Source organism: Corvus kubaryi, unplaced genomic scaffold, assembly GCF_017639235.1.
Source record: "Corvus kubaryi isolate FWS band 111438036 unplaced genomic scaffold, C.kubaryi_AGA036_p1.0 37216, whole genome shotgun sequence".
NCBI classification, from domain to species: Eukaryota; Metazoa; Chordata; class Aves; order Passeriformes; family Corvidae; genus Corvus; species Corvus kubaryi.
In genome coordinates this window covers 1,482,029-1,554,117 of record NW_024581061.1, presented here as the reverse complement: position 1 = coordinate 1,554,117, position 72,089 = coordinate 1,482,029, and the positions used below count along the sequence as shown (strand labels likewise).

At 37.1% G+C, this 72,089-nt stretch overlaps 1 long non-coding RNA gene across 2 annotated transcripts; it reads left to right on the top strand.

The window, feature by feature from the left end:
• Positions 1-21,381: 21,381 nt before the first annotated feature.
• LOC121661900 lies at positions 21,382-35,134 on the top strand. Of its 2 annotated transcripts, none has more exons than XR_006015117.1 (3): positions 21,382-21,527; positions 22,507-22,583; positions 34,988-35,134. It is a non-coding gene; the product is annotated as an uncharacterized LOC121661900 (long non-coding RNA). The 2 variants fall into 2 exon arrangements; XR_006015118.1 differs by lacking the exon at positions 34,988-35,134 and adding an exon at positions 27,600-28,097.
• The last annotated feature ends 36,955 nt before the right edge of the window (positions 35,135-72,089 follow it).

Here is a 72,089-nt window from a genome sequence, read left to right as displayed (position 1 = left end):
AAGTAACAGAAGTTACATTTTAGATTTCATGCAAAATTTCTGTAAAAAAATCAGAACGAGTAACATGTCTGTTGAATGTTATTTTAAATTTTGGTACATCTTAAGACTGACTAATTTGCAGAGGAGAGGTTTTGGCACTCTGGTGAAAGCTTATTCGTTGTATAAGATGAGCAGCATTCAAGTGCAGAATTCTCTATTCATCTATTGTACTCCCAAACCCAGGGAGTAGTTGCTGATAATGATTTTAGATGAGGCTTTATCAGCCTCCTTTTATAACTGTTCTTCATTCATAAACAACGTCCACGGAATGAACAACAGTGAAAGCTGGAAGAAAAGAAAATATTGCTGAATCCTCAAATTCTCTAATAGTTGGAAGGGTAATAAAATCGAGAACATGGTTCTGCCTTGACAGCACTAGAATAATTTCTTTTGAAAAGAGCAAAACCCTTCAGAAATAATAAAAACAAACCCACAAACAAAGCACAGGTACTTTGTGACCTGATTATGAAACAGCCCTGTACTTACCTGCACTCCAGCTTTCATAAAGATAAGAGTTTCAGCCTTTACAGACTGACAGAGACTGATGGTCCTGAAAGGAGCCTGAACAAGCTGTACACAGAACCTGGAATGCAGTGAGTTTTACATTAATAACATGAAAACCTTTTCACAGAATATACAATTGGCCCTTTGAATACATTGTTGCATATTTTTTAGAAAAGCTTGCTAACGCCCACATAAGACTGAACGTGTAACAACTTTATAGAAGTACTCAGCTTCTGAAGCTAAGATTTAAAATCCCTCAATATTCATTGAGTATTAATTAATAAACTCTCATTGCTACATAATTTTTTCTCAACAATTTACCTCTGGATTTCCTGTATTTAGATATGAATCAGCTGAAGGATCTGATATGGTTACTACCAGAAATTGGAAGGGGGATAGATGGGCTAGTGACATATTTTGGTGTGCAGTCCCTCTATTCCTGTGTCCCTGTTTCGTACCTGAGCAGCATTCACATACAGTCAATACAGGCTCTTCATGTGAGTGCTTTGAATGACCATCTGGAGCCTCTGTAGTCTCAAATCAGGTGTCTAGAGCTGGGTGTTGCATTACACTCTTATTTTAAACTGGAAAAAAGGAAAATGGACATACTGGTTTTTGTCTTTTTTTGGTTTTTCCCCTGAAGCATTTCATTTCTGAAATGAAAATAAAGAAAGCAAAGCTGACTAGTTTTCTGCCTGTCTTTCTGGTGAGAAAATTTTAGATCAAGCAGAAAGTGAGACATGAAGTTTAAATTAGACCCAGAGACACCAGAGCTAGAAAAATCCAGTAACTACAGTCATGATTTGACTTGATATAATGTGTTTTCGTTTACAGCCGTGGGATTTCCACTTCAAAATAATGAGAAGGGAAGTGGATGCAAAGAAATTTGACTGAAGAAAGCTACCAGAAGAGCTACAGTTTGATGGTGTTTTCCCCAGAGAGAGTGCTCATATCAGTGAAAATATAGAGCAGCAGTCCTGTAAATGTCAGTGAGGCCAGATACCATTAGAGATTTATACCGAGAGACGAAGCCGCTTTCCATTTAATTCAGAATTGAATTCAAAAGCAGCCAATTTAGATCTTTGATGTGAAGTGCTCTTTCAACGTCAAATCCCATTAGAAAATTAGGACCTGATTCTTATTTGTATGAGAATATAAATGAGAATGTAGGACAGTTGCAAAAGAGAAACTATATCTATGACAACACTAAGGTTTGGGATTAAGACTTTTTTACTGTTCTAGAGCAATCTGAACTGTACTGCACAGAGATAAGGATCATGGCCCCGAAAAGCCTGAAACACTCAGGAGCAGCAGCACAGATATGCACTACGGAGCTAAAGCAAACTGAGAGACTGCACTAGAAACAAGTACTAGGTCTAAGCGTGTATACGTGTCATGCTTTCTCTTAAGAAAAGTCTTCTCAGATAAGATCACCAGTAACAGCCATAAGGGAGACCATGTTGTGAACAACCTTAGTTATATTCCTGCAAAATCTATGGATATGAACTTGGATTGGAGATGAGGTCAAACCTACACAGGAAGAAAAAAAAGTATTCTTTAGTTCAGTGACAAAGTGTGGAGAGCTGTGATTTGGCCCAATATAGTGGCATTCAGGCTTGATGAAACCTTTTGAAGCTAGTAGATATAATAATATGCTTTCTCCATAATAAATGTAATTTAACAGATGAGTAAATTCTCTCAGTGGTACAAACAAAAGGAATAAATCAAACTGAACCGGCCTCGTGTAAATCGACAAAGGGACTGACCTCTGTTTGAAGGGAATTTTCCCATTTTCCTATGAAGAAGGTGCTGGTGGATGTGAGGGGTTAGATGTAAAACAGCAGAGCAGATACACTGCAGAAGAATGCAGAGCAATCAACAGGAAGCCTCACAGACACTTGAAGCAGAAACCTGAGGAACAGCTAGGACTGGAAGAGCTTCTGGGCAAAGACCTGTTCAAGAAAAGGCTTGGAAGAAGGAAGGAATAAATTGGCTCCCCTTGCTTCATCCCTGCTGTCTGCAGAGGATTGAACCTGAATAAACAGATGGCACTATGCATAGAAATGCAAGTCCTAACCTGAGGTGGAAGCAAATGTCAAACCTCTTACTTCCCTCCCAGGCGCCAATGGCTACCTTTGGGTCAAAAGGGATGCAAATGATGAAAAGAGATAAAGAGAAATCTAACTATATCAAACGAATTTTGCTCTGCTAGGGCCGATTAGCTGTTTTGGGTGGTATTCCTTTTTGAAAGTTTCTGTATGTTTTGGCAGTTAGATAGCATGTCAGCGGAAGTTTCATCTCCCACTCAAATTATGTTTCGCATAAGCACAAAGTACAGCAGTGGGGAAATGCAAAAAGTGTACTGTCTCTGGAAGCTGGTGCTGTGTGTATAACTATGAGTAAGCAATTTCCTTCAGGTCAGACATGCAGAAAGCTTCTAATATTTGTGATGATAAAGGCAGTGATCTTTATCACTAATATGGGTAATATAGTCTTTAACTAAAGTAAAAGGCAAAACCAGTAGTGGAGAATTAAACAGAATTAGATAAAGGAATAATTCTGCGTTAATAGTTTTTGAGGGGTTTTAGAGGTGAGAAATGGAACCTTTTTTTTAAGGAGCTTTTTGTTGTTATTGCTGTCGTTGTTGTCTCTGCTTATGCATGTGATTAATACAAAGTGTCAGAAGTCATGCTTTTACAGGAAACATCATTTAGCAGTTAGGCTAAAATGACTATGTCAGGACCAGATCTGTGGTGGTGTAAAATAAGGCTTTTTGATTTGTTTTCTCTTTTTCACAGGCCAAACTGTAATCATGAACCTGAGACCTCCCAATGCCTAGAAAACTGTTCTAAGGGTTGAAGTCACTGTCAGAGAGAGCTCTCTGTGACTAACTGTTGTAACTTGGTTCGAGTCACTCAGTCACAGCTGATTGTTTATATGAAGCAGATCATGTTGCTGAATGAGATTTAGGGGTATAGAAAACAGTTGGAGAAGTTTAATATGAGAAGCTCTTTTTTTTCCTGGATATCAGTTTCTCCTGCTCAAAAATACTATTATAACAGCATATACTCAAGACAGTACCATCAAGTATTTTATTTCATTTCAACACAAAATTAAATTTATTGGCTAAAATGAAAGAATTGCAAAGCAAACTGATATTCTGTGTCTAATGTTGCCCCTAGCCTTCTTGCTTGTCAACCCTCCATCTATCTTTTTAGAGCTGTTTGTGTTCATGGTCATCAAAAGGACATGATGAAAAGTGGTAGACAAACTGTTTTACAGGATAATAACAAAACTGGCCTATTAGGGGTTATTATTTTCTATACTGAAAACAAACCCCAGTGTTTTTTAGTCCTCAGAGGATCTAATTGATGTCTTCACAAGTTGTATTTTAACCACTGTAAATTGCAGAGGGAAATTCTGGCCTCACTGGGTAAACTCCAAAAAATTCTGTGGGGTCATGAATTCATGTGCAGTGGCCATCCTAAGACTCTCTGCAATATACAAAGCTGTTAGTGTAAGGCTGCCCTACTTAGTAACCTCCTGTTATAAACAGATCCATACAAAACCAGTCATGCTATTGTAAAGACTACCTTTTGTGTTTGCTGTGGAAGGACACTCTCTGCTTGTTCACTGACATTTGCAAGTGTGAACAGGACCTAAATTCAGATGATCTGTGTGTGAAGACAGCCAACATAGAAAGAAGCTAATAGTCTGTCCATCTATCTATCTAATCTATCTATCTATCTATCTATCTATCTATCTATCTATCATCAGCGGTAGCAAATGTTTAATGATTATAACTTTTTAAAATGTGCCAAGGAAATTCCTCAATAGCAATACAGTACTATGTAGATGCTACTCCTCAACAATGTTCTGGTTTGAAGGATCGGTCCTTTGAATAAGAACAAATCTCAAGAAGAGGTGAAATTGCAGGCAGAGGAAAATAGTTTACACTGGTATGAAGCAGTATTTCATTTTACCATGGCAGGTATTGTGCAGTTCATGCTAACAGAAAGTATGTTAAGAGAGAGATGAACAATAAAAATGCTTCTAATGCATTTATTATTGTAAACATATATGTATTATATTCAAACACTCAGTATAACTTACTTAATGCCACAGGCCAATTAGATCATCTCCAATCACATGTGGAAAGAGCTCAAGATAATCTAATTTGCCCAAGAATGCTCCATTTATTTCTATGTTTCTAATGTTTTTATACTATTACAAAATGATCACTAGACATGCCCTCCAGTATGGAGCTCCTGTGCAATCAGAAATGTAAGTTCAGAGGGCCATTCTTTTAGCAAAACAGCGATAACTGACTGTACTTCTAAATTATGTTGCTTAATGGTCAATGGACCAATGGACGCCAAAATAAGGAACACTTGGTTCTAACACCTGAAAAGACTGCTAATATTCAACTGCAAGTACAGTCAATTGCTTAGTTTATCAGAGGAAAAAAAAAAACAAAGCACCAAAAAACCACTACAGCCTCTAATTTTCTTCGTTCTGTGACTTTTGCCCTGTGGAAGTGCTAATCTTTGTAGTGGATTGGATGACTCCGGAATTTTAGTTCTCAGGATCCTTTGTTTCTAAATTTTTTTCTGCATTCAAAGTCCTAACTGTATGAAAAATCTCAGGCTATAATATTGTAAAATTGTGCAAAAAACCACCACCACCACCAGCAAAAACCTAACAACAACCAAAAAAATCCCCCAAAACCAAACAGCCGCCCTCCAGTAAAAAAATCCCAACCAAACCAGAAAACAGTGCATGAAGAAAAGTCTGAAGTAATATTTGGTGGTTTTGCATATTTTGTTACAAGAAAGTTTGTAGTTTATTAAAAGGCTCCACAATAAATAGGGCAATGGAGAAGACATTGGTGCCATTTTGCTATATTGTCCTTAAATGAATGGACATTTTACAGTTGAAAATTTTGTTACTCTTTATGAAAAATATTGAGAGTGCTCACAATTTGACAGACACATCTAATTTATAGGCAAGGGGTACACATCACTGCATAACAAGTTGAAGGCTTGGGTCTCATGACAGGAAACATTTTGTTTCTCCATGTTTCAGATGGGTTACATTCTCTTATTATTTCTATCTACTGGCATCAGGGTTTATCATATGGATCAAGTTAGCCCTAATAGTCTGTTTTTCCCTCCTTGTCATCTTCACTCGGAACATTCAATCAGTACACTCACACAGTCTGAACCACTAACTCAAACTTGGGTTCTTATGTCCTTTCCATTGCATTTCTCATAACTTTAATACATCTAATACATTGCATTTCACTGCCATTGAGGAGTGACATAAACGTCCAAGAGACTCCTACCCAAATTTCTCTAAATATTTTCTTGGTAAAACCAAGATGGGGACTGTATCCATCAAAACCCAGAAATATTCACTGCCATGTGAGCTTCATTCAAGCAGTGTTCTGCAGCTGTAGTTGTAACTGCATTAAATGTCTTCGATAAAACTATACTTTTCCCTGGAGTAATTGAAGCAAAACATAATATTTTAGTTATATACTGTATCTCACATGAAATGTAATGATCTGAACTTACAGTATGTTGAAACCCTTCGTCACAGCACAAATTGAACAGTAGGCAAGGTCTAGTGTATGTTACAGGACATTAAAATGAGCATTCAACCAAAAGAAAATCATAGGCTGACTCCACCATTAATCTTGCGCACCCCTGCTGGCTATTAAAATTCCACCAAAATTCACATGGTAACGATGTGATTCCAATCAATCCAATTTATCAACCTTGTGGGCTGATTAAAAATATCACACAATTATGATTAACTCGTTGTTGCTGGCAGTAGGATTTTGCAAAACGTGAAAAAAAGCAGAAGGTTTGGCTTCCTTAACACTGGGAAGTTAATAGGAAACTGTAAACCTTAAGAAAAATGTTATGTCAGTTCATAAAATCTCGGTGTTCAGGAAGGACTGACCAGTATTTTCCCTACATTTTCAAGCATTTGGTTGCTCAAGCAGCCAAATCGTTTATATTGTAAACGTTTTCAAATGCTGTTCATATATACCCTTAAAAGCTGGGAGTTTGTTGTTCGTCCCTCTCCCACTTCTGCTATGGGCTTCAATCTTCTCTTTGACAAAGCAGGGAGGTGTTCAACTATAGACAGGGGGAAATAACTCCATTAATCACAGAAAAGTATTTTTTATTAAAAAAAAAGTATGCACCACACTTTTTCCACATAAAGACGTGATATTCATGTGGAAAGGGCCTGAATTAGTTTTTATGAATAAAAAAAGCCCTTGGTGACTAATTCTTTTCTGGGGAGAATAACAGGCAAATGTTATCCAGATGCATTCCTCTGGAATTATTCCCAGTTTCTGGAAGTGAAAACTACTGTACCTGTAGTACAATACAGGGTAGTCAGTGAAACTTGATATCAGCATAAATAGTGCAATACTGTTCCCTTCGTTTCTCACCATTGCTATAAAAATCTGATCTGTTGTAAACATCTACCAAATCACCTTCCAGTAATTCAGTGATACCTGTGCCTATTCACACACAGGTCTGTGTGTGTGAGGGGAAAGTAACTCTGTGAGGTTGTAATCCACCTCAACAACTGACTCAAAGAAAGACGTTCTAGCTTTGGAAACTTTCTGACTCTGGTCAACAAATGGAATTTCTAAATCTATTTTAAATAATTTTTAGAATGGAAATGCTATACTCATCCTGTTTAGACAATGTTAGCATGGGGATTTAGAAGTCCAATGCTACAAATAATCACAATGGTGCTAACAAAAATATTCCTGCAACATTCTTTTTGCAGTTTATTCATGGAGTACTACCTTTCAGACATAAAGATCAAAACACTTCAAAGAAACAGTAACTGCTGTTATGCTCAAGGCATGGACATGGGGCAAGAGGATGTGAAGGGACTTGCACAAGCCATTCAACAAACATCTCCAGTGGCTGCCTTAAGGATTACAAAAGTTAAGTATAAGAAAATCCTTAACAAAGAGTTCTAAGTAAGGACCAGCCTTTCAGTTATTCTTCAGTGTGGTGATAAGTGGCTCCTTGTAAGTGCTGGAACAGTTTGAAAATACTCCTTCAGAACTGAGAACAAACAGTGTTGTCGTAACAGACTGTCCAGATATTTGCCAAACTAAATAAGAAAAATCTCACTTTCTTGATATAAAAAAAGCCCATTTTCACCCCTACAAGGTTTATTTGTTCTTACATATTTTAATATTTCTTTGCAACTACAAAGCAAGAGGAGTCATGTGTATGCACTCTATACCTTGTCAGTACCTCTACTTTTTTAACAGCTTGTAATTGCTCCCAGTAATTTATGAGATATTATATTGAAATTTTAAGTTTTTCCAAATATATCAGTTGCTGTCCTAATTGTAGCTATTGAAAATTCTTGCCTACCTCCATATTTGGTAGACAGATATAGGGATTTCCAGGGGCTGTTTCACCAAATTTAAGACAGGCATCTAAGATAAATATTCTTTTTGAGATATGGCGTTTTCTCCACTGCCAATAGAAAGAACATAGACAACTGTTGCAGTGGGGATACTGCAACACGCATATACCAAACCAGGCGTCCCGTGGAAAGGAAATATATATGGACAGACAGATTCTTGATAGCTGTTTCAGAGAGATGTTTATTTCTCCAGCCGCATGGCCGAAGCTCTGCCGAGGAACTGTTCCAGTCACGGGACCAAGGGTCCTTCTGCCCGCGCAGGGAACACAAACCAACCAATGGGAACGAGGCTGAGCAGGGGCAGGGAAACCCCGTGTCTGTGCCCTCAGGGCCCCTCTCCCAGGGCTACACGGCGGGGGAGGAGACCCCAACAGACAACTATCTTATAATAGAGACTTATATTTTAGATTGCTGCAGTTAAGGGAAACTCATCACTAGGTACACCTTGTCCTCTCTGAGACTCCTTGGTGATTCATACAGATGACAAGACACATTTAACTGACTTGAAGTCAGAAAATAAGTCATTCACACACATTTTAAAACTCCAAGTCAATAATTCCAGAAGTTCTGCCATGATTTTCTCATTAGGAAATATAAGAAAGATATAAGAAATGCTGTATTTGTGGTAGCATGAGTGCATACAGAGTTTATTGTCACTTCTCTGAGAAAAGCTATGTCACCCTGATTCCTGATTACAGCAGACCAGCACTCAACAGCACATAGCCATCAGACCTTTGTAGCAGAAAGCCATTTGCAGAGCATTGAATGTTCCAAAGTGTAACAGCGAAGGTTTTGATTCTTATTTGCAAAAATACTCTTTCTACCCTTTCCACAGGCAGGTATCTACTCTATGTAATTTAGATAAATATGCAAATGTTTCTGATATGAAAAATAAATCAAAGCCAACTACCTCTTCTCCTTCTCTGCCCAGTACTCCTTGACTGGAAATTACCTTCAGATGTTCATAATTTTAATGTTCTTGTCTAATACAAGGATAGCTGTTTCTTGAACAAAGGGCAGTGCAGGATAGTGGTCAGAGCTCCTGTGATATTATCTGAGAAGATGATTTTAAAGCTTTACATTAAAATAGCTTCTCTAGAAACTAATTTATCTAATGATTTTACCACAAAGCAATTTATTATGCAGGTTTCAAAAGCTTCTTTTACAACAAGGCAAAGAGTTACTACTCGAACTGAAGATATTTCATAGCTTGTGTAAGAAACAAGTCTTGTATTGTGGCGCTGTTAAATGACCTTTTTTGTGTGCAATATGAAAAGTGGGGATTGATCTGTATATCATATTTTGTTTCACTAAAACTAATATATATTTTGTAGGGAAAGAAAGTATAGAATATTATGGTGAAAATAATGTATGGTGAAAATAATGTATGGTGAAATGTATGTGAAAATAATTTTTGTATAAAGCTGGCTAATACTGAAAAACTCTTAGAAGTGTGTTTTTACTAATGAAATTGCTGTTTATCATGTGCTTAAGTATTTGCAAAAGCTAGATCTTCAGATAGCAAAGGTTGGACTTTTGGTACTTAAGAAATGTGAGAACGCACACTTGTATAAGTTTTTTGAAATGTGTAGCCCAGTTCCCACAAATACTGTTTCCTTCTACTAGAACAGAACACTAAGGCAGGACATTTTTCCAAATGTTCTTATTTGCTGGAATACTGAACAAAATCCCAATGCTAAATGCCACACTAGACATCTTGAAAGAATTTCACAACTTTTGTAATACCAACAGAAATAAAAACATAACATCTTGTGCTGACTAAAGGAAAACCTACTGATGTTTTCATCAGTTCTCTTTTACTTTTGCCTTGTTCATTTATTTATTCTGTTTCTAGGAATAAGAAACCTATAGTCTAGTTTCTCTGATTAGATGATACTCCAACAGCCGTAGTCATCTGGGCTGGAGAAAATCAGCTGTCATATATGCTGTGAAATGAAGCAAGGGTTTAAAAAGGCCTTATAAATAGATCCACTCCTCACTAGCATCAAAATGGATTCCTCCCTTCTCTGACTTAATATAACCTGAATTTGACCTGCAGGGCATATTGCAACGCTCATCTTTTTTCACTCTATTTGAAAATGGGGGTATACAATGGCCATTGTAAAAGCAGAGCATTGATCGAGCAGGGAGGGAGGATCACTATGTGAAGAGATGCTTCTTAAATTGCTCTATCAGGAGGTATGAGGTATTTTCAGATTATAACAATGGCATTTAGGCCATATGGAGAAGTTGCTTTTTCACATTTGCAGGAATCTAAATAAATAAATAACCCTGTTGCAATGAGCTATGAGATGTGAGTATTAATTTTTCACACTGCCTGTTACTAGCCTCTACAGTCCTCCTCCTTCAGCTGAGATTTTTGAGGTCAGGCAGTCATCCTGACAGGGTGGGTAAAGTGCTCAGTTTGCCAAGGAATATAAATAGGAGTAATTTACCAGTATACTGTCCTTGCTTACAACTAAATCTATTTCTCCTTTTTCTTTCTGAGCTGTCGGAGAGCATATCCATCTACAACAGCAAGCTTCTCTTCAGTGTGTGATGTAGACCTCTTATGGTTGCTATTTGCGGGGCTCTGCCTGTTGGTTCAGGCAAAGCTCTCACTCACCACTCTAGTACTGAGTGCCATTCCAGTAGCATCCTAGTTATTCTAACTTGTAGCATTGCCCCAGTTATTTTATTCTTGCAAAACAATCACAAAAAACTGCTAATTAATGAGGGGATGACATTGATCCCATAGTCAGCATGAATCAGAGTGCCATGCACAAGGTTTAGCAATGCTTGGACCATAAGTCACTATGGTGTATCCTGTGAGTAAATCTGGCAACTCTTTCCCCTCAAAAATCAGGATGCTCCATCAGCTGCATTGAACTGAACTATGAATGCTCAGGTGCTGCGTATGCCAACAGCAGCACTAATCACTCTCATTTCAGAGTTAGTATTAAAGACTCTATTCATGCCGAAAGGAGTGCTACACAGCTGTTCAGTGCTTTCTTTTAGAACATGCGTGTGGGAGGTAGGTTGCATAATGAGACATAGCCCTATATTATGTCCTCATCTGTATGTGGGAGGGTTTGAGCAAGCAGCAGCACATCTCAGCTTAAAAAAGGCCTTGGAAGAAACACCTCTTTTGGCTTGTAGAACAGATCACATGATCGTTTCAAGATGTTTCTGCAGCACCTCAAGAACAGCAAAACCCTTGATTTTCCTTCTTAGGGAAATGGAAGAAAGTTTCTTCCAGGAGATCTGTGCCACCAAAGCAGAGGTCTTACTGGCCGCACACACTGATGCTGCTTAGCAATAGCTGCTTGCCATCTGGGCTTGTGCAGCTAATTGGCCAATGATGTTGGTGAGATCGCTACATATAAGGGAAAAACAGCCTAGTTGCTGTAAGAGTGTAAGTGCTGACTACAAATCATAAGGGTACCCTATCTAGACCAAGTATGTATCTTCTAATATCTCCTTAATATGTCAGAGTGAAGCAAAGTAAGGTATCAGTAGATACCAGTATTGTAGTTTTGAATAGAAATAAATTATTACAGTGGACCAAATGCACAAACCCTGTCCTTTGTCTGTGCCTTTTTGGGTGTCTTGTTCTTAATAATCTCTTGGGCAATACCTGTGCCTGAATCATGTGGTTTCAGTGCACTTTATTTCTCTATTCTATTTTTTTTTCCCTTGGAGGACTCAGAAGCCTAAAAGCTCTCTACTGAATCTCTTTCAACTGCACTCTAAGTAACAAGCACTGTGCTTAAAGCAGCTCTTGCAGGGGGATCATCTCATAAATCTGGGATTAGCACAGAGCTGTACTCACCATGTTTTACTCACCATCACTGTTGTGCTGGTTCTTGTCTAGTCCTCAAAAACTGCCCCAAAAAATTCCATATTAACAGGAAAGAACTTTTTAACGTATCTGAAGAATCTTATACTATTCATTTTAATACTTCTATTCTTATTTTCTCAGTTCACTGTTTGTGGGATATACTCCTGAAATATATAGCATCTTAAAGGAGGATTTTTTCTTAAATGTAAAGAACTAAGTTTCTAAACACTGAGACCACCAAATAGCCTAATTAAAAAAAACCCAAACAACTAACATGAGAAGAAGAAAAAGGCCCAAACTATTCCTGATTTTGATAAAGAGGTTTCCAGTAAATTCAATATGTAATCTTCTAACTACTTTGAGATTCATATCTTAACTTTTCTGAGACCTTTTCTTAACACTGTTGGAAAGGTCTTTGTATTGAAAAGTGAACTTTCAGAAAAATTGAAGTTTCTGAATGCAAATTTTTATTTCTCTTAAAAGTACCATTTTAAAATTTGGAAAAAAACTGATGGAATCTGATGAAATTTGTTACCAAAGAATAGAGCACTAAGTGATGTAGTTAAAAACATTCAGGTTCAGTATCTTAATGACTTATCTCTTCTCCCCTTGCCCAAATACATCTAGGATTCTAGAAAAAGGTGTTTCTCAGAATGAGGGAGAAAGGGAGAAACTGATGATGTTTAAGAGGTTTCAATGCCTTCTTTATTGCTCTCGGAGCCATACTAAGCACAGGATTTCGACACACAAAACCCGCCACCTTCATGATTTTGGGATATAATTTCTGGAACTTCCCTCACATTAGTTTCTCCAACACTATCATGCTGTCCCACAAAATGCCTTTCCCTATGGACTGAACATCTCTCTCCATGTTTCCTCATACAAAATATTCTGCTGTGTGCCCACCACCTTGCCAATGGGCACAAAGCTATTTCTTCAAGGTCCTGTGAATAAGAATATCATTCATGTCTACAAAATACGGCTTCAAGGGCCAGGGCAGAGCCATGAGGGTAACACCACACACCTTTGTGCAACTTAAGAGTTAATATGTGGTAAGTATATTAAAAAAACACTCACTGGATATATAGCTCTATTATCTGGTTTTATAACCTATTGTGTCAATTTCCAATTTAGTAAAAATATCCTCAGTATTCATGTATTTTTCATGCTGATATTTTACATATAGTTGTCATAGACTGACTAGAAAATTTTAATTTCTGCTGTTAAATTTCTAACCAGGCTGTTGATCCAATATACATATGCCATTAGTATAAGCTTATTTAGATAACATTGTCTTGTTCCACAGGCATTTGTAAAACAATCTACATTGAAGAACACAACCTCTCAGCTGTCACATTATCAATACATTGATTTATTTATGAATAATTTTCTATTTATCTCTTCTAGAAGTAATCAGAAAGGAGTCACTTTAAATAAACTTCGCTTCACAGATGATTGATTGATTATAGACAATGTAATTTCCTATCCTTTTCAAAGATCTAGTTTCTCGTATAACTAAACATTTAACTATATTGGAAGCAAGTTGATTTTACTTTTCTCATGACAGAAAGGTTAAATCAATGCCTTATAGCTGAACATTGGATCCTCTCTTAGTTCAAGTACAGCTCCCTTTGCAAGGAATAAGCAGAAAAGAAACCATCTGAATAATGGATATTTCAGTCAAAAATATTTGAGTGGAGAAATCGTGCAAGTGCATGTATGTGTCTCTACATAAAAGGATTCATGTTGCCATTTCTAGCCCAAAGCACTGAAATATTGCATGACAACAAAATATGCTTATATTGGACATGACTTGCTTTCAGCTACCCTGGTGCAAGCCATGGAAAACAGTCAGGCAGCATCTAAAAAAAAAGGAGAAGGTGTCCCATTACTTCTTACTCCTCGAGAAGAAAACATGGATATTCAGCAGTTTAGTTTTCAATTTGGGAAATAAGGGGAAGATGCAGAGGTTCCCCTGGGTTGAATGGGCTGACCAGCAGGTGAGGCTCCAGGGGTGAAGCTGGGAACTCTTCCTTGTCTCTGCTCCCTGAACCATCTTCAAAGTAGGACATGTGGGCCCCAGGAAGCCAGAATGGACAGCCTGCAGATGGTGGGCTGGACACCCACTGCAGCCACAGGGACTGCACATCTTATCCAGGCTCGTCAGGCCTTGTTATGGTTTTCCTGCTGGGCAGCAAAGAGCTTACCCTGCATCCCTTTCACTGACCCATATTCAGTGTTTTCTTCTGGTTTTTGAACATTTCTTGGCTTGATGAGCATTCAAAAAATTAATAATATGATTTTGTGATATCAAGGTCATGTCTTGATCCTTGTCAGATGTGCTGGGGCATAATTTCATCTCAGTGCCTAACATGTTTCTGACTTCAGGTTTTCAACCACAGAAGTTTTCCTGCCAAAACGGAGTAGATTGTAGCTCGGGCCTTTAGAGAAGGGGAGGGATAAGCCATGCCATGTGATGAAATAGCCTTTCTTTGTCAAACATTGTTGGTTTCAGTTATGACTCAATATGAAAAGACAGGTTCCTAAAGAAAGTTTCCACATTTCAGTGCCATTCATAAATATTTTAACTTGCTTTTACTTAATGCACAAATGAAAAACCCATAAAGAGGATTTGACCTTAAACCCTTAATTGACAAAGACTAGTTTAAATCCTCTGCAATAGCCGACGAATGCAGTACCATTAGGAATCATAAGGAATCTTAGCATGATGCATTCCCATTGTCACTGAACTAGTTAAAGCCAGTGAAGCATGACTAAATTGTTGTGACATTTTCCCAGCCCTACTATTACCTGTCAGATGGGGAAAAATCAAGGCGTCAGGACAAGCTTCCATATTGATGTGCTTGCTGTTGATATTAATTGATGTAAATGGATAAGCTTGTCCATCAACAGTAACAAGCACATCTGCTCATTGTAAAAAGAAATCTTCTTAACCTTCTGTTCTTTTCAGACTCCTTTGATATGAAAAAATAGTCACTTCTATACTCAGCAAATATGATGTCTATTGTGTTTGTTTTTATATTTTTTTTTCTTCTAATTTGCTGACAAAATGAAATATGAACTATTCTGGTATTTCATGTTTTTGCTCACAATGGATTGAGTTATATAAACTAGGACATGGACAAATTACAAAAGCCAGAACAAGCAGGGTACCTAATAGTCTTATATAACTGCAAACAGTCTGCATCTGCTTTAATCCATCATCTTCCTTAGTGCTCTTTGGAAAAAAATAAATTTTTTTTTTCCTTCTTTCTCTTTATTCATTTTAAGTACAAAGAATTTTTCCATTGACTAAAATAGCAAGACTTTTCCTGAGAAGTACTATAGAGATCTATAGCAAAGAATCCTTCGGGTTTTTTTCCTTGATGAATTTACTAATTCCTGATGAATACTACATGTTGTGATACAAACAGAATTCTCCTAAAGATGTTATTGGCAGTATAGTACTTGTGACAACAAAGCCTACTCATAGAGAAATAATTTTTTTTCAAATGTCATCCTCTGTCCTATGATTTTTTTTCTTCTGCCTGGTAAAAAATAAAAGTAATAATGATTAAGAGTATAATATAAATAATAATTCCGAATTCCATGTATTTTCATTCAGTTATGATTTGAATTTAATTAGAAATGTGATGTCTCCTAGCAGAAATAAAGTATGCACTGAGCATCATGTTTGTTTTGAAATCATATTAATGAAGGCAGCCACTGCTGCAGACTATATTTAGCATTTCTGTTGATAGAAAGAGAGAATAATTCAGAACTATCCTCATGTTGGTGAAATATTTACTGGAAAATAAAACCAAACATTGAGAGAAAGGTAGATGTAAATGTAATTGAGTCAAACAGAAATACTTTCAATAGAGTACATAAGCAAATGGATACACCTTGAAGAGAAGCAAACAGTAGTGTTTTTAAAAACCTAAATATTGCCATTGTCTAATAGAAATCTTTTACTTATTTTTTTTTATGTTCTACCTAACATAGCTGTACTAGGAAGTTCAAGTAAACTGAAATTACCACTGAGATCTGAAAGAGTGAATATTGATGAAGGCTAAAAGGATGCCAAATTAAACCTCAACTCATATTCTCTTTGTTATAAACTATGTTGCCATATGTCTTTTTTCCAGAAATGTCTTCCAGTCCTTCTGAAGCTGTGGTTAGAAATCCAGACTGTTTGCACCTCCTGGGAATAGTTTAAACAAAGGGAACCAGTTAGGCTATTGTTAAATTATCTTGGTTTTTCTTTGCACCTCTGTATGAACAATACTCCCACACCAAGTCCCTAGCAAATGAAACCTTGTTCTGAAGTCTGCAAGTTCCAGTTAGCCACTATTTATAACACTCACACTCAAGGGAAAGTGTAGAGATTTCAGTACTGTCCAGATTACAGCCTGGGAAGCTTTTGTCTTCCCAGCACAGCTGATACTTGCAAGTTACTGGAAGGCTCTTTTCAGTTGTTTAAGAGCTATTTGAAATAGCCAGGAAAATGTCAGCTAGCACAAACACATCACAATTCTTGATGTGATACTTCTTTTGAATCATTCTTCCATTTCAGAACAGAAAAACAAAAAACATGTTGAAATTTCATTTCAGTGTGACATGCCTTTTGATCATTCATTTCAGCTGATGCCCATGGAGCACCTATTTGTGAGCCCCAAATTTTCTGCTGGTGTAAACAAACGAGGAGCTCCACTTAATTGTAGCCATTTACCAGAGCAGAGATCATGTCCCAAAGAGTTCATGAGGTAAAAAGTTCATTTTCTACTATTAAACAGCTATGTTTTAAACAGGTATGTTTGAAATAAAAAATATCTTTATATCAGACCCAAAGAGACATTAAGTTCACTGCAGAGGTATAATTCACATTGAATGTAAAGAAATAATGTACTATGGCTTCTGTTTTCTCTTTCTAATGCTTTTAAAGAATGGAAAGATTTCCTTATAGCTTAAAACTACATTAGTCAGTAACCCTTTACAATATTTGATCTAAACCAATTTTGGAAATAGTTCAAATAAATATTATTGGTAGGGAAAAATGGAAATAGATGAATTAAATAAAGTGGATTAAAAAAAGTAAATACTTTTTATAACCACAAGAGTACCATTTTATAGTCTTTGTATTTACATTTTGTACAGAGACAAAGGAAGGTATTTTGTTCTGACTCATCTGTAGGATGTTAACTACCACTTGGCCAAATTTCAAGAATTAGCAGCAATTGTATTAGGTCCTCCACAGATACTAAATAACAGCTATGATCTAATCAGAAATTATTCCTCTTAGGATTTGATTTTACTGAAATACAAATCAGATAAATTAAGAAATATAGGAGGAAATAATAGGCTCAATTTGAGTAATGATTTTTAATAATCACTGATCTCAAATGTATTTTAACTTAAAACCTAAAATTGAGTGCTACCTAATTTCCCTAGCAGTCCAAACAATTCTTTGGAAACAGATATAACATTATGTCAGTATTTAATTACTATCATGGAGGCTATATCATATAATACAGTACAGAGAGCATTGCAACAATCATTGCAGTAATTATTCAGATGTTGTTGAGCACTCAATAGGTCAGGCCATGATTTATCACAGCTTTCTCAATAACTAAAATTTCCAATAAGCACAATGATCTAAACCTCTTATAACTTGTATTCTGAAATAACTCAATCCAATTTAGAATAATTATTCAGTTCTAAACTCTTGTAACACAGAGCAGAAATTGCCCCTCTCTTGGGTGTTTCTGCGTGTGTTAAAGTGTCTATGATTGTAAGTACTTCTTTTCAGTGAAGTCAGATATACTCCTACCGCATCCATATGGTTCAAGTCTTTGTGATTTATGATCATTAAATATATAAAATTTAAAAAAAATTAAAACCCAAACAACTGGGGAAAAGCCACTTGATTTCTTAGACCAGAGACATGAGTTTAAAAAAAGCTACACTATGAAGGGAGCTGTAACTTTCTTTTAACTAAAATGCATATTTGAGATGATGAAACAATTCAAAAATTCATGTATAATTTATCATTTTTCAGCAAAAACATTTTAAAAAGTCAAAACACTTCACTCTGACATTTTCAAGTGAAATGTTTTGATTTTTTTCATTTCAGAACAACTTTTCATTTAGAAAAATTTAGCACCTTTTTAGATGTTCCCCTGAATATTTAATATTTTGGTCAATCTGAAAGTAAAGTATCAGATCTCTTTACTTTGGGAATATTAAAAATGTTCAAATTATTTTTCCAATTGATTTTTCTTTATCCAACTGATCAAAAAAATCAGTTAGTCACACAGCTCTCCCCTAACACTCCTCTAAGACTACCATGATAGGCTCAATACCCATTTCAGCTCCATTAGATGCACATGAGAGACATGTCTAAGTTTCCAGCATTGGTGTTACTGATCTGTAAATGTTAATGCAGCTTTGGCCCAGAAAATGTCTTATCTGAGAAGGAATGATATATCAGCAATAGCAATAGATGGAAGCCACAGACTAGTCCTGATAGATATCATGCTTCTGATATCCCTTCTTTTGCCAGAAGTTTAACAGGAGATAATAAAAATAATTAACTACATAAAAGGAAAAAAAAAGTACTTGCATGGATATGGTCTATATGGATATGCTGAATATGATTAGAACACTAAGGGACTGTGGGATTACTCTACTATCACAATATGACCAGCACCCACCAGCTTGTATTGCACAGGTCACCCTCTTCTCTCTCTGTTATCATACAAACTTCTTGGCACAACATTCCGAGATAAAGTGGAAGAATGAATCAGAACATGAATTTTAAATATAGAGAAACTGGATTTTGACTTATTAGTTTTCAGATAATGAAGTCTTTACTGTTATCCTGTGTGTTTGGTTCCACATCCCCCATAAGAGGTCAGATTTGTACTCCAAGGATGAAATGGAAGTGAAGCTGAATTTGCTCAGGGAGCAAGCATGCTGATATTTCCATGAGGATTCAGATGGACCTTGGCTCTAGAGCTTTTTCAAGGGTGAATTTAACATCTCCTGGGTAGATAGGGAGTGGCACTGAAAATGTGGAAGCTGGCACTGAAAGATTGAATTCTTTGGTCTTAGAACACATGCTTGAAGAAATTGGCAAAGCAGATCTCACACATTTCAGCTACTGGTAACTGCAAGTCACTGATTTAGGTAAATCAGTTATAACTCTTCAAGGTGTTGAAAGGATAAACACCAAAGAAAGCATGAGTCTTCCTTTTGTTACAGTTGAGCCTGAAGCATGCTGTGTGTCATCATATGAACTAGAGGATTCTTTGCTTTAGAAGAGCCCTGCGGAGAGGAGCCTTCATCCTAATCTTGGGCCTGCAGACAAAAAGCTGAGAAGAACCTTTGTGCGTTAGCAATATCCCTGCATCCTAAACACTCTCCAGATTTTCACCCACTTGTTTTTTTTGTAAAACAGTTATAAAATATAAAAAACATAAGGCAGAGACTTTTGCATAAGGGAGAGCTGCAAGAGACAATGGGTTAAATCTTGACCAAGTGAATCAAATGTACGGGGAATCATCCAGCTGCACAGGCTAGAAATAAGATCATTTCAAAGCTTATAACTGAACTTGATGCTGTCCTTTAATGTGCAACTAAACAATTCATAAAGTTCATGGTTGGACTTGACCCCTGTTACTGTGCTCCGTCTTGGCAGTGTTTCTAGGAAAAAGCTATTGCACAGCTCAGTACAAGAGAACAGAGGTTTATTTGAAGAAAACCAAGGATTATCCTGATCAGATCCCTGCAGACACACTGACTGTGAACTAAACAATATGCTGGGTATCAAACTGTACAGACCTGAGATATTTTAGACTGGGAGATCTTCAGACTTATATTTTCCCTATAATTAGATTTTTCACATGATTACTTCTTTAATTTGTTATATAAAAGTTTTTAAAATTATATGAAATTACACTCATTGCAATTGAAACAATGTGCTTGTGGCCTACTGTTTTGAAAGCAGGTTTATTTTGTGTCAGGGAACATATTGCCAAATACGTGTGCTACAGATATTAGGAGCTACCAGATTTAGTGATCAATTTGCCTTTTTGTGTTTTGTTAATGCAGGTTCAGCTTACTTACCAATTTTCTTTTATTTGAAAACTGGGGGGCTTTCGATTGTATGGAAAATATGTAAGACTTTCATGATGCACAGAATACTCCAAGTTACAATAGCTAGTAGAGCTCCTGAAGTGCCATTAGATGCCTAAACATACTGAAAAACACAAAATCAGTCAGCAGAATGCCCTTACACTCATTGAAGTAGTCATGGTATGCAAATGAATGAACGTGAGTAATTTTGGTGGCAATTCCTGACCTTAATGGTTCAGATGATACAGATATTTGTGTTATGCACTCAGCCAGGATAAGATCTGCCAATACAAAAACTGAAATCAGATTTGAAACCAAAGAAGCTGCATACATATATGTAACAAAAAACTTTGCTCTTAACCTGCTCCTCAGGTCTGGGAGAAATGGGTTATTTGAAAGGGACAAATAGTGTGAACAATCTGTCTCTGTCAAGGTTTGCTTTTCAGACTGCCTAGATTTAGGCATAGAACTAATGTGAGTCTTTAAAATAAGAAGTTAAACATTTAGTCTCTCTCTAGAGCAGCTGAAAGAGATGGTTTTCTATGAGGTGTGATTCATCTAAGAATCTTGGAACACTGGAGTCAGGTAAAGTTAGTGTGTCCAAGGAAATGGACTGATGATAGGGGTAACCAGATCTTTAAAAAATACTTTTTTAAAGTGCAAATGTCCTATTCTCACCTGTACTTTGAAACATGGACACATATTCACATCCTTTCTTTTTAAGAGTTTTTATACTTTATAAATGAGAATTCTTTCACAATAAATTACAAGAAGAAAATAGTAAACAACTACAGACATCACTGAGGTCAGCATCAGAACCAAGGAAAATAGTGAAATACAAAGTAGTAATTTATGAATATGAAGAGCTCACGGTACCTGGGACTTTTGTCATCACCTCTCTGTGAGGCAGAATTATCTGTTTTAAATTAACTTGTCTCTGTAACCGTGAAAGTGCATTTCTTTTTTGTCATATAGACACAACCATCTCTTCAGGACAGAAATAACTGAAGTTACCAGAGGCAAATATCTACATATAAAGTTTCCTTTTCAATATAACCATATGTAGCAGTGCACTGTACCCATGGTGATTGATAGTATTGTCAGATACAGCTCAGAGTGGAATGATCTGTTGAAGAAAAATATCAATCTAGAAGATTTCCCAAGATATGTTTCAACTTGTCCATTTACTTGAGGAAGAACTGAACCCACGATAGTATTAATAAAGACAGGTAAAACTGAATTTGTTGTGCCAGCAGCTCTCTTTCTGATCTGTCCTGCTGTGAGTGGCTGTTGCTGGGTGGCTGTGCCTGCTGGAGGTTATGTGTCCCAGGGCTGGGTCTGGACTGTGAATGCTATTGCAGCTCCAGCATTACCAGTCTCTCCTGGCACAGTCAGGATTACTTCAGAGCCAGATCAGGCTCTGTCATAGTACAGCTAATAGGAACACTGCTTTTTCTCTTCTTCCTGCTAGATTTCTTTATTTTTGTATACACCATCTTGTAGAGAAATAGCAAGTCACGGGCAGCCACTAAAGGTCTGTATCTTAAACTACAAAGATATTGTATTAAGTTATGGTAAAGGTGACTGAATTTGAAATGTAATAAAAATAGTGAGAATGTGGCTGTATAGATACTCTATTCTCTGTCCTCACATCAAATGTATTTTGGTGCTAGACATTTCAGCTGCTAACTGATCTTTTTAGTTTTTCTTGAAGTGGAGTTTCATGTTAGGTTAGTATTATTCAGCTAAAGCTCTTTCTGATGTCTGGACTAAAGAGAATTGCAACTCCAGCTGTCAGCTTCCAGCAGCCAATAACAACCCTATTTTCTTGGAAATTTTGCCAATTTTAATTAGCTGTTATGTATACTAGTATATGCAAGCACTGGACTTAACTAGTGCTATGTCTGAATATGTGTTCTTTACCTTAAAAGATCAGTGAAGTCCTATGTTTTTATAGTAGAATACAGAAAATAAAACTATTTGTGTATTCCCACCACCCCCCTAGTTTTTCAATATATAAAGATTTGCTTATTTGCTTGCTTTTTACCAGACATGCATATACTCAGGGAGATAGCTAATTAAGACTGAAAAAGCATTTTGCAAACTTACCTGCAATGTTAATAAACTATTTTTATGTGTGCATCTATGTGAGTATACATATGTACTCACACATATGGCTGAACATATGCTTAGGACAATTAAAAGACAATATCAAGCATAACCAAAAACCGAGACACCTCTCCCTTTTTTAACATGTACCTTTGATTTGAAAGGGAATATTTTAGTGGCATTTTGCAGATAGGATAGACAAGTAACTTTCCAGTGAGGCAGTGGTCTTTGTCACACCATTTTAATTACCCAGGTTGGTTCATTTCTGACATGATTTACACTTGGAAAACCATACAGGTCTTGGACTGCAAGTTTATAAAAGCTCAAACACTGCCTTTAGATACAAAACTAACTCAGGTTAGTTTTTTCTCCTCTGTCATTGCCTGTTCTTAATTTTTTTACAGCTACAACCAACAAACTGACAGTAAGCAACTTCTTCTATAAGTATGCCTTGACCCACGTGAAACATATCAGAACAACGGTGGGTATTTCTAATCACACCATAGGAAGCAGCTCTCTGAAAGTGGCTGTCACAGCATGTCATTTTGTCATATTTACAGGCATACAGGTATTTGAAGCACCCCAAGGTATCTGTAAGTAATTGGCATGATGATTCCAATCCATTGCTAGCTATGAATTAAATATCTAAACAGTTTTGGTTAATGAACTAATTATCCTAGTGGAAAATTGTATCTTTGCTTTATTCAGTGAGCTGGAAATAGAACAGAAGCTAGACATTGCTGTTCCCAGTGTAGCTATGATTTTTAATGTGAAAGGAGAAGGCAAACAAGTTAAGATATATCTTACTGATGTACCTGGTAGATGGTTTAAGACCCCTCACCTAATCTGAGTCTGTCAAAAGAATCTCTGCATTCAATAAGCAGTTTGTAGCAAGAGGGGTGTAATACTGAATAAAGAGGATAGTAAGAAGAGTCTGACACTTGAAAGGTCTTTGACAGCCTGTGGCCGACTGCTGATAGTGTTTAGAATAGACTTATTATCAGCCCTGGTGTATCTTATCAGTATGAACATGGTTGTTTGGAAATTAAATAGCATGGAAAGAAAGGTCTCTCACTCAGTATTTTTAATACCTTTGCATTTAAATATGGATTTCCAAAAGCTTAAAACCCCCAACCATTCTTCTAGTGCAATTTTTTTTTATAATTTTCTGCAAAGAACAGGTACAGTCAAGCCACTGCCTTATTTAAATGCATTGTTATAGTACTGTTTAAGCTTATACTTATAAGACCAGAATGAAGCATTTTTATTTAAAATGAGGAGTTTTGTAAATGGAAAGAAAAATACAAACATCTTTTTTTTAACCTCCTTTTGTTTGTTCCTTTGTTAATATCTTGCTCTGCTAGGTTTACAAATCCTAAATAAATAGAAATTAGTGCTCCTTACTTTGCAGTCCATTTGCTTTAGATGTTTGCCTTGAGGGACATTTGTGTATTCTACTAATGGCTGCAGCAGAGCGCTGTCTCATTTTCATTCTGGCAAAAAAAGGCCGTTTCCATGGTTACAGTTTCATTTGCTAGAGAGAAACTGATGGCTGTTAGTGATCCCATCATAAGCAACTTCTGTCAGATTTCTTATCAAGTAGACATATTTTGACAAAGTGAAAGATAACACCATAATAAGAGAACTAAGTTGCTACTCTATGTAATGAACCATTTAACATTAAATGAAATGTGAAACCACATTCTTAAGGCTGAAGGTGGAGAGAAAAGAAGTAATATTTATAATTTACAAAAATAAAAACTATTCAGTGCTGGAATAATGATACCTACTTGCTTTCTGTTGTCAAGGTAAACCTAGTAGCATAGCATTGATGTATATTTTAGGGTCATGTACAAACCTTCACCATCATCTATTTCACAGAAAGATTACACAGAGCTATAATTACTTCTAGGTTTTCTTGTGGTAGTTCATTTGGCTAGATATGGTCCAAGACTGAGTTAGGGGCTAAATGCATGGATGGTAGGTCACACCCCACACATACACACCTTCCCCCAGACCCAGCTCAGACTTAGTCTAGCATTTTGCCCCACAAAATACATGCCATATCTATTCAGAAGGAATACTGTGGACTTAGAAACCTGGAAGAACCTTACCCTACCCTTTGTTGCTGTGAGCTGGGCTGGATGCCAGACAACAGACAAGATTTGCCCCAAATTATTTTGTTGTGCAGAAAATGTTTATTGGAGCCCTACGTAACCTGAGGACTGAGGTTAAATATGGTTATTGAAGGGAAAAGGAGACAGTATATGGTTTAATTTTAGATGTTTATGTTTCAGATCTTTAAGGTATCATATAGGGATGGCATCACCAGGTCTCCAGGCTTTCTTGGTTCACTATCACAGGAAAGCCTAAAAAAACCTTCCAAAAGCTAACTACAGAAGAGCAGTAGAATACCGGGAAATAAATGAAACACATAATTAACATATTAGGATTAAAAAAAAAAATGCCATGAAAAATGTATCCTACAAGGTTGTGGAAGAGGACTGAAATAATGAAGAAAGTTAGACTTGGGTAAAATTAAATACTAGTACACTGTACCTGAGGTATATACTCTGGGGTTAAGCTGAAGATTTGTAAAGTATATTTGTATTAATGCATATCAAGCTTTTTCTCCTTAGACACCTCTATAAATCTCCATTTAAATACAGATATTTGTTTAAAATTTAATCTCACTTGAAGCAGAGTATCAGTTCATTATTGCCCTTCACTTCAGTAGTTGTTCAGCTTTACAAGTGATGTGAAATGCTATCAGACTAAAATGATAGTGCCTGATTCTTATCTAAATTGAATTTTTTTTTTATTTCTTCATCACATTTAGAAATGGGATGTAACTCTTTAATCAGTTTTAAGTAATTTGTTATCACCCAGAAAGGTACTTTAGAATAGCTAAGAGAGGCCAGTAAAATGGTGTAGACCTATTTTGCACTCAAAATACACTCTGGGATCAGGGCTATGGGTGAATTTGAATTACTTCCAAAAAGCCTACAATCTCAGAAAGGTTTTTCTGAGATACAAAAACAGTTGATGTCCTGTAGATTCACATTTAATTATTTGTTACTGTAAATGCTGTGTAGTCCATGGAGGCTTGAAAGAGTTCACTGGCCTGCCCTGACTTGTGTTATGCTTGAGCAGAATCTCAGCTTTAAGGTACCCATTGAGAACTTCTGGTTGCTTTTGCCATTTTAAATATTACTTACAAGCACAGTGTGAGCTATCTTGAAACGTGGACATCAGAACTCAACATGAATGGCATTGAGCTCAGTCTTAAAACATACAATCACAGAATCACAGAATCATAGAATGGTTTTAGTTGGAAGGGACCTTAAAGATCATCTGCCACGGGCAGGGATACCTTTCACTAGACCAGGTTTCTCAGAGCCCACCTCATCCTTCAGAACTGAATCCTGCAGTAGGACTGTCAATGTGACAACACATGTGTTTCTGGAAACTGAATTCAGAAGCCTATGTCAGCGGGTATGGGTACATGGCTGAAGCCAAAGGACTTCTCTGAAGTCCAGTTGATGAGGTCCTGTTCTTTACACAAGAGCCAGCCATGAGTTTCTTTCATACCCAGGATTCCATTGACTTGAATCTAGATTGAGCTCCTCTGTTACAGCTCTTTCAATAAGCTTAAAGGATTGGATCTTCTACAGCAACTGGCACTGACCTACTTCAGGTTCCACTGAAGTTAATGATAAAACTCTCTCTGGTTTGAACTCAAACAGAGTTAGGTCCATGGTACAGTCTTTTGAAAAGTCCCACTCCATATGGTTTCTAAAGAGTTAGTGATGAACAAAAGGCACTGAAGTAATCTATACTTTTCAGATGGGATTTCTAACATACTTATAATAACATCAGTGACACAGGAATTGAATGCATGGCACTCTATTAAATTCCATAAGCTGTAATACCATATTTTTAAAGCTGTTAATATCTGTTTGCTCAGAGGCTGTGCTTCGCCACAACCTGAGGAATCTATCTGTTCATGGATTAGAGGCAGGGTGAATGTCCCCATAACATGAATAGGAGCTGTGTGAGAATAGATGCAGGGCCTGAATGACTCAAGAGCTGTCACTTCAACAGGCAGTGCTCCTCAAAAGACATAGAGCTTCCTCAATGACTCTAATAAATCTAAGTAGAGAGACAACAAATTGGTTTGCATAAGTACTCCAGAAAGGCCTCCCTAGAACATAAAATTTTGGGTTTGAGCTCCTTCTTTACCTTTTTCCTTAAGCACATACTTAAGATGATTGTGCTTCTGCATTTGCTGAAGCTGGTGTTGTAAGGAGCACAGATGAATCTTTCCTTTTTCTTTCCATCACATACATGATGCTTACCACAATACCCACAAGGTTTGAAAAAGTTCTCTTTTTTCAGAAAGAGTGGCAAAGATGACTTAAATTTACATTTCTGGTAACATTGGCAATGCAGTTAAGATGAGCCTTTTTGATATTACGATTAAATATCTGAGTGTTTTTGAGTCAAAGTTGCCACTGCAGTTCAATCCTTCTCTGAATTCCTAAATAAGTGGACTAATCTTCAGCAATGCTTCACTTTTACAGTTTGTAATTTGAACAACAGTTGTTATGCTGTCAAGTCTAGGAACAGTCAGTCCTAACATTTAAGTGCCTAAGAGTTTTATATGTTCGACTCTCAGTGAGACTTGAGAACTTCATTCCCATAGCTCTTTCTAAAAAATCACAGATGAGGAATTTGTAGGCACTACTGATTCTTTTCAAGAAGAAAAATTCTTGTGTAGATATATTTATTTGTTACTGCCTCAGTGAAAAATGCCATGTCACCTTCTGGTGCCAAGGATCTGCCCGGGCAAACTGACAACTGTGAGCAACAATGAAAACTGACAACTTCATAACCTTGCCAAGCACTAGGAGGAAATGGCTGTTCATTCTGCCCATCATGCATAAAGGGCTTTTTATGGCCCAATTTCCAAGATGCTGCTCTGTGGGAAGAGGAAAGGTCCTGACTCAAGTTGTTTCCTGTTCCAATAAAAAAGAGTAAAAGCAAATCTAGTAGCATTAGCCATACCCTGGGTCTGACATGTGAGTCAGGAAAGAGAAGCAGAGAAGCTCCTCCAAGCTTACATGGTAAATACCAAGGTGCAGTTTGGTAGCAGGTTATATCAGAGACAGATATCTCTTAAGAGACAGGTCTCATCCTACAGAAAAGAAAGAAATGAATTTTTTGAAATACACATTTAAGTCACTCTAGGTGTATTGACGTAATGTATTTTCAAAGAAATTTGCCATTCAGCAAGGGCAGTGACCTCAGTTTTCACAGGACATATCTCAGCATTCATGTGACAAATCGAAGGCAGAGCAAATGTAGCAGAATTTACCATTCCCAAAAAAGCTGAGCTCAGACACATACTATATAATGTATTCTACCTATAAGATATCCTTGATTTAATAATATCGCATGAATTTACAAGATATAAATTTCATTTTTTGCTTTCCAGCTGATCCCAGAGCTGATGCCTTCAGAAATGTTGAGAACAGATAACATAAAAAAATAGAGAAATAGACATATTCTATGTTTCAACGATGTTAAAAGCCAAGGCAACATGTATTTTATCCACAAGGATGCAGAGAAGATCTGTTCATGCTACATATATCAAAAGCTGGAAATGTTTCCCAGCAGCAAAATCTGATTGGGCCAAAGATTGAAAGATTTCAAAAGGTTCCTGCAAAAGACTGCATGTAAGGTGTGTTTCCTTTTTATTTAGTATAAAGAAACCAAACTTTTGGAATGGAAAGACTTTCCAAAATCTTTCTTATTGAAAACACCATATGTAATGTTTTCTCATTGTGCAAAGAAATCACCTTTTTTTTTTCTTTTTCTACTGAGGAGCTTCAGCAAGACAGACTTTTTCCTATTAGTAAACAACAATCTTGGAATTTTCCAATGAGAAAATGAAATTTCTAAGCAGCTTTAATAGTTTTTGATTTTTTTTTTTTTTTTTCCTTGATGCTTGGTTCTTGATTTTTTTTTTTTCCCTTCTAGTTCAATCATTCCTGGAGTAGAAAGAAACCATTTAGCAATGTAAAGTAATACTAAAAAATAGTTCAGTGACAGGAAGTGAAAAATAATGTATCTTGTGGGGAAATTACACAGTCATCTAATTAGACAGGATATTGTGACATGTAATTAGTTTATGTTTGCTGAGTACTTACAAAAAATGCAAAGCTCTTTATAAATGCTAACGATTAATATTTAACCTAGGCATATATAATTAACAAAAGCCTGTTCTAGGCAAAGTATTAGGGCTAATTAACAACCATATTTTCATATCATATTCCACGTTTGCCTAAAATGCTAGAACCTTGCTTCAAAGACTGAAATACTGAATCTGTAGAGTGCTCTTAAATATCAAAACAGGAATTCAAATTTTGTTTTAGGTTTGGGGGTTTGCTATTTCTTTTGATAAAAATGTATCTCACATAATATCATATAGTTACTCTTTTCCTAAGTATTTGTGGGGTTGTCTTTGGAAGGATTCCACCTAAACAAGTCTTACTTGACTTCTGAAAATTAATGAGATTAAATTACAGAAGAGTTTGGCAGCAGACTGAGCAGCTGTTATTCCCATTTCACTATCATAGATAAAAGTTGGAAATGATTCCACCATGTCTGTGTGCTCACAACAGCATGAGCCATGGCACATGAGAATTGAACCAGGCCTATCATAACCAAGGGAAAGGTCAAATTTGGGATCCAAATTGGGTAATGGGATGGAAGCTAGTAATAGTCTTTGCTGATTGTGATGAAAGTCCAGCTTTTTGCATTCAGACAACCAAAGTTCAATTCAAAAGGCAGGAAAAAAACAAATCTTGAATTGCAAAAATGAAGTGACAGAGGTCTGATACATAGCAACCCTATATTTAAGCCAAAAAAGCCTTTTATGATATATGGTTTTTATACAAAGAATAATGATTTCTGCTATTTCCATCCAGCTTCTCTGTGTAGGTTTGTACGACTGTAAATTTTGCTTGTTACTTGCTTGAACTTTAGCACCACATTCTAACAATAAAAATGTTGTGCACTGACATTTTTGTTTTGCTTTGGTTCTTCAAACAAAGTTTAAAATTCTTGTTTTCTCTGAAGGAAATAGAATTTGATGTTCAAATAAAAAAACCCCAAACAAGTAAGCATAACCAAACTTTGATTTTGTGGTCTATATGGTATGAATTTCCCTCAAATAGAAATGTATTATTCTGCTTGTCAAAGTGTACCTTAATCCATGTAAGATGAGGAATACCTGTATAATTATTAAATACTGAACTGATGAAAAATTGAGTTAGAAAAGTCTTCCTAATCAGTAGGATTAAAATAGAGACAGTCTCCAAGGATATACTTGCAGGCTGTTTTACTGAGAGATTGCACAGAACACACTCAAAGTGGGACAGAAACAGAAGGAAAAACAAAAAAAAAATCCAGCCATGACACATATTAATGCAATGTGAGAAAATAAAATAGCAATAAACAAAAATAGATATTGAATGAAATCAGTGCCTGGAAAGCTGAGGGAACAAAATGTGCCTGATGACTGTCCTGCAAACCTTTACTGAGGCAAATGCTCTGTGCTCATGCAAATGGCTCTATTTTTGTTAGCTGGACTGTCCATGTAAGGATAAAATTTTGCAGCTGAGTTCCTGAAAGACTTAAGTAGACTTATTTGCTTGTTCATATCTTATTAATATAATGTAATATGCTATCTCCAGTTGCTTATTCTGGGAGACTCAAATAAACCTTAACATTAATTTCTAAGACCAAAAATCAGCAAAATATATTTACTGTATATACACTGAGACAGAATTCTCAGCTTATTTTAAATGAGTACTTATCCAGTGGTCTTTTTCCTTCCTCTGCAGCTAGTAACTGAGGACAAGACTCTTTAAATTTCTATCAGTTGGGTCCAAGAATCAGAGCAATATCTTAAATTATTTCACAAAAAGAATCCAGCTGATATCAAAGAAACGCCCAATACATTCAAACTTCCAGTTTGATCTCTACAAGTTCTTCTCTCCAAGCCCTGAGGATTACATACCAATGTTATTTTTCAAATGACAGTTTCAGTTTCCTGGACTCATGGTAACTTTAGATAAATGCATACTTTCATTCCAGCTGATACGTGATCTTCTTTTAGACTGTAGCTGAATTAATTTAAAATTACAGAAATAACACAGAAAGTGGAGACACAAACCAAGTGATCTTAACAGATGTGATCTCATCAGGGTTCCATTTGTTAAAGGAAATCATTGAATATTAACTAAAAGTTAATTAGATCTAATCACCAATTAGAAAGGAAAAGTAATTTGAAACTATCTGCTGCCAGTGTCTTATTATTACCTTTGAGAAGCTTAAATCTTGCAGAGGGTATGCTACCTGCCCATATATCGGTTCTAGTGTGCTAAGTCCATTGCTAAATTCTGGTTAATTACAGGCAGTCTCACAGATCTCAAAAGATGCAAAGGAAAAGACAAACAACTTGTCTTGAAACACTGGAAATACTGAAGGACTCGCTAACTTGCTCTGTTTAGAAAAACGTAACTCTTTTATTTTTAGTTTTGTTTTCCAAAGTTCCCTATTTTGAGAAATAGGTAAAGTGAAACCAGTCTATATAGGGACACAGAGATAATTCTGAAAGTGAAGGGACTAGTGCCTGTCCAAATGAAGTACCCTTGGTAAGGAGACAGTGGGCCAAGATGTGTGAGTGTAACACACAGCCTTTGCACCCAGGACCATCAGCTGTACAGTGAAGGTGACTTATACCCATCACTACAAAAACAACCCTGTGTACTTTGTCTAGCAGTTACACATAGTAAAATACATGCCTGGAGAGACAAGAACCCGAATTTTCCATGGGTCATACACTTCTTATGCATACTTAGGGAAATAAAAGGGTACTGTGACATACATCATAGCTGCGAAAGAAGGGTTGACAAGCATGCAAGGCCATATGGGGTGTTGAGGTCAACCAGTGACTCTCTTCTGCACTGAACTGTTTTGATCCCTCTTTGAAAACTAATGTGGGCACTGGTGTGAGCAATCTGGAGAAATAATTCCTTTTATCTCCTCAACCTTGCTTCTCTCCCAACTCAGGGAAATTCAAGGTGTGGTGTAGTTGACACAATAAGTCACAGGGAAAATAATGCAAAATGTCAGATTTAGGAACTTAGGGCCTGTTTTTTAATTATTATCTTGGCCCTTAATTTTTCAAATAAGCTATTTTTTTTAATGAGAAGTGGCTCTTTAGATAGCACAAGAAACTGCAACTTATCTTTGAACCCATCTCATAAAAACCTGGACCTACCTAATAATTCCAGTTCTTGAAGGGCCATCATTATTGTTAATTAGCCAAGTTCCTTCAGCTGGCTTCTAAAATTCCAGACAGAAGAGACAGTCAGCAAATCCAACCAATTCAAGCACTTAGGAGGACAATCTACAATAGTCTGAAATCTCTGTGTAGCCTTCCTCAAGGAAGGTTCTGTTCCAAAAAAAGAAAATCCCATAAGAATTCTAGTCTTGCTGTTAGCAAAAAACCCCCAACACATTCGTATTTGAGCCTTTCTATTTGAGATTTTCTACTGCCTTACAGGTGTTTTAAAATGGGATTGGTACAACTTATCTCAGACTTTTGTGATTTGAACGAATTTGCTGTGAGCTGATATGAACTGCACTTTATTTTGCAATTAAATTGTATATGTAAACTTCTGCTTGTGAGCTGCCATATGTAGTCACTCAGCAGAGTCTACTGACACTTTTCACTGCAAAATGCACGTGATGGACTTGATCCTCTTTTTCAGAACCTTTCCCAATGCAGCAAATTTGTCATCACTTCAGTGAAACACTGTTGTCCCAACCCACTGGGCTGATATTGAAGATCTTTAAAGAAGATAATATTAAATTGTCTGAAGTAAGAATTGATGGATATCTCCAGGCACCTTTCACTAAGTTTATGTTCTGGATTCACATTACAGAGCACACTTTTATTAAAAGAATTATTAGACCCAGCCTTAAGGCTACTATGGGAAAGTTTTGAAAGAAGGAATAGAAATTCACATCTCAGGTCTCATTACGAAATGAAAGACCTACTGAGATAAAAGTGACATGTAAATTCTTTCCCATACTTCTACACATTAATAGTATTTCTGCCTTACGGATTTAAGGAAATATTTAATATTGCTTTCTATCATGACGAAGAATTATTTATTTTTTGATTTTGATCTCTTCTTAAACAAACTGTCTGTAATCTGTACATTTTCCAGTCCCAAAATGACCTTTTTGTAGCATAGGTTTATTCTTAATAAACAGTTGTTGCCAGCAGCCTCTGCAACTCCTTAGTAACCACAAAGACATTCTGTGGCAAAGTATCTAACTACTTCTATATTTGTTTTACAGTTTCTGAGCATAAATACAAATAAAACAGCAAAGAATCAGTAAGAATGAAAGTAACAGCAGAAATAATATTCACCAAAAATTACAAGAGAAAAGTAGGGGCAGCAAAAATTCATCTATCAATACATTGCAGGAGATTGCCTTACTGAATGTGTCTGCTTCCATAAATACCAAAAATAAAGAGACATATTTGGTTTCTTCTTTTCTACTTTTGTTTTATGCTCTATGCTCTCATTCAGCATGTATTTACTTATCTTAGGCTGAGCAGTCACATTGCTCTGTTGATCAAAAAACTCAGGATATTACAAAGCTTATTCTGATAAAACCTTTACACATTATGAAAGTATCTTCCAATTTTTACTTTTTAAAATTTTTTTTTTCTTTTCAAATGACACGCACATTTACTAAAAGGTGGGACAGAAAATGAGGAGCCAGAGTGCATCTGCTTTATAACCGTAATTTTCATTGTGGAAGAAAAACTTAGCTCCTTGCCTCTTGTCTTCAGGAGAACAAGTGAAAAGTTTTATTGCTTAACAGAAGATGCTATTTAGAGCACAGAATATATTCCTGGTACTTATAAAAGTAATCCCAACAGATAGCTAGCAAAGTCACCTACCGAATGACCTTATGTGAAACTCTGTAGCTTGTCTATACTATCAATATTACATTTATGTTTGTATTGTGCACAGTAAACTTCACAGATATTTTCTAATCTCAAAAACCATGAGGAAATTCTTAACCACATGAAATTTCACAAACACTGTTTTGTTGCACTCGATGGGAAAGGCTGACCTTTTTGTTGTCATAGTACAAACCTCTCCCTTGTCAGCAAACAAAAATCCATTATCTGTTAGTAATATAGGGCCTATGGCACAGAGACAGGACTGCTATTAACCCTTCTGTCTTGGTCCTGCATCCAGCCCAGGTCAAGCTTAAAATGTGACTCTTAAGTTCTTCTGCACAGAGTCCACATCTTCTTTTGTGGAAACAGTCATGACAAGTTGTTTACGATAAATTATACATAACAGCAGTGGGAGCAAAAGAAAGCAGATATGAAGTATTAATTAATTGATTAACTGATCTTATTCATTCCGATTAAATTTCTACTATCAGTGATTGCATGTTCACCTGGAACTTGCTGCATTATTTAACAGTGGAAGTTAGGTTTCCCACTCCATCAGTGGCTCAGACAAAGCTGAACAAAGGTTTAAGAAATGCCCCTCTTATCAGCTATTTTGTTTTCAGCCTACTATTAATTCATAACTTAAATTATCGTATTTGCATTCCTTATGCCGGGGTTTCCAGTCCTTGAGGCCAAAACCGATCTCACGTCATAGGCAAGAAGTTCTTGGTCTTGCAGAACCCACCAGGCAGTGTGCAGAGTAGAAGACCACAGCCAGGCTGTGGTGTGGGTGGGGAAGCTACACGCTGGGCCACTAATGAAAGATGTGGCAGATTCACACTGGTTATGTCAGTGGCACAACAAGTGAGCTAAGAAGCTGTAAGGCATCACAGGACACCAGGCAGAGTTGTTGTGTTGAGGCTCAGGCAGCAGCACCCTGAGTGAACATCTAGTTAATGAAAATTTAAAACAAAGTCAGGAGTTTATGGCCTGATGCAAAACCCATTAAAGTCAATGGAAAGATGTCTACCTAGAAGCATTTGAAAACCCCAGATGGCTGTAGGAAGTGGGATGGCTCTAGGGTTCCTAAGAATAAAAGAGCAAAATCTGTAACTTAATGGAGCTTAGCAATGGCAATAAATGTGAAGAGGTTCCACTGAGAAAGTTGATGTAGAAATTAATATGGGGCAAATGACAGAACCTTATCCAAGTCTAGGATGGAAGTCTTAGGACAGCCAAGAGAAAAAAAAAGATATTTCACTGGAAAATGATTATGCATTTTGCCCTCTTACTTTGTCCCTATGACTCATAAGACAGCAAGTTTAATAGGGGCAGAGTTTCAATGCAGGGTGAATGCTGAGCCATATTTTAGCTCTTTGGGATCTGACCCATTTTTACTGTTTCACTGACTGAGTAGCCTGTGGCTTTTGTTCTTTAAAGCTTGATATTTCCATTTGGTGGACAATTTCAAATTGCTACAGTTATTTGAATAGTGGGCAAATTTCTATTGTTTTTAGTGGCTAGTTTTCAAATGTTTTTTCAATTTGGTTTCTTTTCCCTATGGTAATGGGGCTTGACAGCATGATTCCCTCTTGGGGAAATTGGACATATGTAGCTTTTAATTTCTTCTGGGGAAAGAAGCATCTAAATTAAAGTAGCAGGATGTTTCTCACAAAAGGACAAATTTTCTACCCAGCTTTGAGTAACTTTGTGGCAGAAATCCTACTCCCTGCTGGGGAACAATTGCCAGTGGCTCAGCACATTCCCAGTAGGCATGTCATTTTATCACAGTTTCCCTAAATTTCCCTTAATTCCACACATAACAGAGTCACCATGGTGCTACAAGAGGATTCATCTACGAGAAAAGGTCCCAGTCATTTCAATGAGAATATTGCTTGGGTGAACAGTTCATGGTTTGGCCTTCAAACAAGAATGATCATTTAGGTAAGATATTAACGAAACTCTGGGTTTAATTGCAGGGTATCTCATAGCCTCTTGTGTGGCTCCTTATTTCTCCATGTCTCATTTTCATACTAGCAATGATTCCTTCTCTTGCAGAAGTGTTCTGAAGAGTTCATTAATATTTGTGAGGTATTTAAATGAAGAACTTACTCAAGAAGAAATAAGTCAGGGCTGGGTGCCTGGGTGCACACTATTATTCCTGGCACAAAAGAAAACAAAACAAATCCCTAGTTGATTCAGAGCATTGAGGAAATGTTCTTCCATTTTCCCCAGATGGCAAAAAATCTCAATGTATACAAAATATCAATAGGACAAGCAATTGTGCTTGAAGCAGAAACTTTGACACTGTGCCTCAACTTAACTAGAACCATCTGCTTGTGCATGAAAATAGTAAAAGACTTGAAAAAAACACAAAGCAGAGCTCATGCACAGAACCAGGTGATGAGTAAGTGTCAGTAGAGCTCAGTTCATTGCAAAGTGACAAGAACAAGTTTATCAGATGTACTCAAGAATAGGCAAACATGTCCAATTAAAAACCGAAAAAAAATCCTGAGCAAGTTTGACCCTTCACTTAATCACCATAGTTTAGTGATATAACAATTAGCTGCAGCTTAAGTGATAGTCAGAAGAGCAAAAATGAGATGAGGGCATAATCTGGAAAACAAAACTTATGAATTTGATCACTGGTATCTGCAATTGGTATCTCAAAAAATAATGTTTGTAGTGACTGCAGAACCAACATGGCTAGCTCAATTATCAGGTCAGACAGAGGTTCCTTTGAAAGTTTGGTTTACAGTTAGTTTGAAAAGATGCACAGTACATGACCAGAGGGGAAAGGAAGAGATGTGAATTTTAATATAATGGTCAAAATTTTGGTATGTTAATTTCTATTTTCCCTTAGATTGTCTTCAGTGTTTTAAATATCCAGCCTTGAATTTACAGAAAAAAAGTATTCGTGGAGGTGAGGGAGCAGTCACCATGTACTACAAAATAAAAGTATTTTAAGTTTTAGGTGGATCCTCATAATACGAAAGTGGCAAGCGAGCTCAAAGGAAATGAATACAGCATCTGAATCACATAAAATTTACTTCAAGATTTTAGCAATATTGTCACTATTCTCCAGTACATTTGATTTCAAGTAATATGTTGTATATTTCATTATTCTATTACATTAGAACAGTTACGCTACAATTAATAAGAACTGATTACTTTCTCTAATGAGTCATTGTTTACCATTGTAGACTATTAGTTTAGCTTAAGGTCTTGAGCCTAAAAGCACAATTTTTGCAAAACACTTAAGGCAGGCATAAGTCCATAGAAGCCTTCCGTATAACCTATTTTACTGACAAACAATTACATTTTAGATTGAAGAGGTGAAATGATTAAGAATATTTGACTTAGTTGCCATGACAGCATGCATTTTTCATCAGGCAGAGTGTAATTACTACAATTTCAATGATGTAAAATCAAGAAAGATGATAACAAACAGCAGAACCATGGAGATATTGCCATTGCAACCAGGTTGCCATGGCAACAGTGATAATAATCTCAGTGATAGATGTTTTCTCTTGCTCTTTCCATTTTGTACAGTTATAACATTCAGAGCCAGTTTTTACCACAGCTTTTTATAGTTTATTAGACTGTCAAAATAGTTTATGAGATGTTGTTGCAAAGGAAATGACTGAGTTCCGCAGCCTAATAAAAATGCCAAATACTCTGTTTACATACTGCTCCAGCATTTAACAAACATTAAAAAATTGTATGAAAAATGATTTGATATTGTATCTGTATTAATCAATTTGCAAGGCATAAGCTCTGTCACTGAAGGTCAAATGAATACCTTCCAAGCATTACTTTTAGAGAGTCCTTTTAAAGTTTATTCTTGACACCATGCTGCCAACTCCTTTTACCTGAGCTGTGCAAAACAAGCAGCTCACAGGAAATGCTTCATAATACCAGTAGATACTTAGCTAGAAAAATCATATTAATGAATTAAATAATTTAGGAACATTTATTTACTTGACATCAAAGAAATTGTCAATGCAGATTAAATAATACTTTATTTACTGAACCTGTACCATAGGCAGGAGATAATGCCAAAAAAGTAAGATAATGTGTGCACGTTTTTTATAGATGTGTATAAGTACACATACACGCAAACTATTGTGTGCATGTGCTATTTTATGCAGTATGTCTGAAGTGTGTCTAGGAAGACAGAGGATAAATAACATCTTCACACTGTTCCCTCCTATGGTATGGAGATATCAGAAGGCATTGATTAGTAGAGGAAGCATTGAGATTTACCTCTGAAACAGAAACAGTCCCACTTTTTTATAAAGACTGACTTTCTAAATCTGAAACAATAACTCTCAAGGAGCAATATAATTTCAATGGGAATTTTAAAAATTGCTTGCAAAAGAAATAGTTAAATATCTGTTTTTATTTTTCCATATCTTTTTCTCCCAAAGCTTAGTAACAGTCAATATCCATCTTAAAAAATAATTATGTACATATTCTGAGGAATAAATAGATTTAAAATCTGAATAGCATCTACAAAAAATTATTGTTCTTCACTGAAGTTACCCCAGATTTCTATCCATAACTAAAAGAATGGCTAGGACTGCAGCTTTTTCTACCACCCAGTTTGGCCAGCTGCCTTATGCATTTGCTCAGCACTGAGACCTTCAGTAGAGAACAAAACCCAGAGAGAGAAAGGGAGGGACTCTTGAAATGTTGTGGTTAAACAGGTGGATAATGGGACAGGAAGATGCAGAAAGGATATGAATGATTATGAGCTGCTTTGAGGTGGTAATGTGGATTTGGGGACCAACATGGGAGACTGTTGCCATAATACCAAGACACTGCTGACTGATGGCATCAGTTTCAGTTATGCTGCTCCCCAAGACTCTTGTGTTAAGGAGCACAGCTCCTGCATCACTTGGACCTGGCTCTGCTCATCCCATAATATGTAGAGGCAAATGTGCATATTGTATTTCCTCAATGAAAATGAATATGTTTCCAGTTTAGAGAACTTTTCACAGGTTCTAAACTTTTTCTTCAGTGTTTGAGTCAACTATGACCCACAGTTATCAGTCACTCTTCAATCTTGGTTATCTCTTTGGAAAATAAAATAAAATAAAGCAAAAGTACCAAAAAAAGTCAAATAGAACAAAAAAAGTTGATAGAACACTACTAAATTCTCCTGCCTGCTTCTGCTTTTGATAAACTAGAGGTTTTCAAATTTTAACTTATGCTTGGGGGAAAAAAAGTTAATAAATATCTATCCATCTCAAGCCAAATAAGAATTTAAATATATACACCTCATTACAGTTAATGGATAACATATGTTTACATTTGCTATGTTGCTTGGAGAACTTTTCTGTAGATGTTAAATATGTAACAACCTGCATGTGTGGGTAAGAGAGGATGAGAAGGAAGTCTGGTCTCTGAGAAGATCCACTATAAAAGTAGACAAATGATATGCATTATCTGAGATTCATAACTGTAGACAAACTCAGAGAGGTTTTAAGACCTGCTAACTTTGTTGAGACTACAGGACCAATCCTAACAGCATATTTCATATAATTTCTTCAGTTCAGTTTTATCTGATTCTGAGACTGGAACACTTTTTTTATATAAAAAGTTTTGCACTGAGAATGGGATCCCGGTGTTCAAATATAATTCCCTTCTCTCAATTTCATATTACTTTCCTTAATTATGCTTCCTTAAAATTAAATAATTTTGGTTTAAGTCTTGCTGTTGAAGATCAAACACTTGTAGCTCAATTGTCTTTTTATTTATGATTTAATTAAACTATATGCACTAGAAGACACAGTCAGCTTAACAGAAACTTTTTGCCTGAATGTCCTTTTACTTTGTGTTTTTGTTAATACTAAATATATGTTCTAAAAACAATTCTAAAAAAATCCCCCCAAATGAATTAATTTAAAAAGTCTAATTGGTAGGGTGAGTCAAGGGAAAGAGAAAGAATAGTTTAAGGTACTTTAATTCTTTATTTGAAACTAAGTGGTTTTCAGGATGGTGGCATCTCTTTAAATAAGCTTCTCTCCCCAAAGATGCCCTTCCCTCCAGCCAACTCACCATTTCTGCTGCTGTCCTTCAAAGCTCTTTCCAGATTCACGGTATCGTTTTTTGATAATGTGCAGCCAAAAAAACCCACCACCATGCAGGAGTCTAACTGGCACGACATAGAAGCTGCGGAGATACTGTTACTTGCCTCCTCGACCATATGATGTCTTTGTGCATGCAGCCTAAAATCACACTGCCCTTTTTCTGGCAGCTGTTACACATTGCAAACTGATGAATACTTTGCTGTCCACAGCTAATCTCTGGTGTTTATTCTGCCATTATTACTTCCCAGGTTTGTCTCCTTCATCAAATGAACATTCTTGCATTGTGTCTGCCAAATGTTATTATACATCATGCCAAATTTAATTTTTCTCTTTTTTTGTTTATACAGTTACAGAACACAGTGCTTTTCATAAATTTCTCCTTGGCCTCTGAGGTGTTTAAACTTCTTCCAGTCTTTGAATTTCACAAATAGACCTGACTACTAATGACTTAACAAAAATTATAAATAACTTGCAGTGATCATCAATCCAGCTTGTCCCTTGCTAGAATTTCTTCAACTCAGTGCATTCCATTTATCATTACTTTGTATTTATTGGTTTTTTGGTCACTTTTCAGATCTCAGAACAGTCTTTCTTTTGAGCTTAATTACATTCTCAAGTCTTATTTGTATCAAATGATAGGTGCAAATGCTAGCTATCACCCATCCGCCAATTTTGAAGTTTGAAGTAAATAAAGAAAGAATGAAAAAAAAAAATGCATCTGGAAAGACATATGCTTGAGACTTGCCTCGTTGTTAAACTTCTTATGAATTGGGATTATGTTGGAGATTCCCAGATCTTCTGTTTGGAATATACATAAAATTTCCACTAATTGTAATGAACATTAATACAACCTTTAAGGGTCTGCCTCTGTTTTCTGACATGGCAGAAAATTCAGCACATATTGCCTATCCTTCTTTAGATAGCCTCTTGTAAGGCATGTCCTTGGAGATGTCAAATGGTGAGAGGGTCTTTTCCTGGTTTTCCAGACAATGTATGAATTGCACTAACATGAATAAACAGAAGGAAATGTAAACACAGAAACAGAAATTTCAGCTTTGCCACTTTATTTTTTGCACTTAATTGAAAATTCAGGGACATTCTGTAAGCTTTAAGAGCTCCAGAGTGCAAAGATAGTAAATTGGATTGATCACCTACCAAAGAAGCTGCAAGAGACTTCCCAAGAATGACCCGGGTGCCGGGGAATGGGATAACCCTCTGCCCCTCTGCCCCTCAGGTTTTGGTGCTGATTGTCAGTTTTGTAGTAGAGATGAAACAATTCCTTTGCTGGGTGTCTAAGCCATTGCTGCTTTTGAATGGAATCGCATCATGGAATATGGGATTATCGCTCCCAGCTTCCCTTGAAAAGGGAAGGAATCGAAAGCACTGAGTCTCAGGAAGCAGTACCCTTCTTCAAACAGAGGAAATGAAGGTTCCTGAAAGAACAACACAAAGCGCTGAAAAAAAAGTGTATCCACACCAAAATGGTGATAATAAATTACGAAGTGTGCAGGCTGCTCTGAGTTGCTCCCACTGTGTAAGCCTCCATCCTTGCCTGTGAGAGCCCGTCAGAAACGCTGCTGTTGTTTTGCAGAATATCCCCCACCTACATAACACTGAAGGAGAGATGCTGTTTGTCCAGGGCAGTAAGTGATCCCTCAGACTCAGTCGCCATGCTGACAACTGATACACCTTGAGGCATTTTAATCTCCTGGCCGTGTGCCAGCACCTTGCTCTATCTAAATGCAGGACACATCTGCTTATGGTGGGTATGTGAGTAATGGTGGGTACCTGAGTCGCAGTAATCGAGTAAGATAGCGTTGCTGAAGAGCTTATGATGGAATTTCTTTTTAGACAGAATTTCATCTGTAATTTAAGTTCCCGCCTGTTCCTTCTTTTAATTATACCTGAAGCCTCTTGTCCCACAAAATGCTGATATACAGAACCACTTATTGTCCCTTAATTTAAAGACTAATTAATTGTTGCCACTGTGTGCTATCTCGCTAGGAACATTGTAGGAGAAAAAAAAAAATCACAATTAAGTGTGAATAGAAATCCTAAAATGTTATAGGTGAAGTTCTCTGTTGGTATTGAGCACAGTATTATTGAGCAAAGCATTGCTGATGTCATCTATAATAATTTATTTGGAAAAATATACAAGCCAAGTACATCAGAAAGAAGGAACTAATATGTTGCAATGTGTTTCAAGGCCTTAGTAGATGCTTTGCTATCATTTTCCTGAATGAAATTCTTCTTCCTACCTGTCTTTTCCTTCACCACTTAAAACAGATGAAGAGTGGATGTTGGCATGAATGATAGAAAGACCTTGTGATGACCCTCTGTACCTAGGAGAATTTTCCTCCAAACAATATTTGGATGATTTTTAAAACAGATGTGCAAGTCTTAAAACCCTCATCCCAATTGCCCAAGATACAGAAGAAAAACGAATTAAAATATTGATTGAAAATGTCTTTTGATATTAAAAATCATTTTCTGAGGAACATTTTAGAGCAATTTTCTGTCTTATGCATTTTATCTTGCCACTTTCCCAATTGACTACTATTTCCCTTGCTCTCATGTGGATATATCCTGAATAACATTCTGGAGGATATTAAGCCATGCAACAGTAAGAAAGAGCTCAAGGAAACTATTGCGTCTTAGTCTGCCTCTCACTCTACTTTGGATTTAAATGGCCATGGTATTTAATTTTCAGGGATCCCAGCTCAAATTTCTTCTTCCAACTTACAGAAACTTTCCGTGCTTTCTGTCTGGTAGCCTCTATAAAATCATGCATACCAATGCTTGTTGTCAGTGTATTTTCCAGGCACTTTGTCCTGTTAAGGTTTCTGGATTTTTTTTTCCCTTTGTCTTTCTATCATGGAAAACGAAATGCATTTAATGCACAACCCACAGAAAGTCTTCTGCATTGGGATTAAATGCAGTCTGTTCCCTTTTGTGATCCTAAACCCCCTGAATACTTGATCAGATCTATCAGTTATGAAATACGCACATTTTTGCAATGTTAAAACCCCTGAATTTGAAGAGATTTAGTTGAACTGTCTTTTTAAAAGACCCCAAATTAATAAAACTGCTTGCTGCATATTTTTATAAGAAGGTTTTAAATTTTCCATTACTGGTTTTGCAAAGGATATATCTCTAAACTCTTTTACGTAGCATGAAAGCTTTGTTATGATTTGATGTGTTTTTCACTATCAAAGGTTACCTAGGACAACACACATATTGCAAAGTCTAAATTACTTTCTTTTGAAATTATATAAAACAACAAAGAAAGAACAAATGGATATCATACAGGACAGGGAAATCAGCCTTTTAGTAGTACTGCATGAGTCACATTTATTTCAGTGACGGTTTTTCCTATTGCTGCTATACATATATTTGGAGATTACTTGTGCTGTGTGCCAGTAGACCATGTAAGTATGCCAAGGGCATCTAGGGAGCAATTTTCAGTGATCATATACCCTTTGCTCTATCCCAGTAATCCAGGATGTCTGTGACATCTTCTATTCTCATGCTTCTGTGGGAAAAAGTGAGCACTTCAATACTTCTCCAGTTTCTGTAGAAAGCTTCCAAGCAGTTACACTGAGGAAAAGGACAAAAGGAATAGCAGATGAGAAGAAAGAGAAGAAAATGGGCATGAACATTTCTGATAGCAAAATTTGCAACATAGAACACAATAGAGAAATACTGTAGTAATAATCAGTTGGCCATGCAACCTCTGAATGACATGGGTGCAAATTGCTGTGACTATTGCCGGTCCCTGGCTGTTTTGAGAAGACAAAACATTTCTGAAATGATTCTGGACATTTCTTCTGCCTCTGAGACACTCAAAAGTCTGTTCTCATCCAATTGAATTATACACACTGAAGCACTGAAATTGAGCACTGAAATTAGTATTTTCCTACCTCTAGGCTTCTACTAGAAAAACGGAGTGAGGTGGATACCTCCAGGAAGCAACTGAGGTCACTTCAGACTTAAACTATCATTTTAAAGATCTTGATCTTTCTTTCCATAGATTATGTTGGATTGGGCTGGTTGTTTCTGGTTGGGGTTTTTTTTGCCAGCTGTCTGCAGTCTGGATAAGCACTGTTACTGAGGAAACACTTTGGTACACATTTGCTTCCAGATATTTTCATAACCTAAAGTTCTACACACTCTGTAGACACAGAGAAGTTAAAATACCAGCACTACCTAAGGAGCAAATCATTGCAGAATAAAAGAGTAAGATGGGGGGGATGTAAGTAAAAGGGGGATGGTCATCACAGGAGCTTTGATTAGCAACAAATGGCCCAAAAAATTATCACTTTTAAACGTTTTGCATGTAAGTCCTATCTCCTTACCCAAGCCTCTCCCTATCATGGTCATGGCTTCTTTCTCTTCCCACAACCTCCTCCTTTGTCACCCACCCCTTGCAGCACAAGCTGTTTCTTAAACTGTGCTTAGGACTTTTCCCACAATGATCCTAAATTATTTAACCTGGAGAAGGATCAGGTGTCTCCCAAACTGCTAATGATTTTGCAAACACTTCTATGCTATTTGTTTGAAGGCAGAACTATCTGACTTCAGCTTTAAAGCCATTTGCTCACAATAAATTAAAGTAATGCACTTAAAGAGCCTCTTCATTAAGGCACTGGAGAGTAAAAGTTCTATTTAAGTGACATGTTTAACTCTCCCTCTCTTTTAAAACTTCTGTTTGTTGCTGATCTCTTCCCAACTCCTGCTGTTTATTGTACTAAAAATGGTATAGAGATAAAACCATATTCCACTCCATAGGCTTTTTCTAAGATTTCTATATGCAGCAGGAGGCAAACAGAAGAGTTGGATAAAAAGAATTTCAATAGGATGTTATTTATGTATTAAAATATGTGGAAGAACAGGGGAATAAGAAGAATACACTTAAAAGAAATGAAAATTGAGCTTGACAACAATTATGTGATTCTCTAAATGCTTTTGCCAATCTAAATGTTGGAGATAAACTCCCCTTTCAAAGAAAAATGATACTTAGAAACAATTTTCTTTCACAATAAAATAAAAAAAAACCCTGTGGGAGGTGAAAAGTTATTGTGAAAAACTATAACTCAGAGTTTGTGAGACCCTATCCCACTCAGACAAGGAAGAGGGAAGCTTTTATCTGTTTATCAGATACTAACTGGGGGAAAGCCTGGAGAAGCTTCACCTCAAAAATAACATAGAATCATAGAATACTTTGGATTGGAAGACATATTTAAAGGCCATGTAGTCCAAATATTGCAGCTCCATAAGAATGATTCACAGAACTCAGGATTTAATGTAAAATGCTACTATCCTCTTCCCATTGGCCTACATCTCTACATTATGCCCTTATAATCCAGTTTGCCAACCTAAGACACTAGAACTTATAAACCACCATATTCAAAAGTAAGCAACCAGAAGGAGGAACTTCATTTTATGTGGTCTTACTTATTTTATTTTATTTTATTTTATTTTATTTTATTTTATTCATTTCATTTCATTTCATTTTATTCAATTCTAATCACTCAGAATTTCCCAGTTGGCCCAATCTTCTCCATGGGTTCAAGGAGGACATTTCACTGCCTCTCCAAGTCACTTATTACTGTTTTCATCTTTTCTAAGTTATTCAGCACCAAGATGAAAACCACTCAATATCTTTTTAAAATTTAAAAATATTTCTTTAAATTGCTTATATTTTTGTTTATTTGTCTTTTGCAAAACCGTGGTCATGAAGTCCTATACAAACAAACAGGGTCTGAAATTCTACTTTGAAGATTTTTTCTAAATGTGGTCAATTGATCTATTTACAGCAAAAAAAGTGCTCAGACCCTGAGAGAAAGAAGTTAGTAAAATCCAGTCTGATAAAAACAGAACTGTTTTTCCAACAGCATTAAATAAGATCCCAGGGGTTTGCATATTTAGAAAATTTTTAAGCAAAAATTCCAGCTATTTGCATCTCCAAATGATTTTAAAAACCTGATTACATATTATAGGAGAAGAGAGGCTTGATCTCAGATGGTTTGACTCCTCTACTATTCCACTCACTGGAATACAGATTTTCTGAGCACAGTAACCTCTCTTAGGAGACCTTAAATCTTTGATTGGTTCTTATATCTTCTGGTTAGATATTGTCACATATTATTTTGTGCAGTTATTATTCCTGCAAAATGGCCTTGGCACTGTGTTGGCCTGACTTCAAGGATTCCTGCTGTTCATTGAGGTGGGGAAGCCAGTAGCTGTACACCTTTGTCTTGCCCAATTCACAAGGATATGCATCATAATACCACATTAGAACAGAAAGAGAACTCAGAATATTTTGATAAAGAAGGAAACTAAGTGAGTTTCTTAAATAAGTGTTGGCTCTTGTTGTTTCCCCTGTTGGCTACACAAAGTACGAGTGCTCTGTCAGAGAAAGTGTCATCTAAACATTAGAAATGGATAGAACTAACTAGTGTTATTTATCTGCCTGGAGCTGTGGTTATGAACCAGGATATAGGATGAGTACAGTTATGCGGGAAATGTGGAAGAATTAATATTAAAGTCAACTGAAATTAATTATAATGAAATGTAAAAATAATTTTTGTGTATTTATCCATTTTATGTATGAGTTTCAACTCAAGAATAAAGATGAGCTCTACAATTAAAATTCAGCCACATTAACAATCAAAGTTTCTTGTTTTACGATACTTCTAGGGAAAAATTTTTTTCAAATATAAGACTTCTCTGCTCCCTCCTCTGTTTAGTTAGTTAGTTTGTTTGTTTTATTTAGCAGAGATGAGATTTTTCAAAGTCAGATGTATCTCTGATTTTGATACTTTTGTGTCATTCTTGAATCTCAAACTCTGTTGTGGGAAGCCTGGTCTCTGTGAGGCCAGTGGGGAAAAAATCTTCATTTTTCTGGGGGTTCACATTTCATACTGTCTTCTGCCATGATGCAGCTTTTTAATATAAACAAGTAAATGCCTTGTTAAGTAAATGAAGGACAAGATAACCAATTATAAAGACTGTATTGCCAACATTAACAATTTTTTTTAATTTTATTTCAGTATTAGGTTACATATGAGAAGCTTATTAAAAGAATGTTACATTTGCAAAGTCAATTTCTGGAAAGTTGCTCAGTGCCAGGACAAGGGCCGTATAAAGAGATTCAGTCATAAGCAATGCTATGTTTTAATGATGCATTAACTCAGAAACGTTTATAACTCTCAGAATTCAAAGTCCAGTACAATCTTGTTTTTTGCTGGTCTATTACCCCATGCAGACAAATTTAAAATCTCAAGAATTATTCAAGTAGGTACTATTTCAAGCCTGAATTTAAATACTTTTCTCAATTGATGCCTATGTCTCAGTTCCTTGGCAAAAAAAAAAAAAAAGAAAAGACAATGCCATTTTTTACAGTAAATTTCCTTTCTCTTCTACGTGGTTTATTGAAACTGCAGACTTTGTGGCAAGGACTGCATTTTATTGGATAGGTCTACAAAAGCAGTTTCCATAATTTAGGCAGTCCTATAATATAGATGAATAAATAAAGAGCAATGTGTTACAGCAACACAATTTTTCAATATTAGAAAAATACATCTTAGACCTCAAGAACTATGTCCCGATTCATACAGTATGTGGTACATGCTTAAGGACCATATGAGTTTTTAATGACTTTCCTAGAAGTCACTAGGTACACAACAAACCTGAAGGTCTGCTTACTGCATCAATGGACAAGGGTTCCACCAACACTTGCTGTTAACAGTGTTATAAAGTCTGCTTCTGTGGGAAACCTCTTAAGCCAGACACTTAATCAGAGCAAGTATGTTAAACAACTATTCATTATTTTGGTTCAGTTGGAAATTTCTGAAAAGCTGCTAATGATAGCATACATGCCTATTTATGCTAAAATAAATCACTGGATATTTTGCTGTGTTTCTCTGCATTTACTTTTGTTAAAAATAGGATTTAAATGCTAAACTTCAAAAACAAATTAAAATCCAGGACAGATTCAATGAACAATTTAATTATCAATGTTCTGTTCAACTAATTGTCTCATGGAGACAGTGTGCTTAGTAAGAGGAGATTGCAAACAGATTGGTACACAGATAGCAGAGTAAACACATTCTAGTGGCTTAGCACCTTGCCTAGAGTTTTGGCAGTTGACTCAGGTTTTACTCTAAGTGCATCCCTTTGCAAGATCCAAGAACCACAATCATGCCTGAAATACATCTGAAAATTCGGAAATTCTGAGAAAAGTCTGAAAATTCATCTTTTTTAATGGATATATTTGAAATGCTCGTAAAGGTACTTTTTCTAGAACAGTCCAGAGACAGAATATAATTACCTGAGAGCTAGACTAGAAATAGGGTCTTTTAAGCTCATTTCTCTTTGTATAGTGTGAATGGGGATATGAAACACCTGAACAGGTCAGGTCCCTGGTCCTTTCTGGGCACTTCCCTGTGGATCCAGCGCCTGGCTCTTTTGAGCAAATGAGCAAACATGCAAGGAGACTGACCAAGAGTTAAAGTATCTTTCCTGAGCCACTGTGTCTCACAAAATACAAAGTTTGACAAAACGTGTTTGAGGACATCAGCAGATGGGAGCTTACAGGCCATCAGTGGAACTGTTTGACCTAATTCTGCCAGCAGATGACAGAACCAAACAAAAGAACAAACACTTCCCCCAGCCTGTAAGTGCTACATGGGGTTGTTGTGACCCAAGTTCAGGGCCTGGCACTTGTTTGCTTTCTGAACCTCATACAATTGGCCTTGGCCCATCACTCCAGCCTGTCCAGATGCCTCTGCAGAGCCTTCCTGCCCTCCAGCAGATCAACGCTCCTGCCCAACTTGTCACGAACTGACTGAGGGTACCCCCAATCCCCCTTACTAAATCACTGATAATGATATTAAACAGGCACTGAGCCCTGGGGGACACCACTTGGGATAGACTGCCAGCTGGATCTGGCTCCATACATCACCACTCCCTGGGCCTGGACGTCCAGTCAGTTTTTTGTCCAGTGAACAGTGCACCCTGTCCAGCTCATGGGCAGCCTGTCTGTCCAGAAGAATGCTGAGAGAGACAGTGCCAAAAGTTTACTAAAGTCCATGTGTACATCCACAGTCTTTCCCTAATCCAGTAAGTGGCTCACCTTCCTCTTTAGATTGCTCCATGGAAAGCAGCAGCAAGATATAGTGGATATATTTCTCCAGGGGAATGGGTGGGCTGATAAGGCTAGGAGGGCCTGCTTTACAGAGTAGAATCCTTCAGCATTTTTTCAACATGAGAAGTGTTGTTTTCTTAAAAGTAGTATCTCCTGAGAAAGAGTTGTCAGTAGCCAATTTTCTGCTTGGTAAAAAGAACAGGGAATATTTGAAATTGTCAAAATATCCCAACTGAATTATTTATAAAGATTTTTTTCTTGCTAAATAGCAAGCTTAAATTGTCACTTCAGAAAACTCATAGGAGAAAGAAAAAAACAATATAAATCCAAATGATTTTTTTAAAGTAACCAGGAAAACACTTTCACTCATATGAACCAATAGGGTGGGGTTTCTTTTGTTGTGATTCCCAGAAATATTGAATATTCTCCTTTTATTCTGTATTCCTAATGAGCCTGGAAAAACACTTTCCCTCATGAATTTTCACAGGATCAGAAAATTCCTTGTCCTAGAAACTTGCAGATTAGACCACAGAAAGGCTGAGGATGCTCTCTGAGAGGAGGCAGTGATATTTTTCAGTGTCAGGGTTTATTTGTAACAAGGAGGTAGGTATGATAACTGTTACATTTATTGGGCTTTCAGGCAGAGAGATAGATATAGATAGATACAAGTAGTTATCACATTATATTCCAACTTCTAAAGAAAGGGAATATATTTTATACAGCTTACTTTATGAATAGTCCAAAGAAAATATGCTTCATACCCTGAAGGACTGGGACACTCATTTCCAAACACACTAAACAAGAAATTTTACATAAAGTAGCTCCAAGAGTTCAATCTCAAAACAGCCTTGAGTGGCTTTGTTTTCTTGTTTGCACGTATTATTGGAAAGGAGATTTTCGTCATCTTCTTCTTTCTTAGACTGGCAGTCACTGACAGAGCTTCACAGAAGGGTTTGTTAGGGGGGGATTTGCCTCACAGCGAGGCGTGCTGGTAGGAAAACAAGGGAATGAGTAAATATAGGACTCTGTGGCCCTAATCCCTCAATCCTAAAATTGAAAAAAAAAGAAGGACTGAAACAAGTTATTTTTCTAGGAAAGGGAGAGAAGGAAGAAAGAAGGACGTGGGGCACACTGCATAGGTGATAATGGAGGATATTTATGACCCAGAAAGATATTTTTATTCTTCTGTTCCTCCCCCACTCTTTACTGCAGAGGCTTTTCTTACAACTGTTTTCTTGAACTATAAAATCCCATACTCTTCTTATCCCCAAGAACATTATTTAATCAACTCTTTATAGCAACAAACACACACATTCCTTCAGTATAATTCAAACAGATATTTTGTAATCTGAAACACACCAGAAATAATGTTGCCCATTCCCTTGCATTCAGGAGTCATCTTTTGTGTAATTACAAAGAAAAACTGCTGGAAAGAAATTGAAAAATGTAATAACTGGTTTTCTTCCCATGATTTACATGAAGAGTACCCTGACAGCACAACAGCATTACTAATTATGATGATCCAAATCAAATTCCCTTTGAGGCTGGTCTCCATCTCACTGCACTCAGCTGTAAGAGAGATATCTAAGAAAATCACCTATTACTTGTCACTTCACACACTGGCAACCACAGCCAGCATCCTACACTGGACTAGTGGTCTCTCTGGCAACCTCCCAGACAATACAAATTGCTGGTGAGCACTGCGTTAATTCAGCCTGTCGTTGGATCTCCATTCTATCACTGTTACTCAAAAAGATGGAGTATCTGTGATCTCTTACAGGAAAACACTGCTCTGGGAAAACATCTCTCCAGGTAGATGTTACAAACTACTGTGCAGTCTCCCTTCCAAATCTGCTGTAATTGACAGGTGCTGTGATTTCCATAGTAAAATAAAAGGGCATCCTGGTTGATGGCAACTTGAATATGAATCAGCAGTGCCCAGGCAGCCAGGAGGGCCAAGCGTGTCCTGGGAAGCACCAGGCACAGCATCACTAGCCAGGCAAGGGAGGGGATTGTCCCACTGTACTCTGCACCCACCTTGAGTCCTGTGAGCATTTTTGCGCACCACAAAATAAAAAAGGCATTAAGCTGTTAGAGAGTGTCCAAAGGAGGGCCAGAAGAACGGTGAAGAATATGAAGGGCAAATCTTATGAGGAGCGGCTGAGGTCACTTGGTTTGTTCAGCCTGGAGAAGAAGAGACTGAGGGGAGACCTCATAATGGTCTTCAACATCCTCATGAGGGGAAGCAGAGGGGAAGGTACTGATCTCTTCTTTCTTGTGACCAGTGACAGCACTGGAGAAAATGGCATGAAACTGGGTCAGGGAGGTTTAGGTTGGATATCAGGAAAGACTTCAATCAGAAGGTGGCTGGTCACTGGAACATGCTTCTCAGGGAAGTGGTCACAGCACCGAACCTAACAGAGTTCAAGAACCTTTTGGACAATGCTCCCAGGCACATGGTGTGACTCTTGGGGTGTCCTGTGCAGGGTCAGGAGTTTGACTCAATGATCCTGATGGGTCCCTTCCAGTGCAGCATATTCTATGATTCTGTGAAAATTGAGCCTCCATACCCAGGCACACACCCAAAACATGTCAGCAAAGCTTGGGCTGCACAGGAATGCAAATCAAAACCACATCAGGTCTGTTATCAAGGCAGAGAAAGCAGACACTGCACACCACAGCTCCCAGCTCTGACATTGTCTGTCAAGAACATTTGTTCCTCAGATTTTTCACTCCAGCTCATCCTCTCTGGAGTGCTGCAGAACATCTACTCTATCCATTGTCCCTCCACATGCACAGTTTAGATTCAATTCTGAGGCTTTTATTTCGGAATATAATTCACAGAATAAATGTTATAAATTTTGAAGAATAAATATTGCAATGTTTGGCTCAGGATGTTTGTTTCTGATCTAGGGGATTGCTAAGCACACACAGCACTAGAAACACTTTTTCCAGGAGACCGTCATGGACTCAGGGCATGCTCATGCCAAAGTGGCACATAATTACCATTTTTCTAGAAGGGTTTTTTCCAGATTATTTCTTATCCATATATGTGTTCATATCTATGCAGTACAAAGTAACAGGATGACTAGCATTTGAGGAAAAATACACTATTTTCAGATCAGATACCAGCTGTCAAGTTAGATAGAGAATACTGCATCAGAAATTTTACAGCCCAGTTCACAAAAATATTATGTGTCTGTAATTCATGTTTTTGTGTGAAATAGTTCTTTGAATATGCCATGCACGGTGTGCCAAATAACTACATGCATAAAGACCAGTCAAGGATTGTCTTGGGTCAAAGAATGGTCAAATACATTCTAAAAAGAAGAAATACATAATGTTAAAATGCCTCTTATTTCAGTGGTGAAAGATCTGCATGTAAATTCTTACATTGAATTTAACTGGATTTCTCTTATTTATTTAAAAAACAACCCCAAGGTACACAGATATAAACGCATTTTTTTCATTTAATTGAGTGTCCCAGAGAAAAGTGAAATGGAACAACCAATAGAGAAGTTATCCAGTTTTAAGAACCTCAGATTTTAGGACCAGATCTTTAGTTTCTCCCATGTTGTCTCTGGAACTCCCCTGATTCAAGACCCGTGCTTAACAAGCTTCTCTATGAAGCCCCAAATGAAGTCTAAACTCTGGCAAAAACATTTTTTTTCAGAAAAAAAGTTGTTTAAGGTAGTTATTCCTTGGGCAAACTGATAAAGAAGTGTCTGGCTCAAAAACAAAGATATCAACCTCAGAAAACATCAGTCACTTTCCATTTTATTTTTTTGTGAAAAAGACATTAAATATAGAAGCATGCAACAGGTTCTGATTAGGAATTTATGTATTACTTCTGCTGACCTCAAAGGTTAGACCAGTCTTGGGATTCAAGTCACAAATAGGTTGAACTTAATAACACAAAGACATTTTGAATGCAGTGAACATGGAATAAATTAATAATAGGGGGTTTATGCTGAATGTGATTTTTTTCTATAACCATAGCATACACTCAGAGCTACAATAAAAATGCTGTACCAAACTATTTTTTTTCATGTGCAACTGAATAATATTAATCTCATCTGAAAAGTAATGGTTCTAACAAAACTAACTGTAGTGCAAGCAGTCAGCATTTTCTAGTCTAGCAGTTCCCAGAAGCACTGTATTCTGGAGGCAGTCTTTGTAGAATAAGATCAGAAATGCAGAGACATCTTCCAAGCTCTGATAAAGGTAGGGGTAACAGATTTTGTGGGTGTTGATCACCTACCAGCTCAGCTCTATTGAAGAGAAACCTGTAAACTTGCATCCCAGCAAACTTGAGACTGGCATCATTATGCCCACATGCATTTTAATTTCAGCTCTCCAGCATGCAAGTACTGGTTTACTTGATTCGTTCAAGTCTCTGTGTCACTGCCATGGGTCAGCCTTTGTCCCCCATGTCCTTGCTTTTGGCACAATATTCTTGAATTTTCAGTCAGCTGTTTAGAAGAATTAACCTGCCATTTAATCTTCAGTTATGCAATTAAGAAACATCAGCATGGTTAGAAAATAATGTATAAAAGACTAAATGAAATATACTTCTGAAAAAAAAAAAAAAAGATACGTTATTTATATTAATGTTAAAGTTCTATACCCATAATGACATTTTTACTTTTTCTAAAGCAGTTGAACAAGACAAAGTGAGACAACTGGCAATTTATTAATTTATTCTCAATAGAGAGAGCTCACACAGCAACAATCTGTAATGGAGGCAGCCACATGCTCAAACCTGCTGAGCAGTAAGAATTGTAGGTCAAGTCCAGTAACACACAATGGTTTACACTGGATGATGAGGTCTACTGACAACTGTGAGAGCATGCATGTGTTTAAAGTGCTTTCCTGGACAGCAGCCACCAGTGCATCCTACAGGAGCAGCATGCTCTTCCTTTTGGGAAGAGAATGACAGACAAAAGTTTCTAAATATGAATCTTAATGCTAGATGGTGTCAAATCAGAGCAGCCCCACTCATACAAACAGAGATTTCCTGATTTGTATTTTACCAGATGAGGGACTAGTTCATTGCATCTGTCACTTGATGCTAAAAACCTACCTGTCTCTAAGATCAGTTAATTGGATGCAGAACACTCTATGCATTTCATTTTCTCTCTCCTTTTTCCTTGTTTTAAATTCTTTTTTTTCTTCTCTTTTTGGCAAAGTGCCCTTATTATTTTGTATCCTAAAGCATTGGAGGTTAATAAAGGGAGCAAATGGAGAAGGAGATGGAAAAGGAGTTTGTTTGTACTTCACTCTCCATTGGGCCATTATATCTAAATCCATTATGTAGTTTACCTGATGCTGTGTTCAGAGCAACTGAATGCTGTAGTTCTTTCTAATACTGGTATTTTCTTAACACAATTTAAATTAAACCCTTTATTAGTCCAGAGAAGGCTGAACACGAAACAATAGTAGCTCTGGGAGAGTAATTATTTCTGTTTCATTGTCTGAGATGCTAGGGCTTTTGATTAGTTACACTATACAGTACTTAACAGCTAACCAGCCTCACCATGGTTAACAATACATAAGATTTTCCCTGTCCCAGCAGCACTCCAAGTGCTTCTGAAATGTTGGCTCTGTCTTTAATCTTGTTATTCACAAATACCTCTAATTTTCTGGAGTGTGTGTGAAAACTACTGTACTGCCAGCAGCATAGAACATCATGCGTCAGGCTCTGTTGGGAAGGGATCTGTGTAAAATGGATGCATGAAGCTGTGGGTTGTAAGCCATTAAGCTTTCTCAGTACGCTTCTAATGAGCTTATGATAGCCTCACAAAATGACTGCTTTTACTGCAGCCTAGTAAATTACAGTATGTACAAATTAAATCAGTGGGACCCAACGCAAGCTGTTCCTCATCAGGTTCAACACTTCTTTTAAGAAGTGAAAAATTATGACATACTAGAACAGCTATATGTTTCAGTCATGTCATATGCTGAAAGTGTGTAGTGTACTCAGCTAATTTCTACAATTATCAGTATAACACTTCTCACTCTGTCCCACAGAAACCAAGTACTTCCTCTTTTATGCTGTTCCTTCATGTTTCGAAATTGGTGTTGTAGTGCATGTGAATAATAAATTAAAAGTTAAAGAAAATTGGCTGTTAAAAGTTAAAAGCCAACAACGTAGCTCTCTAAGGCCTTGATCCCTCTCCCATGGAGGCCAGTGGCAAAATCCCAACTGATTTTTTGTTTGAACACTTACAACCTTCTGCATTACATTAAAACCACTTTTCTATATTACCTCTTTGGCAGTCACAGGGCACCATTAAAAATGTTAATAGAAGTTATTTCTGCATCTTCACATATTGCCTCCATTCTTTCTTCTGTCAGTTTTATTTTGGTGTGACCTGAGTGGATTAGCTCCTGGTGCTCAGCACTCCAAATGACACCCCTATGAAAGAAACCTTTTGGGGCCCTGGTATATATATTAGTGGAAATATGTCTCTCTCTCAGTTTCCAGCTTTCTCTCTACTTCTCTTTCAGTACCATGGCACCTGAACAATATTAATTACAGTTTGCTAAACAGTCAGAACAGTTTTAAAATTACTACTTAAGCATTGCTGGTAGTGGAACTGACTTGGCCCTGTTGAACCAATTTAGCATACCTGAAGACAGCTTTGTGTATATTTTTAACAGAGCAGTCCGTGGCATCAAGGCGTAAATTCCTCAGAAAGTATCCTAAGGTCAGTGGTGACGTTAATACTCTATAAACATGATGTACATTTGTTAAGACTGTGCAGAAAGCAAGATGGCTTTTACTACAGGGGCTTGAGTCTGGACAATAATCACCAGACATCCTGCAGGAGGTGATGCAGTGCAAACAAGGTGGTGATTCAGAAAAGTTTTCTGAGAGTTGCTCTTGGAAGCATTTCCCAGGCCCTGGGCCATGTGCTTCAGCTCTGTCCAGGGTACACAGGAAGGAACAGTGGCTGTTCCTCCCTTCGACACCATTCTCTGGTTTCAGAGGGGTCTTCCATCAGGTCACTCCTTGGCACTCCTAACTCTTTTGTGGTTTAGCTGAATGACTGTGTATGGACAAAGCAAAGGAAAGCTTGGTGAGTTTCTGATAGAAGCCTCATCCTCAGGAAGTCTTGTGTGTGTTTCTGGATTCCTACTGAAGATTACAAAAATCAGCATATATCCCCAAAGAAATTTTATGGATATTGATGACCATTTTTAATAGCAGCATGAACTGATGAAGTTACGGAACAAAGGCAGCATTAGCAACTTCCAGTATCTGAGAAATAGTAACAGATCCCTTTTCCCATGTGAAGTAATGAAATTTAAATACTCATAAAGAGAATAATGCTTTCTGCCTTCCACTTTTCAAGTCTTCTGCTCTCCATTTTCAAGCTTTCCCAAAAAGCTCTGGAGTTAGAACTCACCTTTAAAAAGCTGACAATATATTGTCTTCCTATTCAAGCATCAAGAAAAACAAACATCACAAGTAACACATTATCCATAAACTTTTCTGAAATAAACATAAAAATAAGTTGGAAAAAAAAGAACATGTATACTGTGAATACTTCATTAAAGCAATGCTGACTGCAATGAAAGGGACAGATAAAATTAATATTGTTGCTACATTGCCATATCCCACCACACTCAAAGTTAATACATGCATGCCAACCTGGAAACCTGTTAAGAAAACCATTTAAGATTGTAAACAAAAATACCAACCAACCAACCAACCAACCAACCAACCATCAGTACTGTTAATAATACCTGTACTTTAAATTAACTAGTGCAATGAAAAGTAATGTCAAGTGATTTGCTGAAAATCTAGGAGAACTTGGCATGATATCAGTTTCTCTTCCCATGGAAATGACGGCACTTTTCAGCAACTGCATTGCAGATGGCAGCAGTATTTGTGGCAGCTTTCTAGCATCCCCAGCTTTAAGCCAGTAAGATATATTAGGTTTGTTCATTTCTCATTTACATATTGATCTGAATACAAGTAACAGTATTGGAATATTGACTACTGTGTGACTATTTAATATATTTATGAAAATACACACACATATACACTTATATGCAACAAAAAAGTGGGGTGGGCTTTGCTTTTTTTTTTGTTTATATATCTGTCAACTAGTAGGCTGTGTCTGGCATTAATTGACTTCTGAGAGATCCTGTCCACCAACACATATAATCGGATGTTATATAGTTATCAACAGATAATTCACCTTCCCTTCCCTTCCCTTCCCTTCCCTTCCCTTCCCTTCCCTTCCCTTCCCTTCCCTTCCCTTCCCTTCCCTTTCTTCCTTATTTTCTTCCTCAGCTATGTTTTAAAACCTGGCATCATATACCATGCATATGTGAAACATCAGAGATGATAAGTACAGACAGGAGATCGGAAAATCATGAAGCACTTCTGAAACCCTGATAGGAAGTGACTCTTCCTGGTTGTTGATTTATTGATCCTGACAACATTAGTTTTTTCTCATTTTTAAACTGAAAGTACCTTGGTACTTGGAAAAATACTGAAGCCAAGTAAATAATGGAAAAAAGCTCACAAACATCTGTAGGATTGAATGTCCCTGCTCCTGAAAGAACCTGCATGTGTAGCTTAAAAAAACCAAAACAACAAAACCAAAACAAATAAAAGAACAGAAAAAAAGAAAAGGTTAAAAATGAAAGGCTTTCAGAGATGCTTCTTTACAAGCATCCAATATAATTTTCAGATGCTTACAAAGATCCAGCCCAGAAGCTTTTTTTTTTTTTTAGAACCAGAGCCAGTATTTTTCAACCTTTGTCAAGTCAAGGTCTGCAAATAACAACACCTTTTCAAAAGCTGTCTTCCAATATCCATACAGCAATCAACTGGCTAATGAGGACATTTGACTTTAAAGTGTCTGGAGAGAGTTGAACACATGAAGTAGTAATTTTAAAGGTGAAAATTTTATAGATATTTTCTTTTATAGGGCAGAAGATAATTGCCCTTTTTTAACTAGCTCTTTAAAAATCATTTTCAGACTTGTTTTAAGTCCTGCTAACAAACAGAAAGATGTAACTAATGTGTCATAGGATTGTGAAATATATCAAGAAACTAGAAGATTTCCACACCCTATTTACTTTGGTAGTTAGGTCCATTCATGATAAAAACACAGAAATAAAAATTATGTGATTTTACCCTATAAAAAAAGACTAGGAATGAATGTTGTGGAGTAAAGGATTAAGGAAAAAAAAAATCAAGTCAAATGACAACTCAATCTTTCATAGTATTTAAGCAAAGAATGTGATTTTTGAGCACTTAAACATGTTCACAGACAGAAAAGTTCAGAACCACGGATGTTCGAAAATAGTCTTGCTCTGGCTTCAGTAGTGACAACCACACATGCCTTCCCCATATTTCATCTCTGGTGGGCTTGGAATCTTAGGCTCTGATTATATCAGCAATTCAAGGAGTTCCTGGCCATCTAAGTGCAGTGAATATTGCTTCATTTTTGGAGTCTTGGCACTGTCTTGGCCCTGGTCAACTGAGTAGTCCCCTAAACTCTTCTCAGGCACATCCTGTGAGTTAGCATGTTCAGGGCAGCTTGCATGTACCCTGCCCTGGATAGCAAGAGGTTTGTAGTGTGGAAGTAAAACTCCAAATAGGCAGGCCTTTGAACATTACAGAGGCTGCCACCTGGTCTCCTTAAGAAAAAATATTTGATTTGGTAGCACAGACAGACACTGTAAATAGCTGACACATACTCAGGCTTGAATGCAGCACCAGTTCATCAGCAATTTGGACCTCATTGTCTAATGGGTAGAAGAACTGCAGGAGACATCATATTAAAATATATTGTCTAGTTTTCCATTATATTCTCCATCAGATATTTCTAACAACTATTTCACCTTTTTGTGTTCATTTGTCTGAAGACCATGTTCAGATATTTAGTGCAGCTGAAGGACCCAGCTAAAGCCATGCTTGCTCAAACACATACATATCCTTTAGTTACTGTACTGTAGCTTAATTCTGCAGACAGCTACAGCAGCAAAGCTCTACAGCTCTCCTGATTTTTCCAAAATATTTTCCCTAAAGATGAAAGCCAAGAGAAATTTCTGGTGTGTTCTCTACCTCGCTGATAAAGAATCCAGAAAAAAATTCCACTGAAATCAGTGCCTGAATTCATTATCTCCACTGGGTCGATGAATTTGCACATGCAGCCAAAGCCACTGAGAGAGCCAAATTCTCAGCTGGTGTCCATTGACTTGCATGGAGATAGGCCAAGTTGCATCAGCTGGGGATTTTGCCAGAGCTGTTGACAAAAAGACACAGATGAAGAGTCAGCTATGCAAGGCTTGTAGTTAACTTGGCAAATCTAAGAGTAGCCAAAGCACCCCTACCAGGGATATATTTCCTGCAAAGTACAACAGTGAAAAAAAGTATATTCAGAAGATGAATATTTCTAGTCCTCTTAGAAACCATAATGATATGTCAGAACAAGATTTTCCCATGTGGAAACCATGGTAATGATGCCTTCGTTTTGTCCTAGATGACTGTCTTTAAATTGCCTCCTTTCTTTCTGCACTAAGATTAATAACCACAGCAGTAACTCCAGCAAATCACATGCTTTTCTGGGGAAAAATCACACTCAACAGCACAGTAGACCAGTTCAGTCATATGATCTTCATGCCTCAAATTATGGCATATGATCTCTTGTAGGCTGGTGGAAAGCAGGGCAGGGCCCTGGGGCTCCTTTCCCACCTCTGTGCTGAGAGTTTCATACGCAGAACTCCCACATAAGCCATTTCTCTGTGTTCAGCCCAACAAAGGAAAACAAAGATGCACCAGAAATTTCATACTGAATCTACATATGAACTTGACTATGGTATCAAATTTCCCAAACCATAAGCATACATGTATCTTCTGATTTTGCATTGACCCTTTTCAAATGAAGACAAACTAAAAATTGCAGAGGATAAAACCAGTTATACTACAAAGCATACACAGTCTATGCGTTGGTAGTGGGAACTTCTCTGAACCTAAATACTGACTGCGGCATAATTTCTGGAAGTTTCTAAGGAGACAGCTGATAATGACATCTATTGGAAACATAACACTGAAGGGAATGGATATTGGTCTCATCTAATGTGGTACGCACATCGGTGTTGAGAAGCTAAATGTAAAGAAAAAATATATGTGTGCATTGATTTGTCTTTTATCAGTGAAATAGTGGCTGCTAATAATCTAACCTTTCAATATACTGCTATATTTATTAATGAATATTTAATGAAGCATACATCATTAAAATTATCCTTCAGTGTAAACAGAGAGGAGGGACTTGAAAGTGCCATGCCATGTGATCCATGGTAATAGGCTGAGGCATTTACTCCCCTCTCTTTTTCCACTCATTAGGTGTCTGATGTTGCTTATGTGAAGTTCCTGCTATAAACAAAAAGTAGCCATATATAAAGGTTATTGTGCCGCTGCCACAAATTAAAGTAGGAGGTAGTCTAGTCCCATTAAAAGTACAAGCAGGGTTGAACCTTTGACAGCCTCAAAGAATTAATAAATAGAAAATAATTACTAAATATATTTAAATCTCTCCTTCTCCCTTCATGTCCTATGTGTGTACTACTAGGCTTTAATGTGTCTTTCACAGACATTTTCCCCTTTTTGTGTGGTCTTCCCAGACTTGCATTAAAGTAGCATCCTTATGAACTACATGACAATTCATGATACAAAAAATTGTTCTGCTGCTTCTCCCCTTCAGACAGCCACAGAAGGAATCAGGAGCCACAAGCATGTATTTGAAGTGTATGCTTGTGTAATGGTGTGCAGGATCATTCTTGAAATGAGCATCCTTTAAATATTCACCATTTTCAAAATCTGTATTCATCATTTTCAGCAGTCAAAATACAGACTCGTGCTTAGTTTAAGGATGTCTTTTGTTCAAGATCACATCATGAGTTGGTTGTAGAATGAATCAGAAGTCAAAACAGCAGTGAACTTGACTTTGCAGATTTTAGTATGGGCTATATAGATTTTTCTGTGTGTTTATTTGTTCTTCAAAGATACTTGTATAAATCTCCACAGAGGTTTGTACAGATGAGATAGTCTCTGTATATGTTTTTGATGGATCCACTCCCCATTCTAGTTCAACTTGACTTTGCTTGTAACCCATCACCATTGTGTGACTTTATTTGAAAACCAATTATTTTTTTAAACAATGAATATCAAAGCTCACCAGAAGAGGATGACAGTCCCCAAAAACATCAGTCTTCACTACCATCAACCATCTTTGGAAAATACAGTGCTTTGAGTCCTCTTAGTTTGACAGTAATCAGATAGCAGCTACCTTCAGTCAAGGCTTAGAGATTAAACAGAGATATCAATCCTTCAAAAATTTTTTTCTTTGACTTTTAAAAAAAATTATTATAGGAAAAGAATTAAGGATAATGGTTTTAAACTAAACACGGGTAGATTGAGTCTGGGACAAGTTGCTCAGAGAAGTGGTGGTTACCCCATCCCTGGAAACATTCAAGGTCAGGCTGGAAGAGGCTCTGAGCAATCTGATCTAGTTCAAAATGTCCATGTTCATTGCAGGGAGTTGGACTATATGGGCTTTAAAGGCTCCTTCCAACCCAAACTTTTCTATGAATATCACTCATAAAGAATTTACCCTGTAGTTTAAATATACTGTGAAACAGCCAAACCACCCATAGTCCTTGATAGATAATGCTCGTAAGCATTCTTAGTAATGCTTTATACTTTCTCAGAAATACGTAAGTAAAAATATCTGCTGAACTACTAAACACATAAAATTATTGCAGAACAGCTATCACACTTAGTTGCAATTAAGTGTTGTGTTACTAATCTCAAAAACCTCTTTTTTTTTTTTTTAATTGGAAGACAGTGCTTTGTAATGGTCAAAGTATTAGGCTAAAAAGCAGGATTCACTAACTTTTCTGGATAGCTTTGAAGCCAAGTCTTTCTTTTAGGAAAGCACTTAGCCCCTTTATTACATTTTTCCCTATATCTGATACCAATTTCTTGTTGATTTCCCAGAAGTGCAATTCCATTCACTTCAGCAGAAGGCTTTATGATTTATGGTAGCATAAATGAAAATACAGTCAGGTTCCTCATTTTAAAGATGGAAATCACAGTTATCATTCTCCCTTTGGGCAATGTAAGGATTAATTAGTATTACTACGTGCTCATGAGGTGTTTTAAAAATATATAGTGGTAACAATGATAAATATTATTCCTTTTGTGCTGAAAGTTCATGCTGACTTGCAAAAATGTTTCTAAGTTAGGTCAATGTAGCAGTAATTTGAGAAGGTGAAGGTCTAACTTCTTGATAATGGAGATTTACAACCTTGTGAGGTTTCTCAACCTTGAAATAATAATAATTATAATAATTCATTGTTTAAATCATACTTATTCCTTCTTCCTATTTGAGAAGTTAATAATAAATCTATTTTAAACATTTTAAATACATCTGAATAAGAAATAACCATGTAACTTAACATAACCTTCTCTTACTGAATTCAAAGGCAGTTTTTATTCCATTCTGGCAAAGAGGCCTAAAATCGTGAATTATTAATGCCTGCATCCATTTTAAAGTCTCTTTAGAAAGGAGATAAAAGAGGCCTTGTTGCAAATGACAATTAGATCTACCATCTATGCAAGATCATAACCTTATCAAGTGGTACTAATCTTCGAGAGGAAAAAGAAAATGAACAACTTTGAAAATAAATTGTTAAAATAGACACAGATGTTATCAATGAATTTGCTAATTACTTTGAAGAACAAAATGTCTCTGCCCATAAATTTGGAGCTGGGGTGAGTTGAAAACATAAAAACCTATCAGGATGGAATACAAAAATACTGAAAATAATGGTTTTTACTGTGAGGGGTCCTGTAAGTATTTTAAACCTGACTATCTCAAGTTAACGTAAATCTTCCATACTGCAAGTGAATATTAAAACTCATAAAGAACAAGATGCAACAAACTTGGTGGCCTTCAAACAAGATCACAAACAAGCCATAAACAGCTGCAGTTACCTATTCAAAGTGAAACTCATCCCAGGACACTGTTGGGGCCCCTCCCCCCTGCCATGTAGCCCTGGGAGAGGGGCCCTGGGGGGACACACGGGGTTTCCCTGCCCCTGCTCAGCCTCGTTCCCATTGGTTGGTTTGTGTTCCCCTGCGCGGGCAAGGACCCTCGGGTCCCGTGATTGCCTCAGTTCCTCGGCAGAGCCCCGGCCATGTGGCTGGAGAAATAAACATCTCTGAAACATCTAGCAAGAATCTGTCCACATATATATTTCTTTTCCACGGGACTCCTGGGTTGATATATGCGTGTTACAGTATCCCCGCTGCAACAGGACACATCACTCATCTGCCCACTTTAATTAACTTTGTCTTAAGTTAAACCAATCAGAGAAGCAATATGCAACTGTGCATGGGGAATATGCTAAAGACAGTATTTTATTTTAAAGCCTTTGTAGCGGGTTCAGTTTGAACTGGGCAGAAACACCAATTTAGTGTAGTGGTTCTGTTCAAATTATGACTTACTTATTTACTTTCTGTGAGATAAGAATTAGGAGAAAGCAAAGCAGGCACAAAACTTAAAAGAATGTAAAGAAGCTTATTAACAGACCTAGAAGAAAGGAAATAAAAGGGAAAAAAAAAAAACCCCACAGCTTCAGACGCTTCTCCTCCCCCCACCTTTCTCCCTTCTCCCACTGACAATGTAAAACAACAACCCTTGAGATGTCCAGTCAGTTTACCACTTCCATAATAACCTTGCTTAGTTCACTTAGGGAGAGGAGTCTCTCTTGCTCATGCTGTGGAGACATCTCCACAAGAAGTTCTCTCATGGCTTCCGTATCATGAGACAGCCACCTGGGTTGGTTCTCTGCTCGCATGTGAGAGTCCCTTCCCCCGACTTACAGTTTTTCCCACAACTGCTTTTGAGGGTCCAATCTTGAGCTACTGTGATACCATGTTAAGGTTGAGCTGTTCAAAAACAAAGGTTCTTTTCACCCATCTCTGGGAGCATCTTCACCTCTAAGAATAGAGGCCCTCCCCCTTCCCTGGGAGAAAAAGGGTCCTCATCATCTCTAGGACTGTCTCTGGGAGCATCTCTAGGAACAGAGGTCTTTCTCCTTCCGATTGGAGCAAAAGGGTCCTCATCACTTCCATCTCTCTCTGTTCAAACTTCTCATCAAATGACAGCTGCTTCAGCATTTGCTTATTTCAGCACAGGTGCTTTTGCTCACAAGTACAGTTTGAACCCTTCACCCCCCATGCTGTCATGAAATTACAATGGGTACTCTGATACATCATAGTCTATCACCACCATAGCTTTACAACAGAATTTCAGCTTTAAGCATCTCCTCTTTCTCCTCCCTCAGGGTTTCAGCTCTTCTTTCTTTAGTTAATGTCTGCAGACTTTATCTGTTCTGGAGGAAACTCATAGCACTAAAAGGGTTAATGTTACCCGGGCCTTGCAGCTGGAATTTCGCTTATCGCTGTCAGTCACATGATCTTTGCTGGACAGCGGGGCAGCTTCAGCTGAATCTTCGGCCACACTGGCAAGGTGGGGGGGGGAACCGGGCCGTGCCATCTGCATGTAGCAGAGCTGTGGGGGGCCGAGGGTGGAACAGGACTGCACAGCTCCAGGATGGCTTTGTCCCAACCGGGCCCGGCCCGAGCAGGTCCCGGCCTGGACCCGGCCCAGACTGAGCAGGGCCCAGCCCGGGCCCGCTGGGCCCTGTACCAGCTGAGCCCAGTTACTTGTCCCAAAGCTGGAAGCAATAGAGCTTTCCCGGGGTTTGTCCATTCTTAAATGTGGACCACAGAGGCGGTCGAAATTTTAAGTGGCTTAAAAAATTGTCAATATTCAAACTGGCCAGCTGATAGGTTCTGTTAGGTCATAGAGGAAGTCGTAAGCATCTCTTTGCAAGAAGATCACTTCCAGAGTTATGCTAACCCATGACAGCCTTGTAGTAGTCATCTAAACAGAAATTATAGTTTTGTATAAAGACATCTGAAAGAAATAAAGTGAACTTTGATATTGTTTGTACTTATACAGGAGCTTTGTAATCAATTGTCTGGCTTTTGTCCGTCAATGTGTCAACCGATGATCAGGTAGGTGCTACTTTTCAATTCTGCCCTTTTGAAATGGGAACCTCACATACCAACAATGCTTTATATTAGGGTTTTGCATAAATCTTGTGAAGATGAATGTAAAGTCAGGAGTCATGCTTTGGGCTACACTTTTCACAGTTCCAAAGTTAGGAGCATTTAATTGCAAGTAATGGAGAGCTGTAAAGGCAAATTCTGAATCCTATCCTAGTTTCTGAGTCACTGAAAGAAGCTAGAGCACACCTGTATAGTTTTCTTTTCTCAGCTGCATGAAGCTGAAAAGCTGGACTTGGAGTTTATAGCATTTAAAGCTCTTTACATATCAATCATCTCATTCATGTTAAATTCACATTTTGCAACATTTTTTAGTTTAAAAGGTCCTCCAGATTTTTATATGCTTCATTAACTAAGGTATGTTTAGACAAACTTTTTAAATTTTGCAGACTTGCCTACAATAATTTTATATTGATGCATAAACACACTCCATATATACATGAAATTCATTCTCTCAATCAACACGTATATGTCCATCATGACTGGGATTAAAGTTGCATCAGGATAGACTTCTTTCACATACACTGAAAAGCTTGGGCACTAGTGCAGCCTGAACATTTAACAGCGTGCACAGACAAGGAAAAGATGTGCAAAGTCAGTTACTGTGTGATGTCTGAACCTTGATCTAGGTCATCAAAGAAACTCCTCTTCTGTTTACATCCTACCAATAAGAAACAAACAAATAACAACAGAGTACAGCATCATGAGAAAATCAAACATCCTTCCCCTGCACTGTGGGAATAGATCTATGGAAGATAGTCATGAATGAAAGCATAAAATTTCTACCAACACTGAGAAAGTGAGTGTGGTTTATGACCCCACTGAGGATAGGTGCAGACTTTGCATTATTTATTCCAATTTCATGGAGTATTTCTGTTACACAACTGATTTTTCCCTCTCTGAATTGAAAAAAAAAAAAAGTATATATATATATATATGCACACATATATATGACATGCCTGCATTTTATTATCCGCGTATTTTTTTCCTAGGAAATCATAGCTGGAAAAAAAAAAAAAACATTAACTACAATATACAATCATAGAGGCTCATGAGGAAGGTAATTCACGTTGAATGATTCCGTTTTCTTCCTTGGCCAAGTTCTTTAGCTGGACTATAGCTCCCATGAGCCAGTTCTTAAGGCTGGGAAAGGAATAGTGTGGGCACCAGAACTTCTGCCTATGTGTCACCCACAGTCACTTAGAATCAAGCACCTGGGATGCCATAGCAGAAATAAATCTTAAATCCTGGTGTCACAGAGATACAACAGTGTGTCAACAGGGAGTTTTAACTGTTAGATTCTAGGTCTGCACACCTGCAATAGCAAACTACATGGATATTTTGGAAGCTATTGACAGACCCTGTGCTGTTCTGTAGTGCACTGTTGCCAGGGCTCTGCTTGTTGATGGGAAGGCACTTACATTATTAGGTAACTGTACATTCTTCTTTCAGGATTGTCAAACACGAGTTACATCATATAAAAGAAAATTGACCACCAGCTATGGATGATAGGGCAGGTAAGACAGAAAATAAGTGAGGGAGATTGGCAGATCTATGAAATAAGAAAACTTCTACCAAATATTGTGTTAAATCACTGAAAATATACATTCATCTTTAAGAAAGAGGCATAAACCTCTCCTGGGTTACTGAATGTAATTATTAACTATTGTTATTATTATTATCTATCCTGTTCTTAAAATTTTATTAAATCATAGTTCAATCTTTATTAGTAGGTATTTAATTAAGTGAATAGATTTATTGCACACATTTTTATTAATAGACCAGTGTCAGGTACCTATAAGGAAAAGGCAGGTGTAACATACAGCTCTTTATCTTTTGAATGTCAGAAATAGAATGATACAGCATTACAACACTTAGCAATTTTCTTGTTAACTTCTATACTCTACCTTAGCCCAAAAATAAAACAGAAGTTACCCCTAACACATAAGAGAATGAAGTTGAACAGTATTATCAAACGAGTAAGGATATAAGCTTAGAATAAAGAAAGAAAAAGAAGAAAAAGCAAACAAATTAAAATAACATGATACACTGATTTATATGACATGTTAATCATCTATTATTTATCCTAAGTGCTTTTTAAGTTCTCATCTAATTTCACTATAGCATCACAGATAGACTTTAGTCACCTTTTCCTGAATGTTAATAATTGATAAGCGATATTTAGCTTGCAAAGCTGATGCACACTCTTTGGAAAGCCATGCATTGCACTGGCTTCTCCCCTTGGGTGAAATCTGCTCCATCCGCATAAAATCATTGTATAAAGCTTTGAGGGCTTTGGGAAACAGAAGCCTTCCAAATAATATCTACAGTCCTCACAGCTGATCTTACATTTTGTTCCTGGCTTACCTTCTTTTCAGCTTTCAACATCCACTTACAGGAAAAGAGTCTATTTTTTTGTGCACATTGCTGTTTTGTCTCATCCCTTTTGCTTCCAAGGGCCTAGAAAGACACTGAACACTGCAAAGAAGAGTGTTCTGGATGTTTACACTAATATAAATTTCACTTCAAGTGCTTGAAAAATTGATGCCCATAGCACTGCCTATTATTCTGGGAATCACACTGGAAATTACTGATGAGGATATGAAGCCTCTAATGAGGAGAACTTGGAGTCAACAAAGAGCTATCCAGACTCACATCAGCTGAGAATGCACCTGGGAGGTTAGGGAAGACAGGGTGAATATTCAGTGTAGATGTGAGCAGTACATTTTATGCTTACATTTGCCTTTACAAACCCACAGTATTCTGAATGAACAGCAAGGATGTTCAATGAACAACATTGTAACTTCTGTATTCCCCATGAGGCAAATTTTCACACTTTGACAAAGTGGATTTCATTAATTTTCACCTTCCGACTCAGAGGTGGTTTTGTTTTCTTCGTTATCTCGTTCTGGGTATCAAGGAGAGTATAATTACAAAAGTCTTTACAATAGTTTATTGTGGCTACCTGCTGCTAAAGTTCTAGATAATTATATGGCTAGATCTGTCCTGGCACTATTTCAATAACTATATGGACAAAATCACCTCCAGGAATAAAATTTGTAATGCACCAAAACGTTCTGACTTTGTGTGGTAGCCTGTTAACCCCCTGATTCTGAGATGTTCCCTCTGCTCCTTGCCCCAGCCCTGGCCACTCCCTCAGTTTCTCCCTATTTGCTCCTGTACCGCAGCCCCGCCCAGGGACCTCCTGGAGTCCCTGACAAAACCACCCCGCACCCAGACCCCGGGTTCTCTCTCTGCCACCGAGGGCGCCGGGACAAGACGTGAATAAAGCCATCTTACCACCCTCATGAGAGACCCTTCAATACCTCCTTTACCATCCACTGCCTTGTAACGCTGCTGGCTGCCGGAGCCAGGTCGTGGGGCTGTTCGAAATGGACTCCGGGATGTGACCGATCGCATGGCCCTAGGAAACCCCCGCTGAGCTGTCAGGGAGCAGCAGCCTGCTAGGCAGAGTCCAGTGGTTACAAACACTTTGTAGCTGAGCTATAACAATTCACACTACAGAATTCCATTTGTAATACATGCACACGAATAAAATTTTTTGCTTGAATTCCATTTTCCGTACGTGACAGTAACTACTTAGCTTTATCATTTTGCTCTTACCTAAGTCTTTTAATTCAGCTGACTTGTTGTCCAAAATTTATACAGCTCTTTTTCATAATTCAGTGTAGAACAAACTCTTCATTATAAATATATTTTTTTCTCTCTGTCTCTCTGTGGATTTGCCTTTAGAGCTTTCCATGTTACCCATATTTTACTTGAGTCATACATTTACTGACATTTACTCTCATACTGGTAACACATAGATTAGCTGGCAAGTATATTAATACTACATATTCTTTTGCAAAGAGGAGGAACGGTTCACTAATTCTGAAGTAATTGTCTCAATTTGTGAAGCTTATTTTGATATTTTACTGACACAATTCGAACGTCTATCAGTCTTTCATCACTGTTGTTCCAACTAAACAGTCACTATATTTAGTAATCGTGTGCCCAAACCATTTGATTCAAAACATTCATTGTTGACTCTAAATAAGAAAATAACTTAATTTCTCAACATGAACTACTATCATAATGGACCAAACCCAGCTTAATTTAGTTGTATAAGTATTCCCATTCAAATAATTTTGTCAATAATGGCTGCAAATGAACCATGAAATTTAGCTGTTTTTCAGTCAAGTATAATCTAGTGGAATATCTCATGTAATTTTAGATCTTGATATAGATTTTTCTCTTCCAGTTTATTTAGCTGATTCAGAGTGTATGTGCCAACCTGACAGAAGGATTTGGAGTTAATTCCTATTAATACAGATTAAAATTGGGACAGAAAATGTCATCCAGCTCTGTGGAGACTGAGAATGGTTCCCAGAGGAGTTAAAAGCTTTCCTTTTTCATGAAAACTCTTAAAAAGTTATTTGAGTATTATAAAATAATTAATTTCAAAAGTTGAAAGGTAATGGTGAGAAATAATAGAGTATTCTAAACCACATAAATATTCTAATGACTATTTCCAAACAAGCTGTTACTAAAAATAGTTTGTTCTTTCTTAAATTTTATGGGTCTTAGTAAGGATGTAATTCGTGGATCATGTATTTTTGGTCTCATCAAAATACAATATCTGCTGTTTACAAGTTTATATATGTCAGCAATTACTACACAAAATAACAACAAAAATACCATAATATGTACAATTTTTTATACAAATAGGATTAGTTCTCATAAGCTGTTGAAAGGTAGAACAGGGAAGCCAAAACTAGTCACTGTCAAAATAATAATACAGCTTGAATTGATTTCTTCAAGAGGTATTAACTTCAGTTGCAATATTATAATGTTACTTTACCATTATTTTTATAGTCTACCATAGGATGAGTTTGTTTAGTGTCATCATGGATTATTAACAGACCAACCCTGCATGAGGAAAACCAGCTGTCTTCATGCCCTTTATGTATTTCTGATATTTTACACAAAAGCTGTGTTAAAACAACTTTACCAGAATTTTTAGTCACTCTTCTTTACATTAGGTAATGCCACAGTTACAGCAGCCTGGACAGCCTTGGTTCAGTTCCTGGTGTTATTAGTTGTCATTATTAACGTATTTGGCTTTATTAACATGCTAACATACTGACATATTAAACTGTTGTCAATGATGTATTTAGTTCCATGACCACTACCTGCCTGAGCTTTCCACAAGATTCTTGCCCCCTTCCCTACACAGGCTGGGCAGTGTTCATTAATTAAGTATTCAATATTTGTTTATTTGTTTGTTTGTTACTCTCTTTTCACCCATGGCCCAAGGCTATATATATACATTGAATAAACCAAGCACTGAGAAATAATTATTTTTACCCTTGGGAGCATATCTATAGGCAACTCTCCTGTATCATCAAAATACCTCTCAGAAGAGTTCCGAAGAGTTTGTTATGCAGCAAGCAGCTTACAGATGGGAATTTGAGGCATGCAAGGTTAAAGCCAACAGTGTGACTTAAATTTAGACTGATTTTTAAATTAACTGGTTTTCATATTATATAACAATGCATAGAGCCATTCATAGCTGGTCTCATCTGCCAACTTCTTTCTTGGCTGTGAGTGTAATATGGATCTTCAAGCAAATATTTGCATTGCAGAGGTCAGATTTCTGGCAACCACATGCAGCTCCTGGGATTTCAAAAAGGCAGGTCAAAAGTGAGGTTCGCACAGAGGGCAGATGATTCTCAGGTTTTGGGTGGGCAGAAGATGGAATCATAACACTAATGGAAGGTCTCCAAATGGCAGAGAGAGCTCAGCTCACTGCGAGAGTGATCACTGTGACAGAATGAAGAACAGGGTGACATCGATGAAAGCCAGAAAAGGAATGGAGGCACACTGGCAACAAGTGACTCAGCACACATACCCCTAAAAAGACAACAAACATGAGATGAGTGAGAAACAGAAAACCAATCACAACGCTGCAGCTACTCAAGACAGAAAAGGAACAAACATGCATGTGTGTGTAGGAGAGCTTTCCAGGAAGGAGGAGAGGCTGAGGAAAAAGATGTGACTTTGAGTGATACAGACTCTCAAAATAGAAATTTCAGACAGTGCTAGGAAATTATGGTATTTCAATTTAATTCAAGCATTTTATATTGCATCAGATGCTGTCTCATTTATATGGTGTTAAAAACATTGTGCAGAGGACTAGGAAAGTGTTCTGTTTACCTTTGTCCTAGCCAATGCACTTTGTGAAGCATTTTCTCCTGAAAAGTGGGACAAAGAGAAAGATTACTTCCGTAGTAGTCCAAATGAGCTTGATGGGTTCTGGAAAACTTTCTGGAGTGTAGGTACTGGCAGAGAGAAAATGGGATACTCAAAAAAAGGGTCCTATCTAAAAAGGGAAGCAGTCCCAAATCAGGTCGCAGGAGTTCCAGGTAAGACTTTCCTGAAAAGTCATAAGGAAGGTCTGTAGTGAGACAGACTGGAGTTTTCCTTGAACTGGAAAATGCTGACTTTCAACACAGTATGGAAAAAAGGTAAACACTGTAAAGACCTAGTGGTTAGGAGGTTGATTTGTTTCCAAACATCTTCAATCTGTCTCACTCAGTGCTTCTGAGGCTTCCCCTATTTAGTGAGTCATTTTACTGTAGTTTGGTTGTTAGTGTTGTTCTTTAAATAAAACATTAGCTTTAGAAATTGCATGGCATTACTGGTTTTTGGCAGGCTCACATCAAAAATGAGAAGAGGGGAAAGTGCTTCACTTGGCCAAAGATGTTTGCCTGGAGCCAGCTGCAGTGTGATCCTCCCCAGCATGATATGAGAAGTAGTAGGCTAGGAAACTCTGCCGAAGTGCATAGTAAAGCCGTGGTAAACCCACCTTTCAAATACAAAAGTCCCAAAACAATAGAGTTCAGGTTACCCTCCTTCAGGGCAACTGAAACCCTGGAGGTCTGGTCATGACTGCAGTGCAGAGCATAGTAATGGAAATCTATTTTTCACTGAATCTCATATCCTAGTAGAGTATTCTAACAGTTTAATGCCATATAAGGAGACAGGCTAAGGAAAGGCAAAAGCAGTTTATCTTTTAATAGAGTTGATTAGGCACAATCTGGATTCCCCCACATTAAGTCAGTAACTAGTTTTGGTTTTGCAGTATAAGAAGAAGAAACAAAGGAGAAGACAAATGGGAAAAATACGAAATTGTAATGATTCCTTGTATCAGTAGGATGGCAAAGAGATGAACATTAATATCAATATGCTATTCACAGCACAAAAAGAAAGAAAAAATTAGGTGGCTATGTATAGTTATGCCAACGAGTAATGCTTGCTTTAAAAATATACTTCCAGCAGATACACAACTCCTAAAGAACAGACAATTTAATCACCTATCTCAGACTGAATATACAACTTTTTTCTTAAACACTGTCCTATATTTCAGTGTTTATTTTGAAGGTATGAAACTGATTCAATGATCTGAAAGAGATTAATTAATATTCTCCAGAATTTCAAAAATCTTGAGAATAATTTTA